General features: G+C 41.5%; 2 protein-coding genes across 8 annotated transcripts; both read right to left on the reverse strand.

The window, feature by feature from the left end:
* Positions 1 to 3240: 3240 nt before the first annotated feature.
* On the reverse strand, positions 3241 to 17702 carry ZBTB34 (zinc finger and BTB domain containing 34). 4 transcript variants are annotated; one of them, XM_029960458.1, is made up of 4 exons: positions 16941 to 17335; positions 10254 to 10368; positions 8399 to 9458; positions 3241 to 7720 (listed from the first exon to the last, which is right to left on the reverse strand). In XM_029960458.1, the coding sequence occupies exons 2-4, from the start codon at positions 10292 to 10294 to the stop codon at positions 7706 to 7708; spliced, it is 1116 nt and encodes a 371-aa protein (XP_029816318.1). In that variant the 5' UTR covers positions 10295 to 10368; positions 16941 to 17335; the 3' UTR covers positions 3241 to 7705. The 4 variants fall into 4 exon arrangements, with proteins under 4 accessions (XP_029816318.1, XP_025751064.1, XP_029816317.1 ...); XM_025895279.1 differs by having other exon boundaries at positions 3241 to 9458; XM_029960457.1 differs by lacking the exons at positions 10254 to 10368; positions 16941 to 17335 and adding an exon at positions 17607 to 17702 and having other exon boundaries at positions 3241 to 9461.
* Positions 17703 to 19281: 1579 nt separating this feature from the next.
* Positions 19282 to 28242, reverse strand: ZBTB43 (zinc finger and BTB domain containing 43). Of its 4 annotated transcripts, none has more exons than XM_025895275.2 (3): positions 28198 to 28242; positions 26139 to 26299; positions 19282 to 26044 (listed from the first exon to the last, which is right to left on the reverse strand). In XM_025895275.2, the coding sequence occupies exon 3, from the start codon at positions 26019 to 26021 to the stop codon at positions 24627 to 24629; it is 1395 nt and encodes a 464-aa protein (XP_025751060.1). In that variant the 5' UTR covers positions 26022 to 26044; positions 26139 to 26299; positions 28198 to 28242; the 3' UTR covers positions 19282 to 24626. The 4 variants fall into 4 exon arrangements, with proteins under 4 accessions (XP_025751060.1, XP_025751061.1, XP_025751059.2 ...); XM_025895276.1 differs by lacking the exon at positions 28198 to 28242 and adding an exon at positions 27864 to 27976; XM_025895274.2 differs by lacking the exon at positions 26139 to 26299 and having other exon boundaries at positions 28198 to 28239.
* Between the last annotated feature and the right edge of the window lie 43847 nt (positions 28243 to 72089).

Here is a 72089-nt window from a genome sequence, read left to right on the forward strand (position 1 = left end):
CTGATACAACTCCAATAACCACATCAAAGCCAAAAGCACTATATGGGAAGGTATTTTCCCTACATTTTCCTCCCCCTCAGAGAGGCTGAAGAATTAAAATTGATGTCATGTGAATCACTAATCACTTAATAGACTATTCTTATTTGAGTTTGTCCTACTAAGTACTGCCACTACTTTCACACTACACACACTTTCCTCTAAAACTTCCAGCATCAGCTCCCACTAAAGCAAGAGTAAGGTATTCTCCAGCAAAATGTTTTCCTCTCTGTCTCACTGTGCCAGGACATTAAAACAGCAGTTCATGGACTACAGTCCTCTTTAAAAAATATGCATTAGTTAGTCATATTTCTACAAGAATTCAGGAAAAAAGTCTGAACACTAGGTACTTCTTATCTGAATGATTATGAGATTCCAAGTCAGAATTTCCAAACTGATGCTTAAAGCACTGTAAAATGATGATGTCCTCTGCCCAGACAGGTCTCGTGCAGCACAGCAGAACAATCTCTGAAATCCTGGGTGTAAACCCTGCTTTGCTGAGAATGGAATTGCTCAGCACCTGCTCCTCTTGAAGTTGTCAAAAGAAAGACTGGAAGCCTTTTCTTTTTGTTGTTTTCTTTTGTTTGTTTGTTTTTGTTTTGTTTTGTTTTTTGTTTCTGTTTTAGGTTTCAGTAATGTACAGCACCTTAAGTAACTTATATTAAAAAATTGGCCAGCACCCTCTGGTGGAAAAAAACACATGGACATGTAACGTTACTTTAGACAATGTCATTAGCCATATAATTTCACAAAATTTTAATGAAAAGTTTCTGTCTATAGTTCAACTGACTTTGATTTAACATTCAATTTAAATTTTTCCTAAACTAATGCACAATACAATTGTAGTATGCTATTTCATGTTATTCATGAAATGTAGCATCCATGGGATCAGGCTTCATTTTTCCTGCATGGTTATTGCAGAAAGAGAATAAATTCAGTATGTCATGTTCACTGGCTATTCCAGCTTCCCTTCAAGCTGTTTTCAAGAAGTCTGCATTATGAAAAGTTAAACAATATGGCTGCATGTACACAACAATCAGGTAAACAGAACTGGGTTTTTTTTAACCTAAACAAACTTTTTTTCCTTAGCCTTCTTAACAAAACTTCTGCAAGAAATCTTTTTCTTCTATCTCCTGCTTTGCTGAGAATGGTATTTTATAGTATTTTTTAAACAAGTGTCCAATCTCTGAGTCAGTTTCTCCCTTGATGCTGAATTCAGATGTGCCAGCAAAGATGAGAGAAGTTGAGGTATTTCAGAGTATTCATAAAATTAGAAAGATTTGGTTGGAAGGGACTTAAAAATTCACCTCTTTCCACTCCCTGCCATGGGCAGAGACACCGTCTACTATCTCAGGTTGCCCCAAGTCACGTCCAAACTGGTCTTGAACACTTCCAGGGATGGGGCAGCCACAGCTTCTCCAGGCAATCTGTGCCAGGCCCTCCCCAGCCTCACAGGGAAGAATTTCTTCCCAATATCCCCATCTAGCCCCGCCCTCTGGGAGTGGGAAGGCATTCTCCCTTGTCCTGTCCCTCCAGGGCCTTGTCCAAAGTTCTTCTCCAGCTCTTTTCGAGCCCCTGTAGGTACTGGAAGGAGCTCTAGGGTCTCCCTAGAGAAGGCTCTAGGGTCTCCCTAGAGCCTTCTCTACTCCAGGCTGAACACCCCCAGCTATCCCAGCCCCTTTCCAGAGCAGAGGGGCTCCAGCCCCCTGACCATCTCTGGCCTGGATGCAGTGCTCCAGCTGGGGGGTCTCACGAGAATTACTTTAGTTTATGCAATAGTTCTTTTATTGGATATCTCTGCTGAAATAACCTTTCTACATTATTAGGGAGCAAGCAGATAAGTTGAAGTTTAACCACACATACTGTACTATGACACTGTAATTATTGCCATGGATCGCAACTTTAAACAAATATGAACCACCCAAGGTCAATGGTGTATCCCTAGACAGAACTAGATAAAGTTGAAATCCCATGCAACAAAAATGCATCATAAGGTTAGCTAGAAAGAAAAGGAGTTAAAAGAAAAACTGAATAATTTCTAAGTGTTAAGGGCAAAGGATATCAGAATTATTCTATTAGTTGGAGACATTTTTAAAATCTTAAAATAATCTGATACCCACCACCATAATTTCCCTTATTTCCACATCTTCATGTGGACAAAACTAGCAAAGAAGGGGTTCTTTGAAACTGCCAATCAGTTTGCACACACAAGTGACTGAACACAGTGGAACTCCTTGTCTTTGTACCAGATTTTCCTCACTATACAAGGAGAGAAATCAATCTTCAGAAAGACTAGTCAGACTCATTAAACCTACAATAATCTTGTTGCTTTGCTGATATCCCTTCATTGTTTCCTCAAGTTTTTCTCTTCCAAAAGCAGTTGTGTGTCTTCCACTTTCACATGTTTTTCCATTAATCCTCAACATGTCTGTTTTCTTACCATCACGTCTCCCTTATACCTAGCCAGGGTCACTGTCCTTTGTCTACTTTGTTTTCAAACAAGCACCTCTGTAGCTTCTGTGACACTGCCTCATACTGATGAATCTCACAAAATTGCCTCAAAACATCCTCCTTCAGAACCCTCCTTTGTTTTAATGACAGGAAAGAGTTCACTATGGGTACTCTTTTCAAAACCCTTTAATCTTTTCCTCTCCTGCCTACATCTGTTGTCGTTTATTTTACACAATACAAGCCTTCTGAGGAAGTCATATCGGAATGTGTGTCTTGAACAAGGGTCTCATTTATAGTTTCAGCACAGTACAGATGGACATTTTTTCAGAGCTCTGCCTTCGTAAGCTTTCTGTTGCATCCCATCATAGAGAAGATCTTCCCTGATACTTCTTCACCCTTTTTTCTGATGCCAGAACTTCAGTTATTTGGGAGAAAGGGAGATCTCTTGTGCCCACTCACCGTTATTATACACATAGTTCTTATGTAATAAGAAAATAAGCTCAGTTTGATGGTGGATGTAGAAGTATGAGTCTTCATAAAAGTACAAAACTCAAACATCATCCATTCAGAACTAAACAATTAATAACTGGCAAAAAAGAGAAACTTCAAGAGTAGTTTGTCTCTAACAATTTTGGACTCCTAGCTGGTACATGAGTATTAAAATGCAACTTTTTAATCACACCTCAGGAATAGCATCTAAAATGCAAGCCCCTTAGTGATTAAGTAACCAAATGTAGACACTGACACCACAGATTTGCTCTAGAAGCATTTTAATTTACAAACAGCAATTCCGATTGACTTTATACCATAAAAAAAGCAATTTACAAGCAAGAAACAAATTCATCAGAACAAAATAAAGCAGCACGGAAATATTCATGTCACAAATCTAAAACCAAAGTGAATACAAGAGTAAAATATCATTTGAATAAATATTTTAAAGTTCATGCTATAAAATAATTCTTAATGGCAAAGTTACTAGATGTTACAGCATCAGCTTAGCTAGCTTCATTTACTTCACGTGGCAATGAAGTGCGAGGTGTGAGGTTCCCGGTTTATATTGCAAGATAATGACACCAAGTCAAGTCATTCAAACTGTTCAATTATTTATCATCAAAAACAACCATACAAATAAAGTTTTTTAAAAATACAATTTTTCAGTCAGAAACAAATACTGTTAAAATCGTGCAAGAGCTCTACCTCTACCCAGACCTATAACCAGAGGCTCGCAGTCCGAGTCCAAAGGCTGAATCCCTGTGGGAATGAGAGTCAGCAGTTCTGGATCTGCCATGGCAGGAGTGAGCTACAGGAGTGAGAGGCAAACCTGCTCAGTCAGAGATACGTGGCTTCACATCCCCTGAAGAAATACAGGAACACATGTCCCAGGCTTACTTGTTTGTTTAGCTTTTTTTTTTTTTAATGTAAACTTGCGTAACTTAAGTTAATGCTGTCACAGGGATGTGCAAGTACTATTAAATCTACAATATTAAATACAACTATTCTGGCACTTGTTAAAATACATGTAAAATGCACAGAGATTATAAACTTTGAACATTTTGAATGACTTTACTAAACTTCCAATTCAATCACTGAGTATTATGAAATTTACAATTCATGAAATAAAGAGATTCATATAAAGAATTTACATAATTCCCCAAATACTTTCAAATATAAAATTTAATAAATAACCCTGACCAGTCAAAAAGCACCATTCAAGGGTAAAATTCCCTTGGAAAATAGATTAGGTGTTGCATATTTGAGTCCCTTTCAATGGTTTCATGTGAAACCTGTTTAGAAAAATGACAATAAAAGAATCACAGTAAACTAATACAAAAATTTAAATAATATATATATTTAAAGGTAAAGCTCATTCAATATTTTCCCAGCCCTTGATTTTATTCCTATTGTTCTTCCCATAATTCAACCTAAACATATTAAGAGGCCTCATTGCTTTGTCTAAAAGTAAACCAAAAGCTTCAGCATAAACCATGAATTTATGCTGGGGAAGACTGCATTAAAATTCTCAATTTAGGCCTACAGTCTACCCTGCTGACAGTGAACTGACAGTATCCTTTATGCTACGGAAAGATTTCACACCAAGAAAGCAGAGCCAATCTTGAGGCCTTAGTGACCAAAATGAACTTGTCATATACTGTAAGTATTTACAAAGCTATTTTCTAAATGTATTTACAAGCTTAAAAGAAATAATCTGGAAGATAATAAGAAAGAAAATTAAAATAACAGTTTAAAACCACAGACATTAGCAAAGGTATAAAATCCTTTATTTTCACAGTTTGTCAAAATAGGTTAAGCGTCTAGAAGAAAGGACACTGTCACTGCTTTCACATTTGTATAGAATTAAAAAGGTAGATTAAGAAGAGACTCAATTATGAACCAGCCTATATAATTTCACCATTTATTTTGCTGTCAAATATTTCTTCACATATTTTATTGACTTCTGCATTTATTGTAAATGAAATGTGTAACAGCTCTTTGCTGAGAACTGGACAGACACGAGACATTGTACAGTGTTTCCGTGGTTGCTAAAGTATCCCAGCCTCCTGCTCGCTGGGCTGGTGACATGAATTCATCAGGTCACGCCTCGTGTCTGTGACAGTGTTGATCCTGGCACCCCGTTGAGTGACAAGGCACAATGGAATTGCTGCTGCCAGGGGTGCTGTTGGTGTTCAGCAGAGCCCGGGGGGCCGGGCAGAGCTGGGCTATGGCTTGGGAATCAGGAACGCTGCCCCCGGGGAGGGAACGGGCACAAGCAGGGCAAGCAGGACCTGCATGTTGCTGGATCATGGGCTTGTACAGAAACGAATCATTTCCTGCCCCTTAACAGTCCCCTTACAATGGTTTGAACCTGAACCTGTACAATCAACGTGATGGTTTTTTGTTTGCTTTCGTCTGAGACAATTTTGGATAAGTCACTCTTTGGTAAACTCAAACCATTTTAATACATTTACAAATACAAAGAACTAGATTTAAATAATGTTAAGATTGTGACACAGAGAAATTCAAGAAATATAAAATTTGTACCCATATCCTGCTATTCTCAACTCATTCTTCCAGGGAAAAAGTCACACCAAAGGCACCACAGCACAGGTTCAAGATAAAGGGTTAGGAATAACTGTACATTTCTTGGATTTTGCATGTCTCAAACTTAATTTATCAAAACTTACTTTTTTTTTTTTTTTTTTTTTTTTTTTTTTACATTTAATTGCTTAAAACATACACTTAGGGAAAAAACTATATCAGAAACAGCAACATGTTTTTAGGTGGGTAAACATACAGACTACCTGCCCTAGACACAGACTATCCCTTCCCTTACTGGAAACAAAAGTTCTGTTGTTGCTTCAAGGAGAGAAACATCTCCCCACCCTCTGCCTCTTTATTTAGGCAGTTTTGGGACAAAGAGGCAAATGATGTACCCAATTTAACTGAAACTGCTCCAATGGAGCAGGTGGGGGTTATACTGTAAATCCACGTTTTATGAAATTAATTCTTATTGCAGACTGCCACAATATTAAGAACTAGTGTATTTAATAAAGCTACTGCACAAATATGCCCCAACTTCACAGGGGCCAAAAAGCTGTACAACATAGCAAACCTACCTTTTTGTTTTCCCGTAATTTAGAAAAGCTTTTATTTTCTAAATTTCAGGAGTTAAACAGCATGTTCACAGACGTATTTTCAATATCAGCTAAACAAACATAAGACCCAATAATACAAAACCTGTATTTTAAAGAATTATGTGATTAATTTAACGATTAATTCCGTTCATCAGGTAGAATTCAGGTAGAATGTTACACAGTAGTGTTTGCCAGTCCATGCTTTTGAGGTCTCTTAAGCTATTGATTTTTTTGTGGTATTTTTGGGGGGTTTGTTGTTGTTGTTTGTTTGTTATTGGCTTTGGGGTTTTTTTAGGGGGTGGTTTGTGTAGGGTGGGGGCTTTTGTTTGTTTATTGTTAGGGAATTTTTTTTTTTTACTTAACTGTTACTATTATGTTTCACATTTTATATATTATACTGACCTAAATGATGAAGTTAGCACCATTTTAAAAACATATATTTGGTGAAACAAAAAGATTTAGAGTATTTTTAAAGTTGTTGGTAGCTCCTTTATGCAGAAAACAACCACTGAAAATAGCAGAGAAGCCACAGCAACTCTGTAATACTCATGAACACATGAAAAAACAGACATATTGCTCAATATTCCCATAGAGTATTTGTTTTTTTATACAAAAAAAGTACAAATTCCAAGTGCTGGCATATCACTTGGAGCTTTAAGTAGGAAGTCAACGTGCACCTGAAAACGGTTCTCTGTGAAGAGACCTATTAAAATACTGCTTGGAAATACTGTGGTAGAAACTACATCTCTCTCTGGTTTTAACCAACCATGAAGAGCGATGAAGTTAAATTTAATTACCTGGTATGGTTCTACAGTACGAAATGAAGGTAGATTCTGAGGCCAGCCAAAACACATTTAAAACCACAATGCTACTTTTAGGTTTGCTAATATTTTTTATATATATATATATATATATAGATATATCTATCTCTATATATATAAAAAGGTCAGCACCACAGGTTGTCCAGCTTGCATTCTAGACAACTAACAAAACCCCTCAACAGTTTAACCATAATTTAATAGATTTATGGCATTTGGTTTACATATGTTATAAAGCAAAGCTATTAAAACAAGGTAATTCACTTTGCTCACTTTTGCACACAAAGTAATAGTTTAATAAAATGAAAACCAAACAACATTCATTTAAAACCAAAACCATCCTCCCAAAGTCCAAAGTCCTAAACCCTAAGCAGAGAGGAGTCCTAGCAGTTGAAAGAGTGGTATATGGTATCAGCCTTGACATACTTTTACATTCACCTCAACCAGAATAGGAAAAGTGAAAACATTTTATATATATAAAGCAGATTTATATATATAAACAGACTCACTACCAAAACCAGTTAGTAAGAATAGATTTCATTGTGACACAAGAAGAATCAAAGCTATGATATTCTCTCTCCCCACTGCTGTGTAACTCATTACCAGCAAGAGGATTTCAGAAAATAAGGGAACTTACAGCTTCTTGGAGCATCCAGCAGAGCTGCCAATCTTATTCTAATATCTTTCTCCACTGGAGTTTGTGTCTCACCAGATCAATCAATAGGGACACTTCAGCAGACTCTTCCTATCTTTTCCCCAGCACAGTCTTTATGTTCTGAGCATCTCCAAAAGTAAAAAACAAACCCCAAACAACTCAGCCTCCTTCAAAAACAAAGAATACTTGTGTAGTCCTCTCCAGAAACCATTTCTAACTGATTTCCAGAAGGTCAGGAAAATTAAAAGGCTGTTACACTTGTACTGAAGATTACTAAAAGAATAAAATACTTTAAAAATACACTAGTAGTGTGCTTGTCTGTGTTGCACTTAAAATGTAGTATTTTAATCAGATGCGTTAGACATTGCATGAATTTCCATACTAGAATCCATGGCTTCAGAAGCTGAAGCATCATTATCTACTTTCTGTTCCACAAATGCTTCTGTTCTGTCTGGAGACTCGACCCTGTTTCTCACTTCTGTTACCCCAGGGTGATTTTTTCGCAAGTGCTGGTTTAGTGTACCCTGGAAAGGAAAGCATTTGCCACAGATCTCACAGCGAAAGGGTTTGTCATCTGTGTGACCACGAATATGATACTCAAGTTGGTCCTTACGGGTGTATTTCTTTCCACAAAACTTGCACACAAAAGGAGTTATTCCCATGTGCAATCGCATGTGTCGATCGAGGCTCCCTTTCTGGTTGAAAGACTTCCCACAGTAAATACAAATTAGCCTTTCATTGTATGGATACCAGTGACCTCTTGCATTTCTTTCCTGTGGACTATTTTCATATCCTGGATTACTCACCATGGATTCACTGTCAGCCCCTTGCACCAAGCCCTGGACATCACTATGCAAGTGACCTGTAGGTACTCGTTTTTGGCGTGCACGACCCCCTCTGAAACAGCTCAGCATTGACCTTGAAGGACTTGTATTGCTCAGGCTCCCAAAGGTTTCTGACACACCTGTAGCCTGGGATGAAGCATGGGTAAATGAATAAACATGTTGTAAGACAGACCCATAGGAACCAACATTTACTGCCACCACCTGCTCTCCGTCCACCATTTCAGTGTGATATCCATCGTCCCCGAGGGAAGAGCTGTCAGAGCAGCTTGGCCTGTCAGACTTCTCCATTTTAACTTTCACCTCTGCAATCTGACTTTCCCGTACTATCAGGTCTCCTTGCTCATGATCACCTTCAATCTGAATCTCATATTCAGAGATACTCCCACTGCTCCCTCGGTCTGAATGTCCTTCTTCTTGCAGACGACTCCGCAGAGTTTTGCCTGGAGTAGTTTCCATCCGCAGATCGCTGCCTGCTGTTGGCTGTCGCACCTGAGAGCAATAGGGAGGAGAGATCTCAATAGGGTTGGCAAAGTAGCTGCTGTCTTTAACGCCATTGCGATTCTCTGCATTTTCTTCAGCACCAACAGTGACAGAATCAACATCGCCAACAGTGATCTTTGAATGGATACTCTCCAGGATCTGCGTGCACTTGTCAATGACGCACTGCATCTGCAGGAAGCTGGCTGCAGTCAGAAAGCTGACAACGTCCTTCAGCTGCAAAGACATCCTTCCAGTGTAACAGAAAGAAAGTAACTGTTCAAAAACATTGGGATTTTTAATTACTGATATGGATAAGCCACTCATGGTGCTCAATGCTGAATGGTCACGGAAATATGGAGAGCTGGCAGCTAACACGGCCTTGTGGGCGCGGAACGGTTGCCCCTGGATGTGCACAATTATGTCACAGAGCTTCCCTTGCAAGCGGAGTTCATTTAGCTGGCTCAGAACAGTGTTGCTGTACTCTGGCACATCAAACTGAATGAAACTGCTGCTGTCCATTTCTACTGATGTAAAGAGTAATCTGAAAGAAAAATACAAAGATTTACAACTGAGAATGAATATGGAGTTTTCCATTTAAAAAATGCTTGCAAATGTTTAAGTTACATCACCTCACTGATCTGTTAACTTTACAATTCCACTCCCTGGCAAGAACTGCAGAACGATACCTCCACCCTTCCAAAAGAATACCAGTTTTATAGCCATTAAGCAAGGTTAACACTTCAGAACCCTGAGTAGGTGTACAAGCCAGACACTACAGTGACACTTGCAAGGAACTGCATTGTTCAATTGCCCAAGAATTATTGTTGGAAGGTACTTAATGAAGTTTGAAAAACCTGCCAAAGAAATGCCACAGGCACGTGTGTGTGTGTGTGTGCATTTGAAAGAAAAGTGTTTGAGCCACCCATGGACTTTCAATTTTTAAAAAAATTTTCTTTTGTGATTTAATTATTTTTTTTTAATAAACCACAATATGAGCTTTGAAGCTCATCTCATGTAACAGTGATTTCCTATGTAGAATGATTTGACATTTAAATTCTAACCTAAATTAAAAGCCATGGGTACTCAACCACCAGGAAAGGACATTCTAAGAGGCTTTAAAGAAACGTACAGAATTCCAAACAAGAGCTAAAGGAAAGCACTTTTCACAGAGTACTATTGTAGAAAGCACACACACTTGTCACCCTGAGAGTGTCTATCTGCAGCATCATCTTACATTTCCAAGACACTAATCAAGTGCCCAAGAATCTTCAGACTTTTATTGCTATTCTTGTTCTTATTAATGCAGAAGTATAAACACACAATATTGCCACCATACCTGCTTTTCCAATTGAACAAAGAGATCTCAACATCATCCATTGACTTCAGATGCAGGAAGCATGTCCAATGTATCACAATATACTAGTGGATTTTTTTTTCTATTATGCTACATGCTGTAATGGGACATATGAACAATTTAAATCAAATTATGAAAATTCAGGTATTCTAAAAACAAAATCAACAGGTAGAAATACGATAAAAAGCCTGAAAGGAAGAAGTGGAGCTCTGTCAGCTGACTTTCACTTAAAACTAACATTCATAATTTTCACAAATGGAACTTCTTTTCAGCAAACACAAGAGAGCCAGCTTCCTGACTGGACACTATCTCCAGGTAATGAATACCTATTTAGAAAACTGGAAGAACCTCTCACAGAGCATTCAAAATCAAGTTATCGGAATTGCTAAACATGTTCTCTAAGTTATGAGTGTCATTAATGAAAATGGGTAAGCCAGCCTTCATTTGAGCTTTTATAGTTGTGATGTAAAAGAAGGGGGAAAGACATTTTTCCCACCTGTTATATCTGAGGTGGGAAATAAGGACTGCAAGATGTTTACCAGAAGTGATGTGATCACAGCGATCCATTCAGAGATGGCTTGGGCAGGACAGTTCTTTTATTCAGTAAACAAAGCTATAAAATGATTCAGTGACAAGCTGATTTAAGTCAGAAATCAAACAGTACAACACACAACCAACCCCAGTCCAACAGTGAGGCAGTTACATGGCAAGATTAACCTTGTTATTCTGAGCATCCCTGCATGCTGTACAGAGAACCACTATCCCAGTCCCATAGGGAAGACAGGAGTCCCAGCAGTTGGATGCCTGTTTGTCACCTTCACTGGTGTCTGACAGGGCAGCAGGCTTCTTACAAACCCAACAGAGCTCACTACCTTTAATTTGTGGGGCTCATTAGCTACACACAGATGCAACACCAGCCACTCCTGATTAATCATTCATGATTCTCCATGCTAAGTGGAGGAAGAACTTTTGCTGACCTGAAGTGACATGAATTGACAAATTACCTGGGTTGAGGACTGTGTACAAACTAAAAGACCAGTCCCCAGCAGCAATAATTTGTCATTCCTGTCTAGGATGTACAGAAAGTTTGTCTCATACAGATAGTGGGCTTCTTCCTTGTCCCATACTTCTGTAAGGGCTATTGCTTAGCAAAATCAAGAACAACAGTATACTCCTAGAGAAAATATTAAAATACAAATTGTCACCACTAGCACTGGTCCAGACAGAAGGAACGAACTAAGGATAGGCACCTGAGTAGAAAAAAGATGCACATTTCATGCCTTACCATGGAGAAAAAAAAAATGTCCTTTTGATCATGGCATCTTGGCATCTCTAAATGAATTCACAGTCCTGGGACACAGCCACACATTGAAAATGGACTGTAAACACACACCAGAGAAAGTGTGAGAACCAGGAGGGAAGGACACCAAGGAGAAATGGAACCAGGGTGATACCTGCACATTATCACTCTGTTAGAACATTCCCTTAACTCCATATGCATATACATATCTACAAGTAATTCCTTGTTCTCAGGGTTGTTTCATCTTTCTTTTGGGAAAAAAGCAGCTTATTTTGCTAACGATGCTAGGAGTAAACAGCACGAATGCTGGCAGTGAGTGCAGAGGATGACGGAGTTAACAGTCTGTAAGTCTGGCTGCCAGTGCAGTAGAAAAGCAGTAAAAACCAGCAACAGGGATCAAGGGAACATACAGTGTTGCTTTGAAAGCAACCAAACAGGTCCAGTACACAAAAATAAGCCCCAAAGCAGTGGACAACAAAGTTCTATATCCACCTGCTTTTAAAAAACAAAGTGAACAAGCGACAGCACGCACGTGTGACTACTTTTCCACCTCAGTTTATTCCTTCACACGCTTCCTGTGACCTTGAAAACATCTGGGGTAGAAAGCTGGGGTTAAATGACAAGAATTTTGAACTGCAACAGCACTTGACAGAAGGGAACCCTACTTCTGCTTTCAGCCACAACCTTATATCTCCAGCTGGACATTCTGGAACTGATCAGGTTGCTGATAGACACCCCATTCAGGAACAGGCAGGACTGTAGCAGGAACAGCACTGAGGCTGCAGTAATTTTGCCAGGGTTAGTATCAGGGCACCCCACCTTCCTTCCATCAATTAGGGAAAGCAAGCCTTGGGGAAAAACCTGGGTGTTACACGCATCAGAGAAACAGGCACCGCTAGCCATGTTTTACTGGTGAATAATGGCCAGAAGAAGAATGATCTTATTCACAGAGATCCCGAATGTCACTAGCTAGAAAATAAAAGTAATCTATAGATTATATTCCCATACACAAGAAGGTTTTATTTTATTTGTATACAGGATCAAGTTAAAAGCTCCATAATAAAATTCTAGTAGCATTAACCAAAATAATGTTCAGCAGGTACTGTACCATAATAATGCTCAATCATTCATCAGTGCTGGCAGGCCAGTAGCTCTTACAAGCCAATGTGATTTATGACTGAAACATTTCTGAAACAGTCCTGGAAGATCACCACAGTTTGAAAAGACTGATAAACACCCCCCCCCCCAATTTTTTAACAGTTTCCTTCAAGTTGAAACATCTCCCTAATCTCTTCTCTTCAGGGGTGAGGCATGTAGCATTAAACTGAAGCAGAAATGCACTGTAAAGCACAAATTAACTTTGGATGCACCCACTGTGTACTCTAAAGAAAAAAATTATCTCTGCAGTTAACCAGACAGTCATAATGAAACTTACACACATAATAATTCTTTACAGAATTAGCACAGGTGAAGAAAAAAAAATTAATGCTCAGTCAGAAGTCTTGTTCAGTACCTTCCATAATATCTCGGCACATGCAGAGGGAACCTCTGTTATTTAGGCTCAGGATAGCCATGTAGAACAGTAGTTCAGAATGATGACAATTTTATTTGCAATAAACAAACTCAAGCATTTGGGGGTAGTGAGAATTAAGACAACTCACAGCAACATTAGATACTCTCACTGTTAAAAGTAATGCATTTTGTCTTGCTTGAGCTTTCACCCCTGCCTTGAGTTAGTGTAAAGTTCGGGCAAAGTCCTGTAGAATTTCAGTCCACCTCTGCACACCTATTCACAGATAAGTCCTCTCTTAAACCTTTCTGCAAAAGTAGATCAAAGTGTTTAAGGTTTTCCTAGCTATTATGTATCCAAGAAACTGGCTGAAGGCACAGGCCAGAACTGGACACCAGGTTCAATAAGTCCTAGCAGGGCTCTGTGTTGAGCCTCCTCTGTACTTCTGTAGGTGATCCAGTTGCACTTAAAAGAATCATATAAATTCTCTCTGCATCTGTATTATCTTTATTCATTGGGGGTTTATACAGCAAATGTAGGCCACAGAATGAATTTACTGGTAGTGAATTGCTGCCCTACATCTTCAAACAAAAGTGTTCATTGAAGTAACCTGTGAACACCAGTGATAGACATTTAACATTTCTCATTAGATTTTGAAAGAAACTTACTTTAAAAATTATGTTCTATGAAAGCTCTTATTTAATTTAAAAAAACCAAGAATAGATGGTGACAAATCACATTAGGTATTTAATTTTACTGACATCATATAGTAGCAGCAGAGAAGCATCATATAACTACAACACGAAGCTGTGTGTCTGCCAACATCGTATTAGTTTCTGCTTCTAAGTCTGCACCTGTTTAATTTCCTTCATTCACTGAAGTATGATTCACCATTCTCACAGACAGGTGAATGATACAAATTACACTCATTTTAACTCACACAAAGGTGTGAGAAAAGATTCCTTGCATTTTTTTAAGTTAGCTCAGCAACAAGGGATCATTGGGGAAAAACCTCACATTAAAAACCATTACTGTTGTAGCATGTCTGAAAACAGGAATACGTAGAAAAGCTAGGAGGGTCATAATGAAAATTAAGACAAAAACAAAGCAAAGTGCTCTGACACCAAGAATGCCTCTCCAGACAAGAAGTGACAGGACAAGAGGAAACAGCCTCAAGCTGTGCCAGGGGAGGTTCAGGTTGGACATCAGGAGGAATTTCTTCACGGAAAGGGTTGTCAGGCATTGGAAGGGGCTGCCCAGGGAGGTTGTGGAGTCACCATCCCTAGAGGTGTTCAAGAAATGACTGGCCATGGCACTCAGTGCTCTGGTCTAGTTGACAAGGTGGTGATCGGTCACAGGTTGGACTTGATGACCTTGGAGGTCTTTTCCAACCTTAATGATTCTGTGATACTCCCTCCATACATTACTGCTCAGAGTACAGAGAAAAAGCACAAAAATAAATAGGTATTTATATAGAGCAGTGCACTTCCCCCTTGCATTTTGTAGGAGTCAGTATCTGCTACACCATCTGTGTGAGAACTCAAGACATCACTGCAAATATGTATCATCATTCAAGAGAATTTTAACCTAGGAATGTAACCTATCAGCTGCGATCATGGAAGTTTTTAGGCAAAGATCATCATCACTCTCACTCCTTTCAGACTGCATTTGCATTAGTCTTCAGATTTACAGCAGCCACACTGGCTATATCCAAGAAAAACCGCCATAAGGTATGTCACAGGCTACAGGGGGTCTCTAAGACACTCTTTAAATAGTTTTTAAAAATAGGGAAGAGACTGTTCATAGAATATTTTTACCAGTTTATACCTCTCATAGTAGTAAAGTATTAATTATGTTTTAAAAGTCAACGTACAGTGCCCTTGCACAGCTTTAAGCAGTGTGAAACACAGCACTACTGCTTCACTGCAAATCCAACCCCAAAGGAGGGGAGCTTCCCCACCTCTAGAAAACAGATTTTAATACTGCAGCCACTAAAAAAAAAAACCACCAAACCAAAAGAAGGTGAAAAAACCCTGTAGTCTCCCAGCAATTGAGATAATTTTGAACTACAATAAACTTAAAATAATATAAGCAGCAAATGCAATGCAAATATGTAGAACTGGTTTTTGCATCAATTCTTCACTTCTTCTGAAGTGCCCATCAGAATCAAAGAAGAAACAGACAGTTTGCCCAAATTATCTGTAGGAAAGCACACAACAAAGAGTGAATTTGGAATATTACTCATTAGAAAACAGCTTTGAAAATCAGTTTGCTTCAGTTCTATTTTTAGACTACAATACAGAATCTGATAGAGTAGTGAAGACTACAAAGCAATTAAAAACTTTGTTACTTTACCTCTTAAACATGCAGGAAATGCCCAGTTTCCTCAGAAACTGAAGCCAGTTTAGTGTGTTCTGCAATATAGTTACTAGAAAGCTTATTTCTTGCACACTTGCATCAGTAAATATCAGAACACTCCAGGGAAAGTCATCATCCTCCCTGTGCAGCCAAAGAGGCCATGCTCTACCCTAAGTACTGAACACCTGCAGTGAAGCCACGAGCAAAGGTCCTGCCTGGTGGGTGAGCTCAGTGCTGCAGGACACAATGCCACCAGCTGCCCAGGGAGCAACGCAGTAACTCCTGACACTCGGTTCAGAACAGCTTTACTAATTCAGACTTTTGTCTAACCAAAATTTAAAAGGATTTATTTTTACCTCACCAAGGTCCACAACATGACGAACAGAAAACCACTTCAAAGAGTGGACGATTTTAATATCAAAATACAACCAATTTATTTATATGTATGTACATATATGCACATGCACGCATAGACACATTCCAATACCGGTAATGCTACAAACCCATTCTCAGTGGTTAGCATAGTGCAGCAGGGAAATTATTGAAATTGCATATTTAGCACTTTTATAGGGGGAAAAAAAAAAAGGGAGCCTCCTATTTGAACAAATATCCAAAGCAAGCAGATGTAAAACTGAAGTCCAAGGGCCACCTTCATCCCTTAGTTTCTAACTGTTTTCCTCACAACTGCTTGCCTGTGTGAAGTGATTGAAAGAGTAAAAATGAAACAACCATCAATGCATAAAAAATGGTTTACTTAACAATTAGAAACCTCAACAGAAATAATCTCTAAATTTTGGCTCTAGAAATTAAATTACTACAAAAGAAGTTACAAGTATGTATTTATTTCTGAATGCAGAAAAAAAGTCACTAGGAGGCAAACTGAAGACAAGCCAAGATCAAAAGGTCCTTTCCAACTCAAACTATTCTGTAAGTCTATGATTCCAATATTGACGAAAGTATTCTGTCAGATAAATAAAACAAAGGGACATGTTGGTGATATGTGCCCTTCAAATCAGCAAGATCTTACAAGTAAAAATGATCAAAACCTTTTATTTTATGCACAAATTTCATAATATCCCCATTATGTAATGCTAAATAGTCACATGTGAATATCTGACAACTTTGAGACGTATGCTTTGAGAAGCCACTATAATTATAAAAAACCACCAGCTTATATTTTGAGACTCAGGATATATATATAGGCAGAACTTTCACAAGTGGGGAGTGAGAGGAGGGGGAGAGGGCTCTTGAACCTCCTGCTATCACAATATTATTTACTACCAAGGTAATACTTCATCACCATTGTGTATTTTAATCCATCCACTTTTCTATTTTTTTTTTTTAAGGCTTAGTCATTCTTCAGCAAATCATAACTTTTTGGCTTCAATGTTTCTTTTAGGCAATGAAGTAACTACATTCTCTAGATATCAGCAACATTTTTTGCAGTAGATTTACAGTAGCTGTGAAGAGCCCTTTTCATAGTATTTTTCCAACCCGTTACCTGGGACAGACGGAACAGTCTGTGGCTGTCCCTAGACAGGCGATGAAGCACAGTCACATTCTGACACAGATGTTGAGGATTCTTTATCGACTGCAGTGCAGTTAATCCTATACCACCTGGTTTTCCCTTGGCGACCAGGCTCTCCTATGTCAATGTTTCTGAGACTGTTCTGGCGTGTTCCAAATTCACTCTCAAAATATGATTTATTCTAGACCAAAACCAAATTTGCCTGCCGTGCACATCTGCGGGGATTTGGAAAGACCTTTGCATTAAAGAGATCGGGTTTTCACTTAGGATTTCCACTTCCTCTGACGGAACAGTAGCGGCTGAAGGGTCCCAAATGTCCCGGCAATGAACACGTCCCCGAAGGGGCCGGGGATGTGACGCCTCGCCCGAGGTAACAGCAGACCCGACACACGCGCGCCCGACCCGCTCTCTCCGCGGCAAAGCTGCACCGGAGACACCGACCCGGGTGACGCGACAGCCCCGGCGAAGCGCGGCCGGGCCACAGGCAGCCCCGGCGGAGCCGCTGCCGCCGCTCCGGGCAGCCGAGCCGAGCCGAGCGCGAGCCGCCGGCCCGCGGCCGCCGCTCCGCGGGGTCAAGGTGCCGGACCCTCCCCGAGCACGACTCCGTCCCGCCGGGAGCGCCGCGCCCGCCGCTCACCTGGGCTGTCGGGGGCTCTCACATGGCGGGTCCCCGGCCGGCCAGGCCCGTTCCCACCGGCCGCTTCCCGCCCGCTCCCACAGCCACTCGCCACCGCGGAACTGATTCCGCTGGCCGCCGTTCCGCTTCCTGGTGCCGCCCCGGCAGCGGGCGGAGCCCCGGGGCCGTCCGGGAGCCCGCCCGCGGCGCTTCCCGGGGCCGGGCGGAGCCGCCTTCCCGGCGCGGCGCCCCAGGGAGGTAGAAGGGTTCGAGCTGTGGCTGAATCCGGCGTGAGTACGGGTAGAGCCGCTCCGAGAACTCCCACGGGGCAGCTCCAGAGGACAAACGCGCTCAGAACCCCACTGGGCCCTTACAGAGGCAGTGCGGAAGCTTTTGAGGGAGAACATCCCCCACCCCAGCTGTAAATTACCACCTTTATTGAGCAAAGAATTAAGAAGTTCACCTGTGTTACACTGTCCCTGTAACTCGCACAAATCGCTTCAGCATGCATGCACAGGGATTTTTGTTATCCTGCACATACTTGTCGTTCAGGTAGTGCAACGACTCAGTGTTTTACCAGACAGTTGATGTACTACAATTAAAGTCAGAGTGACTGGTGCAGTAGGTCCTGCTAGGATATCCACCTGGTCTAATTTTGGACACCACATTCTGTCTTCTTAAGGTATGTTTTTCTCTCCCTATAAAACACAGAACACAGTCTTCAGAAATTAGACATTAAAGCTGATCAGATAAAGCAGCAGCCTGGGGAGCATCCTGATGAGGGCACAAATAATAGAGCTAAAGAACACACACAAATTGTATTTGTTCACTCACATAGAAGAAACTCGAAAACTTTGCACTTGTTCTTACATGCATTCAGTAAGTGTAACCAACAGCAAGAGAAAATGAATTTGCTTGTACCATAGTCCATTTGATTTTGCTGGAAACTGAGGAGCCTGGTATACAAATATTGCCTTCTCCAGGAATTAGCTGAACATGCTTTCAATGAGAGCGAGTTCATTTTTGCTTAGGTAGCAAGCAGCAGTTGGGATGGTTCCACAAGGGCAGAGCAGATGGAGGCTGGACAAAATCAATTGTTCAGGATGAGTATATGAATTTAGTCAGGGAGAGAAGGAATCCTCACAGGAAGATAAGGGAGACTTAGTCTTTAATACTTTTCCCAGTATGAAATTTCTTTCATACTTAGACAAGAAAAAAAAAAATCTATATTTTATCTGTACTTACTTAAATGTACCAGGAGGTTTTGGAGACATGCAGTTGCTGCTACTCTGTCTGTGTGTTTTGGAATTTCCCTATCAGCATGTACATTCTGTATTGTAACTTCAGAGATCACCATTCTGCAAAAGACAGTTATGACAAAACCTGTTTGATGAATCTGAACTAGCATGGAAACTAATTACCTAAAGCAACAAGGAAATGGGTCCAATTCTACAAATTCATCAAACTTACTGTGTTATAAAAATCAGGTTTTAGTTTAGTTTTTAATTAGACCACGCTGGTATGTTCTCAATATTTCAAGAAGACACATTACCAGATACTTTTTCTTTATATATTTAATAAAGTTATATATCAACAACTTTTGAATTTGTACTTTTCTTTGAGCACTTATTTTGGCAAAGTGAAATATTAAATACTAGTACTAGACATGCGTTCCTTTCAGTCAAGCTTAAGAAAACATTTACAAAGTTGACAGATAACGTTTATTAAAACATGTTATACGAAAAAGGGGCATGGGACTCTTCTATAAGAAGAAAATATTGAACAGTAACATTAAATTAAAACCATGCTGTACAATTAGAACAGCAATATTTATAGACAAAACTATCCAACCTCTGCAATACAGGCATAACATCTCACAAAATATCAAGTTATGCAAATTTACTATTATAAATGACTTGTTTAGAATAAAAACTTATAGCTCATTAAGGAAGATTCACTTGCATAAACAGTTACATTTCTGAAAGAAATATGGAATCCCATGAATAATAAAAAAAAAAAAAAGAGCAGCAATTGACAGACACAGGCTTCAAGCAAAAATCAGAACTTACAATTTAATCACATTAAAAATATACCATTTTCTTTTCCAGCATCTTCCCCTAGGGCACTGACAATTTACAGCTAATAGCTAAAGAAGCCAAGCTATCCAATGAAGCAACTAAATGACAAAAAAACAACTTTCATTTATTGTTTTGAGAAAGGTCCTAATTCTGTTAAAGCAAAATACTCAGTATACTTCTGTAGGTCTCATAATTCAGACAGGTCACCTTGCTGGCACAAAGCAAAAGGGTTGAGATTACAAACCTGATGTGCCTCCATTCTTTCAGGCTCAATAATACAAGGACGTCAAGGATTCTTTTTATAATGAGAAACACAGTACGTCAGCCTTTGATCATCTGCCTTGCTCATGATACAGAACAGTTTCTCAACTTCAGACACAACTCAGATGAAAAAAGCTGAGACCAAAAACTGTACTGACAGTACCTTCTAGAGTCTACCTGCTCACTCATAAAACAAAGAAGGTAAAGTTTAAAAAATGAAACAACAAAAAAACACACCCCAAAACAACACTGGTATCTGAAATAAAAGAACCTCCTACCTCAAAAGGGTTTGATATACACCTAAGCAACCCTGCTAACAGTTGAATTTTTCAGAATGGCAGTTACACAGATTCCATGGTAATTAACATCTGAGTTACAAAATGGAATGAAAAGGAACTTAGCTGTAGTATCATCAAGTATTCTTACCACTGCTAGGACAATGAATGGCTTCACAGCAGCAGGAAATTCTGAAAGCCTCCTGTGTGTACAATGATGCTGATTTTCAGAAGACACTTTACTACAGCCAAAAGCCACATTATTGAAGGTAATGAAGCATAAGGGAAGATTAATGAAATTCATTGTATACATATGCATTCATATTTTATATATATATATATATATGGATCACTTCCCTCCTCCCCACAAACAAGAAATAATTTTTTGTACCTTGAGCAAGACCACTCCATTAGCAAAGATTAAGAGCCTGACAGAAGCCTTGTCTGTGTATCTTGGCTATGCAGAACTGCAGTGGCACCAGTGGCAGGGGCTGCAGGGGGGATGAGTGGCCCGAGCTTCTGAGCTGCCCTGTGCTAGTCAAGGGGGGTTCAGCCTGCACCAAAACAGATGTGGACAATCCACTGCATGCCAAAATCTCAACCAGAGGTGTGCATGTTGCCTCTGTTTAAACATATTTAAGGAAGAGTGGCAGCTGCTAGCAAGAGGTGCAGGGAGACACATATAGAGAATATACTCCTGGGGACATGTGGAGAAACTGAAGAGCTGCTCTTGGGAAAATACCTGGAGAAGTCACTGAGGATATGTATAGACATACTCACAGAAGGACACGCTCTGTGTCTGAGATTTACTTTTGAGAGGACTTTGGCCTACAGCTAAGCCATGCCAGAGCAGTACACCTCTGAAGTAACTGAGGCCCACAGGAGAGCCAGACTGGAACAGACCCATCCCTGAAGGGACTGTGGCCCGGCGTCACTATGAACAGTGACACTAGCCAGCCCAGAGCACCAGAGGACACCCACTAAGAAATGAAGAGCATCAGACAAGGCAGTGTGCATACGAACCCAACCTCCTGCGTGACCCTCACCTCACTAAAGGAAATGGCAGGAAATGCAACTCTTGGTGAAAACAAGGGAAACTGAGACTACAAAGGCAGGGAGGAGAGGTGTTAGACTTAAGCTGAACCTGAAGCAGGGAGAGGAAAGGTGGTTTTTAAGTGTTTAAGTAATTTTTTGTCATTTGTTCCCCCCAATACCTGAAATGGCGATTAGAAGTTTGTCAAAGGGCAATACATTGAACTCAGGAAAAACACCACAAGACAACTGTTTCACCTGTGCCATGCAAAAGTAAGGATTTTAGACATGTATCTCAAGCTGCCCTTAAATCATTGAACCTCTCAACTTGATCTCATGACAATCAGATCAGTATTTTCCTGCAATCAATTGGTTTCATGTAAATTAACATCAGCCAAGTGCTTCAAGATCAGAGGAGCAACATTTGTTGGACTTTTAAGACAATGCCATAACATGGGGTAAAACAGCTATAGGCAAATACTAAAAGGTTACTATGCATGCTAAGTCATTAAAAAAGGACATGGTTCCATAATATGATCTACTGGACCTGTTATAAAACCTTTAAAGTGTCTCTCGCAGTACAATTTATTTTAAAGCTTTATTTCAAAGTAATCTAACTGCAAATAGAAGTAATGTTTAACCTTGAAATATTCCACATAAAAGTCATTCCAAGCTGGTAAAAGAAACAGTTTTGCTGGCAGCTCTGTAGGATGGTCTGGGTTTGACAGACATATTTTTTGCTTGACCATGGTTTTCAGACTGGTGTTTCTGTCCAGCCTTTTTTATGGTTAAATGGGAAGAGGCACTCTTAACCTTTTTATGCAAAACTAAAGTGACAATTTCAAAGGGGCTGAGAACTAATGTAATACACAAGATCATTCTTGAAATGAGTATGTGAAGGAACACCCTGGATGTATTCAAGGCCAGGTTGGATGGGGCTCTGAGCAACCTGGTCTAGTTGAAGGTGTCCCTGCCCACAGCAGGGACACTGGAACTAGATGATCCTCAAGGTCCCCTTCCAACCCAAACCATTCTATGATTGTGTGATTCTAATGCCTTCTCTCAAACGTGATGATGGTACTTGCAGAAATGACACCCTATATGTGGTAAGGCCTTCGAGAATGGAAAAATAGGGCCACAGAGTGCAAGAACCCTTTCCACTACACTCATGTAAACAGGCAAGCATTATAATTTTTTTTAAAATATTAAAAAAGACAGTGTTAGCAGTGTGGAAACAAACCATAAGGGGAATATAATTTCTAAGTTTAAAAAACATACTTATAAAGTTTTATGGTTTGGTTTTTTTTTTTTTTTTGTTTAAATACAAAGTGCTTCTATACATTAAGCAGGCTACAGTGTTAGTGAGCAAAATCCCTGTTACCTTGATCACAAGGGTTATACATGGCCGCCATAATATTTGTAGAGTTCAATTAAGTGCGAAGAACAGGAACTCTGTGGTGCTGACCATTCGTGCCCATTGCCAGCAATGGGTTCATTGTATTTGGGAATATCTGTTTTAACAAAACTCCATATGAAAAATATCTGAAGCATTAGAAGATTAAGAATTAAGAGCCTCTTAAAACAATTAAAAGTTTGTAAGTAGAATGCCAGTAAAGAAATTACAGTAATTACAGCCCACTGAGTAGTAAACCCTCAGCTCATAGCAGACATTCATGTTCAGGATACAGTTCAGTTGCATCCTAAGACAGTTTTTAACTGGGAGTTAAAAAAGAAACTGCAAAAAAGAAACTGAAGAGTAATAATCTTTGTGTGGTTTTGCTTCACTATACAGGGTCATCTGTTTCAGTACATTATCCTGCACACTGCAGTGCCTAATACAGAAACTGGGGCCGCGCAGGCTCGGGCCTTCAATGCTGGTTAATATTTTTCCTATGTTATCAGCACTGTACTTAGACATCACCTCTTTCTATTATAGCCTATGTATGCTCTAAAGGCTCTTTCCTTTTTATGTTTCAGTAAGCTACTGAGAAGGGTTAATTGCTTTGGCATTGGACTGCATTAAGCTTTCAACCCAAAAATCCTGTTGTCACCTTTACAACTCATGCCTTCCCTCTCCCTTCAGAGCTGGCAGCATCTCTCAGAACTGTACACACTCCTCCATCCATCTCCACAAACGAGAGCCCCACACATAGATCCTAATCCTAACAAAGAACAAGTGCCACTTTCCCAGCAAGAATCCCAGCTTCAGACATGTTCTGCAGTACCATTAGAAGATCCAAATCACATACTTCCTACTTTTTTTCACAAGCAACTTCATTTGAAGAGGTAAACAACTCTGCTCATGATCACACCTAACCAGTCACAGTAGTTTAGTACCAAGAATCTATATTATAGTTCTTACTATAATAAAGAATTATAGAGTAAAGAATTAGAAGTATAAATACCTACCAATGACTACATAATTTTCCTAAGGCAGGTTTCAAAAACTAGATAGAAGTTCTCAAAGAAGTTTTTGTACCAATAAAAAGTCAGTTCATGAACCCAGTTTGGTACTTGCTACTGTAGTAAGTCACAAAAATTTGAACAAAAACCTACAGTTTAAATATATATGGTTACTTTGAGTAAGTTCCAAATGTTACATACTACTTTTTTTTCATACTTATTACACACACTTCTAAAAGCTCTCACGATGTAGCAATTAAAATCTAATGAAGTCAAGAGTCATACAGCATTAGACCCTAGAGGAGCAAGGACAAATTATACTTAATACATATTGAAGTTTATATATTGATAAACTACATTTAAGTGCTTTACAGACTTTAAATAAAAATTAGCACAAAATTAGACATTTGTTTTACTGAAGATAGATTAAAAAAATGAAAGACAGATAAAGGAAAGCCAAAGCACCTTTACCACTGCCTTGCATTCAGCAATACAGCAAAGGCTACTGAATGACATAGACTATCTAATGATGCATGGGAAGTACGTTGGAGTCTTCAGTTTGAGGTGAAATTCTAATTTATTTTTTTTCATTAAAATGTGAATCATATAACCCAGTTTGGTCATCTTAGTTTTCTATTAAGTAGTGCTACCTGGATTCCCACTTCATCTAGGTATTTTCAGGATTTTTGTCAATTTAGAGCTGAGTTTTACTGTGAATTTAGATGACTTAGAAATACAAGAGGGCTTCTAAATACTGCTGTGATTACCATCAACATCAGACTCCTTTTACAAGCACCTTTCAGATTAACCATTTGCACTTCACACACTGAACACCTGGAGTAATACTGCAGAAAGCAAAATATGTTTGATCTGTTTATACCAGCATAATCACTAAAACTTGTTTTTTGAGAATGTACAATAGCAAGTACCAGACATTATTTGCATAATTAGTTTATTTTTCTTACTCTATTAGACAAGTGTAAGCACTAATGTCTTAGTTCATCTCAGTAGTACTCTGCTCAGCTTTACAAGCTTGATAGGACTTGGTACAAGAAGTCACATGCCGATGAAAACTGTCCCGCCACATAAATCTTTTCCCACAGATGTTACATTCGTACGGTTTGATGCCTGTATGAATTTTCATATGGCCTACAAGATGGTGTTTCATTTTGAATTTCTTACCACAGACACCACAGCCATAAGGTCGAAGACCAAGGTGCATGCTCATATGCCGATCTCTCTGACTTTTGTGTGTAAAACTTTTTCCACACTGACAAGGATAGAGCTTATCAGCATGGGAGAATCCAGTGAGAGATGTTTCTTCTTTAATCCCGGCAGCCATATCAATGCCCTCACCATAGCCTGCTGCTATCATAAGATCCTGTCTGTGAGCACTTAAATTTCCCTCTGCCCTTTCACCAGAAAATTCTTCCATGGACGAGCCATAGAAGTCAACTTGTTCATCATAATTACTTTCATCTGCATGTTCATCAAATTCTGTTTCCATCTTTTTGTCACCTATGTGAAAGTCTTCAACACCCGAAGACTGGATTGAATGATCTGCTTGAATCGCATTCATGGATTCAGAAACTTGGTGTTCATCATAAGGATTATCAACACCTTCACAGTCCTGTTCAAACCTTTCAGGTTTCACATGGATCCACCGCTTGTGAGACATGATGCTGGGTTTGCTATACATTGGTCTGGTATACTGGTACTCTGCACTATCACTAGTTCCTTCTTCCCCATCCTGACTGGTCATTCCAGTGCTAAGTCTATCATGTTCTGTTGAAGAATTACTGGGAAGGTACTCGTGTTCTGTCAGCTGACACGACAGCTCATCTTTAGAGATTTCTTCTTCATTTTCGCCATCCCTTAGTTCCTGCACTTTGTGGAATTCTGTCTGTCCTCCAGAGCCAAGTTCAAAGGTTTCAACAAGGCCATTGTAATTACTACTGCTTGGGGACTGATGGTCACTGCCATGATTCATCTTCTGACACAGAACTGTTGGGTTCCCCTCTAGCACTTCAGTGCATTTATCCACTACATGCCACATCTGAAGGAAACTTGCTGCTGTCAGATAACTGACGATTTCTGGTGCAGGCATTACCAGCCGGCCTGTGTAGGTAGACAGAAGAATGTTTTCAAATACTCTGGGATTCATCACATCAGGCAGGACTATTCGCCTGCTGTTTTTCAGGAGAACCTGATCACAGAAGTAAGGTGAACTAGCTGCAAGAACAGCTTTATGGGCTCTGAAGAGGTGGCCCTGAACCACAATGGACACATCACATAATTGTCCTTGCTGGCGCTGTTGGTTCAACTTCTGCAAAATGGTGCTAGAAAAATCTGGAAATTCCACTCGAAATGAGCTTGACCCAGACTCCATTTCATTACCAATTAAGTGTTGTGCTGCAAGTGAAAAAAAAAAAAAAAATCAGAAATTCTGCTTAGTCAATTACTGACCTTTCCATTTCCACCTAAACTTTTTCTTTAACAGACTCACGTGGAACTCAACCCAACATCTTCCGGAACCTTATGTCACTGCTGTACTTGTATTTCTCCCACTCCACCTCATTTCTCTCTCTTCTGAAAGCCATACTGAGGCCACAAATTGCTATGCCAGCACATTTTATTGTGTTTCTTCTCTCCAAGAGGACTCATCCACTACAGCAGGAGATACAAACAGCATGTTACCCAGTTGGGATAGACTAAGCATTTCAAGCATGAGTTTTGGATAACAAACCAGTTATTCCATGAAATTATAGCAGTAGTGCTCTAATTCCAGGATATCCCAGAGTTTGTAACAGCATATGAAAGATTCTGTATTTCAACTGGCAACAACCTCCTTGTTCCCCCAATAAACACTGATTGTACTCATGAAATATTTCACTTCAGATGAAGTTTTCAAAAGCGACTGTATCAACTCACCCCATGACAACAGCAGCACAGGCAGAACCCCACTGAAAATGATGCTTATGACCCTTGTACAGCTGCAGGACTATAATCCAATTTTTAATTCTGAGCCTATCAAGATGTTATTATAACATTATTTTCAGAAAAATCTTACAGAATTTAAAATGTCAATCAGGAAATTGATATTCTGCTGTACAAAATTTTTCCTGCCTGAAATGTGAATATTAATAACAACACAACAACAGCGTGCCAGAACCTCAGCTAAGAGCTCCCAGATTTTCACATCTGTGTTCCCACATCATCCAGACATCTCACTACAAAGTCCCTTAAGCAGTAATACAACTTTCTAAAAAGCATGATTGAACTTTTTAATTGAATTTGAGATAAGTTTGCATGCCACTATCATTAGAAACTAGAGAAATTTAAATCCAACCATGAAAGACCAACATTACCTCCTTTAACTTGCGCCATTTTCAATTTGATAATGAGAAGACTGAAGGCAGTGGGATTCTAAAGAGCCACAGGGCAGCAAGTGGTATCCTCTGCCTAGTTATGTGAAGTTGCCACCCACACAATTGCAGACCGCCCTTAAATCTACTGTCTTCAGCACTCCTCAGTTTTTCTCCTCAAAGTACCAACCAGGAGACCAAATCAGCTACTGATACTTTTCTAGGGAGCAATGGAATTCTGTGCCTGCCGGTTCAATTGTTTATTTTTCTTACCAATTTGCTTAAAATAACTTGACATAATTATTTAAGTACTTTGAGTTACCTTATACCTTGTGTACATTATGCCTACTTTTTTTAAACAATCAGATTTTTTTATACAGATGTAGGTCCTTACCTCCCTTTAGAATATTCTCAGATTTCAGATTCTATTTTTTGACACTAGCCTATAAAAAAGATAAGCCTTCAGGACATGTTCAATTGAAATTTAAAGACAGTTGAACATGTAGAATTCATATATAATTCTGTATATATGCCTGTAGATGCCTGTAGAATTTATATATAATTCCTGCTAATCTACACTGCCAACTTTCAGCAAGGACTCAGCATGTCACCAGAGAAAAAAATCCAGGTGGTAGCAGACTTTCGTGTATTTTAAGGTCTCATGAAAACAAAATGTAAGGAAAATATTTGCTATTAGCAAAGTTATAAACATCAGGAAAATTTCAGTTTTCCAAAGGGGTTTCACTTCCTCCTTCTACAACCTGTTCTGTTTCTGCATTTTGTTTACCCCAAACTCATAAAGCCCTTCTATTTCAACTAATAATAAAAAAATTAGTCTCCATGCTGCAGGGTTGAGTGAAACATACAAGGCACATATTAGTTGCTTTAAAATAACGTTACTTCTAAGAAGTGCGAGCAGGGAGTTCCTTCCCCTCTGCACACACAAACACCGATCTCTCACCCTCCTAACGCCCCCGCGCGGGGCCCGGCTCCAGCCCGCGGGCCCGGACAGGCCCCGGCATCCCGCGCGCCCGCCGCCCTGCATCCGGCTCGGCCCGGGGCGGCTCCCGCGCCCCGGAGCGAGCGGACCCGCGGGCCGCGGAGGGCAGGAAGGCCTCGCGCGCCGCCCCACCCCGGAGTGGGCCCTGCGGGCGGCCGGCGACAGCGCGGCTTCCTGTGGCCACGAAGGCAGCATCTCACCTACGGGCTGCGCGTCTCTCGCATACGGGCGGTGCGGCCCCGGCGCTCGGTGCGCCCCGTCTCTGCCCGCGCCCAGCCCGGCCCGCGCCGGAAGCGGCTCCCCCTCTTCCGGCGGGCACTTCCGCGTTCCGGTCACGTGACAGCAGGACACGCATCCTGCTCGCGCCGGGCCAGCGGCGGCGCCCCCTGTGGAGCCGCGGGGCTCGCAGGGTCTTACAGGAACCACTGGGGGCCGGGCGCGCCGAGCTCTCCCCTCCCTCCCCTCCCCTCCCCTCTCTCCTCTCCCTCTCCTCTGCCTTTGCTCCGCAGCTGCTCCCCAGGGTGGTACGTTCAGCGCTGCTGTGGACACTGCCAGGACGGGACCACCAGACAGTACGGCTGGAGCCCGCTGTGCGCGCCGGGGGCTGGCTCGGCCCGCGTGTCCCGCACAGACCCTGATGTGCTCCAGCGCCGGGACTGTCCTGCAGCCGAACCGCTCTTCGTGCCACGCTCCCCCCACCCCGTGACCCGCTCGGGCCCGCCTGCAGAGGGCGCTGCTCCCCGCCCCAGGCCCGTCCCGCGCCCGTGGCTGCTGCCCGAAGACTCCCCCAATCAAACCCATACAAATTTAGTAATAAATCTGTTTAAGCTTTAACTATTTGTTTTTTAAAGGAAAACTGGCGATAATAGCTTGGGTTTTAAATTCGTCACAAAGACTTCAACCAGCCCGGCTCCCCTCGGCTCGCAGAGCCCCCGGGCTGCGGCCTCGGCAGGGCCCCGACCTGCAGCCCGCGAGGCGGAGCTGCCCCGGCCCACGGCCCCTGCCGGCAGAGAACTGCGCCCGAGCCAAAGCCACAGAGGGTTTGTGTGGCTGAGCATGGGCAAGGGAACACGCTAAAATCCAGGGGGAGGAGGGAGAGCATCCCATGCCACGGGAGCTAAGGGAGGTCTCTGAGACAGAAGCCACCTCTGCTTTAGCAAGTACTGTGTTTGAACAGAATTTGGTCTGTGTGTATTTTCAAGTCTGGTAGTGCATAGTCCTGGATTAAGTCCATATCCTTCCTACATTAATGGGAAGCCTAATAAAAACTTTAATACAAACATGAGAAAGCCAATTTTTAATACAACACAATTATCTCATTGTTTTATAACCGTTATGAGAATACACTAGCAAATTAAGCACCACATAAGAATGATAAGCAGTAAAACAAGGAAGTTCTGAGAGATTAATAGTACACAGCTAACTGAAGTGTATGTTTTGATCTGTGTGGAGAACACTGTGATCCCACAGTTAAAAGTGCAAAGTGTTGCAAAAAGTGAATAAAGATCCATAGAGCAATGTGAAAGAAACAACAGAAGAGAACTCAGCCTGATTGCCAGTAGCATAAACAGCAGGAGCTGCCCTGGCAGCCTTTGTTGCACATTCAAGAGACAAGAGGAGAGAGGGTTCAGTTGCTCCACATGCGGGGATTCAAGTACTCCCTGTTGGTAGGAGCTGTTCAGGTACAGCCTCATAAGAGTCATCTAATGTCCACTGGAACTGATTGCATAAAATACTTTTGTAGGGACGCATTGTGGAGTTTCTCTCCAGACCACCACAGTATTAACTGTGCACCTTGCTTGGCCTGCCAGGTAGCTTTGCTAAGCATCTGGATAGGAAAGCAATCTTGTACTTTTTAAATGGGAGATTTCTGTAAAGAGTCAAAACACACACACAATTGATACCTGACTCAATAAGATCCATCCTCTGGCTGTGACAGCACCACAATTCCCCAGCAAGAAGCCCACACCAGCAAATCTCACAACTTAGAAGATATCCTGACTAATGCCAGGTTCATCCTGCAAACTGGGGCCTCAGTGAGAGTCTTAAAATCTGCTGCTACCTTCTCTGATAAATTAGTCCGGTGATGATGATTATACACCTGCCAGAATCCTCTCTCCTCCTTGCCTTGAAACGGCCTCAGCCTCTGCAGTGTCTAGAAGTCAGCTGCAATGGGAAGCACCTGGTACAGCTCTGAACTAAGGAGTAGAATTCTGAAATCATGGTGAAGAATTACAAATCAAACCCACATTTTTTTCCTCATAATTTTGGAAGTTACTAAATTCTTTTCTTTTATTTTTTTTATTTTATTTCTACATTTACGTAATACAGAATCTTAAACAGGATTAAAAATAAAGCATTGTCCTCTGTCCCACCTGATCCTTTGCCAGTCAGGAAGTCTTGCATTTTCTTCAGGTTTAAAGAATGCATGCTACATTGCTTCTTTTCCTAACACTCTCAGTGAAAGATTTGGAATATTATATAGGCTCAGCATTTATACTGAAATAGCACTGGCAGTCCCCATCAGAGTCAGGATCCCATAGAGCTGAATAATGAACAAACAAAGGACGTTACTGCCCAAATATTTGTTGAAAAAGAGATGCGAGACGTGGCAGCTGGCTGCGGCACACTCGGTGGATGGAATAAGTGCGAGAAAGGCATTGTGGTGTGAGTAATATATGATTATTATTTGAAATACAGAAAAAATCATTCTATATAGTTAAGAGACAGAGAGCACTCCTTATGTTAGCATCGAAGATGTGCTGTGAATTTCAGTAATTATTTACTTTTCAGGATTTTGTGAATTAACAGCTACTTTTGCTACATTTTCCTGCTTTCCTAATCCTGCATTTTCTTCAGAAAAAAATCTTGTTTTTAAAGATAAAATCTGTCTCAATGCCAGTTATGATTAACCATGAGCATGGCCTGAAAAGCATTTTGGATTCCCTTCATGATTAATTCTGCAGTTTCCATGTGATAACACTGACTGCTGGAGCGGAGCTGCAGGGTCAAGGCTAGTTTACGAAATAAAAATTTCTATTTTACATAGGAAACAAATGGAAACAGCATTAACTAATTTTTGTTTTATTTTTTCTTGAGTTTATAAAAGTTGGATCAAATAAACGAATATAAGCAAGGATATTACCATTTTTGGCACTTTCTGGTGTTTCTAGACACCTGTAAATAATGAAGCTTCAGTTCGGGATCTACAGCCACAACAAAACATTAAAACCCTCGTGAATCGAAACCAAGTGCTAGATTTTTGGTGTCTATTACTAGCATGTACAAGTTTAATTTGCATTTTAATTGCAGCACAAACAGAGGCCCAAAGGCTAGTGGTTGTTATAAACAGCATCAAAATAGGAATATTAGAATTGTAGAGTATTACACAAAAATGCAGCTTCAATTAGTGAGATGTTTGTGTTAAGAGGTCCAACTGAAGAGCATTGTTCATAGCCCGAGGCACTGCAGTTTGCATACTTGAGAGCATACATTTGGCCTCCCTCCTTTCTCCTGATTTTGGTGGACGTGGTGCTAATACTGTTCTTATCTTTCGGAAGCTGGATGTTTAATAAATACTTATGCCACCCATCCAGGTTAGTTTCGATGTGGATATTTTTGGTAGCTGGTTTTGTTTTCCCTGGTGCTCACTGGGTGCACTAAGAAGACAGGATGCTGACTGAAAAGCTGGTTGGCAACTCAACTTGGTCTCTTTCTCTTATCAAGAGTCTTCTGCAGAGATAAAATAACTGGCCCAATTTACAGACTGATTATTCCTTTGTTACCAGTTGCATGGACCGTGCAGGTGGTTCATAAGCTTATCTCTCTCCATGTTTTTTTTAAGAAGAATTAACTTAATTTGGAAGAATGCCTGCCTGTTGGTTGTTGCTGCAGGCAGCAGCCTTTGGGAATGTTGCCTGGTTGTTGCTCATGAGCTGAGCCATGATGGTCACACACAACTCCAGGGCCCACTGCAGTCAGCAGGAAGCCACAGATGGTGTAATTCCCAGAGCTTTGGATGCACCATCCCAGAAGCTTGTGCTGTAGAGGGGAACCCTTGTTTTATTCCCATGTGGTGCCATCTGGCCACTCTTGACATTGAATTGAACCGCTGGAAATTTTTGGTCTTGCCTACTTTTAAACCATTCAAAAAGAAATGTAAAATATTTCCTTTTACTACTGGAAAATAGAAACACCGTATTGGTACAAGAGAAATTATTTTGAAGTATCTTGCTTGTGATCTCCAAAGCCAAATACTTGAAATACTTCTTTTGTGTAATAGCACTGCCAACTGCTTAGCTCCTTAAAATGAAATACTCATTAAATTCTCTCATTGCCAAATCAAATCCTTTATAAGTGTTTCTTAAAACTAATAAAAATGAATAAGACACCCCAACTCCCAATTAATTTTCAGCAAAGAAAAGTCTGATTTAAAACTCTTAGTTGCTTGGCATAGATTGCTGGGCTGAGTTTGACTCTGTGAGTCATGAGCAAGTGTCCAGGCATGCAGTTGCACTGATGTTATTTTACATTGCTGAGAGAGAAAATTGGTGCTAAAAATCAGTGTTACCTCCATCTTTGACTAATGGAATTTGGACCCATGTCTGAACTCCAGGTAGGAAAAATCATGTGCTTCTGTGAAGCTGTGTCCTTGGGTGTGAGGTGTCAATCAATAGATTTTTAATACAGTCACCAGATTACATATCTTGAAATAGCAAAATGACAATGCCAAAGGAGCGTGTTATCATTAGTTTTTGGCAGAAAGTAGAAGCCTGCAATTATTTTAGGAAGGGTTTAACACTTACATGCCAATCCTGAGTACCAGGTCTGATAGGGACGGTATCTAGGAGTAGGTTTCAAATCACCAACAATTTGGAAACAGAAATCTGAGATGAGTCCATAGCTCTCATGCTTTTCTTTTTTCTCCCCACTCACATCTTGATCATTCTAAACTTAGAGACCATGATTTTTCTCCTTGAATACTTTTTTTTGTAATAGTGTGGCTTTTTCCTCCTCTGTATTCCCTGCTGTGATTAATTAAAATCTATTTTTAAGGTGGTGGGTTTCATACTTTTTCTGTCATAACAAGAAACACAATGTTCTAAGAAGTCAGCTGAAAGGGAATTCTTTCTTGACATTTGACAGGCTGACATATGTGTCTTTCCAAATCATATTTGTTTGGATTTTGAGATGGAGATAGTCTGCATCCCCTTGTGTTGATAAACAAAATGTCTCTATAATTCTTGCAATAGGGACAACAGCAGCTTTAGTTGCACAGTGATGGTGAAAAAAATGTGTTTAGGTCTGTCTCATGGTGTTCATACACTCTGAAAGTTTGTATTTTTGGTTAATCTTCTAAGATTACACTAGTTATATCTTGCTGTATGAGTCAGCCCTTAACTACCAAACTACTCAGAAGGGCAAACTGGTACTTGTGGATTCTATGCAGATACATAGTAAAGTTTCCTTCTCTGGGAAACTTGGCGTTTGATGCCACAGACCCCACTCAGATAAACCTCTTGCTTATTTTCAGTGCTGGAGAACTCATCCCAAAGACAAATAGGGAGGACATTTTTTCTTTAATCAGCTTCTTCGTATTTTTAAAATTTCTTTCTTCAAGTGAGAAGAAAAAATTGACACATCTGCAGTTATGTAGGGAGGGTCATTTGCATGTTGTCAATTTTGGGCTTACATTTGTATAAGATTTTATATTTCAGTAGACAGACACTGTCACTAAATGCATTGTAGCACTATTGTTCAGAAATACACCAAACCATTAATCTCCATGTTATCTTATATTACTGAAGAAGTAAAAATCCCTGACCATTGATGGAAGTCTAGGAAATAATTGTATATGTATCACATATTTGTTGTTTGCTCATAAAAAAAGGGAATGACACAATGATAAGATAGATACACTTTACAATGTAACAAAAAAAAAAAGTAAAATTTTATAGCACTAATCAAGAACAAGAAAGTATTCAGTTCCAGAACAGCTTTAAAATTTAAATAGACACACATTGCAAAATCCCTTGAGCAAAATCTAAATAATACATTATAAAGATATAAATTTCATTCTGCTTCTCTCCAAAAAGGAAAGGTTGTGTGTGTGCTGAGAAGACCAACCTGTGTTGAAAACAGACTCTAACACTGATGCTTGCAGAAAACAAACCAACCAAACAAAACCCCATTTATGATTCAGCTATAGACTTGTCTTTATTGTACTTATAAAATATACATAGCCTTTTATTGAATTGCCTGCTGTCAAAATCTGCAAGAATTTTATTGCTTTTTACTGTCTTGGAGAGGAATAAAGCTGCAGCCTCTGTGTAATTTCATAAGAAGGAGGACAGTAAATCTAATTTTGTTGGATATGGGATCAAGGATAAAAAACCATGCAAAGACCAAAATTTAGAAGTTTTGGAATACACAGTATCTGTATGTTTCTCCTCATTTGTATTTTCAAAACAATTTCTATTATATTTATATCTGAACACATATCCCATTACAATGCACTGTGTGAGCTATTTTAAGCTTTGTATTTATATATTTCCCATGATAGGTACATTAGTCTGTTCCAGTATTAAATCAGGGCTTGAGTCTGTGCACTTTATAGCAGTATCTCATTTCTTTCCCTTTGGAATGGGCTGGAGTTGACTCTGCAATATGGTGGGAATAAGGTGAACTTGGCCATTGAACAAAATGCTTTCCTAGCCTTTTGTTCCCTTTCCTCTGAACTGAATGAGGAATCAAAGCATGACACCCCCGAACTGTCTCTGGAGAAGCCACCATCCTGGAACTTAAAAACTGGGGTATAATTCTAAAGTAGAATGTGTAGCTTAAGAACTTCTCAACAAGATGCACAGTATGCTTCTGCTGGCTGTGTTTCTAATAGTGGCAACCACTGAGTCTTTCCCAAATTTCCTGGATATCCGAAGGAATACTGGACCAATATATGACTAGTTACTTGTCACATCCTTTCAGGAGTTAAATAAAGCTCTGGAAAAATTATTTGACCTTCTTTTTGCCAAATACTGATGTTTAGCAACAAGGTCATTTTAACAGTTCAAGGAAAAAGTAGGAAGAAAAAGTTCTTTTCTGTTGTAAGTTATGTAGTTTTGCATAAGCAGAGGACATCACAAAGCACTTCACAACTTAAAACTCCAATGCAGCTTTGACCAAAGTTCTTGCAACTTTGATCACTGGGAATTGAGGATGTACAGAATCAAACTGTTAAATTAATAACATTCCAGGACAGACAGTCAAGAATAAACAATAATCCCACTGAAAGTTTTGAATGCCGGGGGTATGAAAGGAGACAATTCAAAGAAGGAGCAGTATAACACACAGATGGCTGAGAAAAAAAAAAAATCATCTTCTCAGCACACAACTCACGCCACGACTATCTGGTGCTGTTGCTACAGAAAACTACAGTACCTCTACCTCAGCCTCAATAAAATATAGAATGACCTGGGAGCAGGATTTTCTTATACCATAAACTGAAAAGTCCTTCAGTCATAATAAGGCCTGCCTGGGAGTCATAGACTTGTTGCTATCTAGACTGCTGAAAATCCTTAGGTATCTTTTAATCAAAATTTTGTTTGTAAAGGTCATTAAAGCTTGAATTAACTATGTTTCCATGAAAAAATAGTGAATTTCATCCCAGGGAGAAACCTGCAGAAAGTTCCCAGGGAAAACAGTTGAGTTTCATTTGAGTAAGTAGAATAAATTCTCCCTGGGGTGAATTTGAGTATCCTGTAAAAAGAAATGAATGCCTGCATGGGAAAATCCATTTAAAAAAAGATCTATAAAGAAGAAAAATATTTTAGCTCAGGTTTAATACAGCAGCTGGGGGGAGGATGCATCTCTGTTGTCAAGGTGGTGGCTTTGGCTAGTCCTAACCCTATCCCTAACCCTAACCCTAACCCTAACCCTACCCTGCCCCTCTTTGGTGACAGCCAGAGCTCATGTCTCAGGCAGGCAGCAGATCCAGCATTGCGGAGCTGAGGGAGATGGGCTGTCCTGTCCCACCCTGTTCCAGGAGCTGCATGGCAACAGCAAATGTGGCTGGAAGCACCTGGAAATTTACTTCTAAATTGTGGTTGTTATTATGGAGATTTTCTGAGGTGGAAAATAGAAAATTCTGTGTCACATGCCTCAAAAAATATGCCCTATTCTCAGGCATTTCTTTATACAATGTTTTTGCTTTCCATCTGAATTTCTTTTTTTTTTCTTTTAAACTGCACAGGCACTTATGAGAAGATACTTATCTGGGGGCATAGTGGACAAAAAGAATGTTAAAAAATTAGTTGGTGTTACATGCTGTATCCTGGTATTTTCAAAAAGCAGCTTGATGGCAAATGACTGCAAGTAAATATGTATTTAGGAATAAACTCATACCAGGCTCTTGAAGGAATATTTGTTATCAGATACTGGCTCTTTAAAGGTTTCAGATAATGGATACCTGCAAAAATTCAGTTCACTCTTTCTTTGGAAACAAATCTGATTTTAAGTGTTTTACTGTCTAAATTCTGTCACAAGGCCAGGAATGAGGCATAGAGCACTGTGTTCATGCTGATGCTGTCTCCTCTTTCAGCAACCTTGATAAAAAAGGAATTCTGAGGAACACAAATGGAGCTTTAAAAATGTAGTTACATGAGGAAAAAAGCCATTTCCTCAGGTGAATAGTCCTGAAATTTACCCACATATGAATGGCTAGAACTCTGAGCATGACACAGGCAGAGGGTCAGAAAGGGTCAGCCCCGCCAAAACTGACTCTATGGGTGGGTCCTTTGAAACTTCGGCTCAATTCCTAAAAACATGTCTCTGCAGAACTGTTCAAACTGGGAGTGTGCTCTGAGCTGCTCATGCAGGGCCAACTCTGTGTGGCTGTGAATCTTCTGAAGCTCAAGAGCAGTATCAAGGCATCAGCAAAGGGTGAGCTGGTCCAACCCCTGCAGCAACCCCAAACCTGATGCTGTGGAAAGCAACTCATCCCCCACTACTAAATGGTTGCGGAGGCCAAAGTGAGTGTTGCCAGCTGATTTGACACTGAAACTACTGCTTTTAAAATCAGTCTGTTTGGGGAGTGGTGGTGGTGTCAGGTTTGCTTTTGTGAGGCTTATACCTGGCCTACAACTCTCCTGCACATGGGGAGTTTTTGCTGACATGTGGGCAAGTCCCAGGCAGGGCAGCACATGACCAGGGCTGTCCACAGTGACTCCGCTGATTAACTCCATAGATCACCCTTGCTGTGCTGGAATCAATGGCTGTGGTTAAAGGTCTGTCCAGCTGCTGTTTTTCCAGTAATGACTTTATAAAAAAGCTGCCACCAAATAGTTTAGTGCCATGTATTTTTTTCCTTTATTGATTTCAATAAAAAGGCTAATTTGGAGATATGCTGTATTGTCATTTCTGGGTGGAGGGTGGTTAATATAACTAATGGCATTGCTGTGTCACAGTGGAGACATCGACCCTGCCACACTCACAGAGAACAGATGGAATTTAGCAGGCAAAGGACGATGTTCCAAGTGCTCATCCTGGGTTGGATAAGATGTGGTAGCTGCCCAGATTCATGCTGGTGGAAGTGAACTTGAAAAGCACAGCCAGATCAGCCAGATTTTGTGCATTCTACAAAACCAGCACCTTTCTCCGGGCCTTGTTTGTGTTCTACCGGCCCGTGATCGTGGCAAGGCTGCCAGCCCACCGTGGCTCTCAAGGGACAGGGCAGCCAGGCTGGGCAACACAGCTGGTGCTGCTGCAGGCACAGGGACTGAGCCAGGAGGGCGTGTGAGGGTCTCAGCCCAGTGTGGAGCTGAGCAGCAGCTGGTGCTCAGCTCTGCTGCGGTGCTGGGGCACAGGCCCATGGTGGGGCCGGCTTTGCCAAAGCAGGGACAGCAGCTGCTGTGGTCATTGCGGTGCTCTGCCCTAAGGTCCGTCTGCAGCTGGGCTGAACCTCCAGAACCATAGTGACATTCGAACTAGAGCTGCAGACCAAGGTAATATTTGTGGGGCGAAGCTGTCTCTCTGCAAAGAGCTGCCTAATCCTCTGAGCCAGGAGATCACAGAGGGCCCCAAGCACAGCCAGGGTGGCTCCTTCACCTTAGCATGCTACTGGCATTCACAGGGATTATTTCTTCTGGGCTCACGTTTCCTTGGGTTTAGATCCCAATCTGTTCACTGCATCCTCTCTTCAGGGTTAGGATTATAAATTCACATGCTTTTCACAGTGCCAGGACTGTGTTCAGGAGAAGGTTGCCATCACAGGAGTTGGTACAAGAATTGCCACAACAGTTTAAGAACACAGAACTTGCCTAAAAAACATTTTAGAGTCAGACTTTGTGGTATGTGGCTCTGAGCCATTTGAGATTGTGCCCTTAGCTTTTTAAAGAAGTCTGGCTTTGGAAATATTAGCTTAAGCAGTTCTGAGCAATATTTCAGGAAGGTATTATATTGGCTTTAGCTGCTGTAAGTCCAGCATTAGTAACAAAACTCCAGTGAAATACCTGATGAAAACAAAGCCGTTCTCAAACGACTGTATCTGTTTAAAAACAGCATCCACTTTGCCTATATTGAAAGTTCCCTTATTTCAGAAGAAAAGTATTAAACAGATTTTTTTTAAAACAAAACAAGCTGAACATAGTTTGACAATGAAGAAAACCTGCTTAGCTGTGATCTCTTCTAAATACTAACCTTCATTCAGTGCAACATAATGGGAGCATGCAGCTGCCTGCTGAGGGCTGTGGTTTGCATCCTAAGTTTCTCAGCGGTATGACAGAAAGTGAGTTAGTCCCAGTACCAGCTGCTTGAGCACCAGTTGCTTACAGCCCCAGACCTTAACACACTGCAGGTGGTGGAAAGACTCCCACTCCTTTCCACAGGCCTGGAACTAAGCCTGTGGTTATAAGGATCTGTCCTGATTTCCCCTCCAGACTGGAGGCAGAGAATGCAACTAGGAGAGAGGTCAGTGAATCATTGTGTCCATTGTCTGCCCTGGCTCCCTTATTCTCTTATCAGCCCTGGACCTTCATCTTCCTTCTTCAGCAGCTCCCAGTCTCTTCCCTCTTAGGGATATGCTGATAACTTCTGAGATTATGTGATACTAAAGGAGACTCTGTACTCTTGTTTCCAAGCAAAAGTATATCCAGTTGGTCTCATCTGTGGATTCTGCTTGTGTTTTTATTTGTCAGGACCATAAGATGCTGTTACAGTGCATTTGCTATATGTTTAGTTTTTGCATGTTGTTTACTCAGGGAAACACTAACTGCTTGGAACCCAGTATGTGTGTGATGAGCACATGTGCAAATCTGTGCAAAAATGTGTCCGCACTCACATGTATGTAAAGATGAGTAACACATGGAGACCTGCTTTCTCATTTCACCTCCTTTTACTTTCCCCTAAGTGGACACATCACACAGGTGCATATCTCTAGCTTACGTGGTCCGATAGGAGAATTCTTAAATTTTCATCTCTGCTTATAAATTAAATTGGTCAAGTCACTGTGGTTTAAGATAGAAAAACACAAGAGAAGCTGCTCAGCTGAATGATTTTTGGCACAATATGAAGAACAAAATAGATGCTGGCTTCTCTTTCAAATAAGTGCTGTGCTCTGCAGAGCAAAGATCAAGCCAAAGTTCACCTTATCAGCTCCCGTACCTCACCTGGGGCTCTGTTATTGATAGGTCTGTCATCCTCCCTAATATTGGAGGGGTAATAGCAGCCGATGATTAGGCCACTCTCAAGCTATTAACTACATTTCTTATCCCTTTTATAAGAGCTTCTTAGTCAGCTGGGAAACAAAGACTGCCTTCAGCGAACAAGAGCCCAAATTGTGGGCCTGCATCCTGCAACCTGAAAGACACAACTGTTGCACTTAGAGGAGCCTCCAATGGCAGCGAGGGGGTGGATGTCAAAGGTTACCCCGTGGTGTTATCTGAAATGAGCGGGCTCTGGCTGCCTCTTGTGCTGACAGAAGCTTGCAGAGAAATTACAGAAAATTGCCTGTTTTGTCAACATTTTCTCGTGAGGTTTAGGAAAAAAAATGGACTCTGGTTTCCATGAGCTAAAGGGGCTCAGTCAGCCTAGAAGTGACTGACAAACACTCTATTATTCATCTATGTAAAAAAGTGATATTTTATATCATTTCTTTGAGTGATTGTTAAGTGACTGGATAGTGACATTGACATGCAAGGTAATCCCAGTAATATTTGCAGTTCTTGTTTGAAGGCAGAGTTGCACATTTGTCAGCGCTGACAATAGGTATTCAAAAAGAAGTGGTGATGAAGAGTGAGCTCCCAGTGCAATCCCAAAGAACTGGGAGGGATCTGCACCCTCAGATCCTAGCACAGAGTGCATTGGAAATGGACTGGACTGTGGTGGGAAAGGCAGGGCTGCCAGCCCCTTAACCAGTTTTTCATCTGGGATGAAACTACAGAAGTGACCAACAGGGTTTCTGCCACTTCTGCCACACTGTAGTAGAATAGGTTTTCCTGTCTGGCCCTTGTTTTAACCATATAGCAGATTTTTTTCTGTATGGACAGTTAACTGATTTGGAAATGTTTTTTGCAAGAATGAAACAGCTGGTAAGCTTAAAAAAATTTCTTTGCTAAATGCTGGTTATGGATTGTGAATGGATACAATGGAGGAGTTGGATATCTAATTCTCCTTGCTTTTCCATGGAACATGGAGTCTGGGTCACTGTTGCCTCAGACCTGTTGTGAGGAGATTGCCCTTTGGTGGCTCATTGCTGGTGTCCAGGGAAGAAAGGCGTGTTTAGCAGAATACAATTTTTGCTAGCCTGTCTTATCATAAGCCTGAAGAGTGGTCATGCTACCATTTTCAGCTGATCCTTAGCATTCTACTGAAATGGCCCTGCTGTGTCTTCCAACATTTATTCAGCAGTTGGTAGTCGCTGGCATAGGTAGATAATATCTCTCATAATGCAGTCATCACCAGCTGCTCCTCCAGTCCTGTGCTGTGACAGAGGCTTGGAACCATGATGCCTTTTGCACTTAGCAGAGCAGATGTTGGAGGTGACTTTATGAGGCCCATGAAGGCTATTTACATCTTAGCTAATTGATGTCTCTTAGCTACAACTCATAAAACCACCAATGACTTGTTGGATTTGCCATGTCACTGCTGGTCAGTGGATGTTGTCAGATGGCCAGAGAAAACACAACAGAGAAACTGAACTAAAAAGACAATTTGGAACAAACACATATGAACCCACTGAGAGACATTATCTGGGATCAAGTATGAATTTTACAATGTATGTAGCTTTGACATATTCTACCTACATGCCTTTTGAGAAACGATAACTTTAATTTGGTGATAAGGTGCCTTGGGCCTTGGTGGGACTGGTGATAGAAGGCTTACGGTGAAGGGAAGAAATACGAAAGTACAGCAAAGGGGTGGTGGTGTTCAGGCCAGGATTGCACTCTTGGAATCCTCATCAAGTGCTGCTGGTGCTCACATGCAGAGTCAGCGCAAAGTAAAATCTCTGGACGTGCAGACACTGTGGATGTAGGATGCGTGGGTGCTCTCAGACTTAGAGAGGAGTGAGAACATATTTTGGCAAGAAGGAGAACAGATGGTTTGGGAGAGCAAATGCTTCAGAGAAAGTGCAACCTTTAGTCAAAGACAAGTAGTACATAAAATTTAGGCAAACTTACTAAAATCTGTTAGAATTATATTACTGAGATTCAAGCTCTAGGGCTGCTCTGTCCACTTCATTCATTCTTAAAATGATACAATGCAAATATCAGTGAGTCCAGAGGCAGGCAACAAAAATCGTTTGATTTTACAGTAAATAGCTTGACTTTGTTGGGAGAAGAGATGAAAATGAGAGAATCTAATAATGAGAAATCAAAAGAGTCCACAGAAAATCATACTCTCACATTTATCCTTGCTCATAATGTAAGAACAAATGCAGCTGAGGACAGGAAAGGCTCTTCCTGGTCATCCTGTGGAATGCACAGGAAGCTTAGAAGGTGTTTAGCAGATTTTAAACAGTGGAAGAAATAATACCATGGTTTCTTTCACACCTTTAGAGATATTAAAAACTGTTGCTTCTGCTGGGACAAGCACTAACCCTGTGTTTGGGAAGAAAGTGGCCCTGCAAGGGGAAGTCAGATGAACACATGGAGTGTCCGACTGCCAGAATATTATGGAGGAGATTTGGCCCCACCTTTCTTCTCCTCTCCAATTTGAATTTTTCTCTTCTTTTCTCTCTATCATATGCTGCTATTTCAGATATGAGGGGTGTCTGTGTACCCAGGAGCTTGTCTGACACTGATATGATAAAAGATATAATATTACGCTAAAAGTTTTGGATTTGCTTTCACTATTCTGTCCGGAGAAGTACATTCTCTTCCTTCCTACCACACAATGGAAGTTTTTTCAGCCACCTCACTGGCAGGGTAGAAAGGGGGTTTTCCTTTGGCATTTCCTCATGTATTCCAGCTGTGACTGCACAGCATTGTGGCACAGAAGGAAAGGTGAAATTAGATGGTATGTGAGGGCTGTCACCAGCAATTAGGTTATAAACAGCCCCGTATTTATATACCCAGATTAAATAAGACAAAATGCTCGGTAACGTGATCCCATTACCACAGTGTAGGTAATTACTATATATCAGCAGAACCAGGACATCTCTCTCTCTGCACTCATTGCATCACAAATGCAAAATGAAATAGTTTGCTTTACATTTCACTCATGAGAAAACACCAGTGTGTTTTACCTCGTGTTTGTGCCTGGTTTTACTTCAGTACCTGGGTGCTAATGGGGGCATGACCACTGCTGTGGGCTGGACTGAGCCAGGGAGGGGCAGGGCACGCAGCGGCCACCACTGCCAGCCACATCTCAACTGAGGTTGTCACACCAAACCACCAAGCTCCAAGAACACTTTACGTCCTCGTAATTCCAAAAATAGTTTCTGTAGATAATGCTTATCTCACTGCCATTTTGCCAGGTACATGTATAGATGAATAGAAGAACTAAATAAAAAGTTGGGAGAAATTGTGTAAAAGTCCTTGTCTCCATGGATTAGTTATTGTCTACACGTTGCAGGGACTTGTTATTTATTCCTATGGAACATATTGCTTTAAAAATGTACAGCTTTCAATTCTCTTCAAAACCAGAGAATTTGTTGGAAGAACATTGGCTGTTTAAGCACTGCATTCTAAGGGAACTGCTATTATATCCCATTTGCAACACTGGTGATGTGTATATGACAAGATGTCAGGAATATGTTCAGAAATGTGATACTCTACATGAAATCTTCCAGTTCATTTTATTCGGGGACTGCACCACTCGCCTTGTGACCTCTGGAGTAACATTCTTGGCTCTTTTGGAGCACCAGATGTCAGTTCACTATTAACTGTTTGGCTTCTCAGAGTAGCAAGGCAGTCCTCCCCGTAGCAAGGCAGTTCTCAGCTACATACAGAGTTCTTTAGAGAGAGCAAGCAGAAGAAAGTTTCAATAATCCATAATCATTTAATATTTTAATTGTGTGGGTTACCAGTGTTTTGCTCTGAGCCCATAGCAGCTATCAGAGATTTGGGTCTTGGATGCCACCTGATGTACTATACAAACATTGCCAGCAATGTTTGGTTATAAAACTACAAATCAGAATTCAGCATTCTACTAGTTGGCAATGTTCCGTGATCTGTTTTGTTTGTATAATTCTCTTTCTTTCTCTCCTTTAGCTTATACTTTTCAGTTGGAATATTCATAACCGTAAAAGAATCTGGTTTCTACCTTCTGCTTTGTGAATGGAATTGGGCTGTGCTGCCTTGGAATTTTTCATGTACAGGAAGAATTTATAAGTAGAAATAATGTAAACATGACTGATGTTCACTGGCAATGTTACTCTGTATGTTTTTATCACGAGAACACGATTCTTTAATGCAACATCAGAGAGTCTAGTAGTATTCCCAACAACTATAAAGTTCAGTTTCTTGAAAACTGCATGTCCCTTCTTTTACTTCTCCACAGTGACAGTTCAGATCTACCTGCTACAGAGCATTGGGGGGTTTCTCTGCAAATATTTTTTTTTTTCATAGAACATTTAATGTGCTCTAAAACCCCTTTCCAACTTGAGTTTTCTCTCAGTGTTATTAATTTTTTTATTACAGATCTTGTTATTTTCAGGGTTCCCAAAGGACCTATTAACAGTAGACTTTTATGGAAAAGAAGCATGGTTAAACTGGTGAAAATAACTGTGCACAAGTCGTAAGTAAGTAATATAAGCTGCAGCAAGGATACTGTGTGTTGTTTTAATTTCCAAAATAGCAACAGTTCAGACATTTAATTGCATTTTTATGATTTTTTTTTCATAGCTGCCTAGTGTAAAATATGTTACCAGTAATATATAACTGCTAACAACTTTTAAGTTTCCTAAGCTGGCATTAGATTTCTCATCCTATTGGAGAGGAAGGTCACTTAATGTACCCTTCATCCTCATGAGAAAAAAAATGTGGATGGTAGATGTATATCTACATTTTTATGTTTATATTACCTAGGATATTTTCTGCAGTGAGAAAGATACAGGACAGTGAATTCTTTATATCTTGTCACAGTCTTAGGTGTGTAAAGTGAGATTTTCTACCAAAGGGTTTTTATGAGGAGCCAGCTTAGCTTGATTTTGAAATAACTGACTCTTAGGGTCATATCTCTACTCTACTGTGCCTACCGGCTCTTATTGTGTAGAGACACAGGCTGTAACAGTGCTTAGGTCCTAATATTGACCTAAATAAATATTAATACCAATAACAGCTTATGAGGATGGGAAATCAAGGCAGACAGACAAAGACACTGTTCTGCTCTGTCGATAGCTCCTGTCTGTGTTGGTCATGGCCAGCATCCTTTGGGGGACAGTGTGTCCATCCATACCTGCAGAAGTTGGTAATGTTTTCCTTGCATGCCTTGTACTCCCAAACCACACAACTGTGATTTCTGTAGTAGTGAAAGGGGATAGGGGGCTAGATAATTTTTTAAAACATTGCATGGAGGATGAATGTTCTGTATCTTGTGGCAAAGGTGGATGGAGGCATTTGACATAGTGTTAAATGCCTATCCTGGACAGAGGCAGGGCAATTTGCTTCTTCTAGTGTATAATTTCTTCTTGGAGTATCCCTTGTGTGAAGTACTCAGCTAGCTCTGCTTGGGTTGCTTCAAGGGTGGAATTAACTGGCTAACTAGAGAGGAACCTAAGTATGAAGTGTCATGACTGAAGAATGGATTATATAGACACCAGGGTCTACATTAAATAGGGAGCAAATTAGGCTGATAGGTTAGCCACAGGGAGGACTAAATCCCATATCAAGAAACAATCTGACCATTGAATTTAAATAACTTCCTTCTTTCTCTGCTTCACATCTTCGGTCTTGATGTTCTAAGGAGATAGAAAAATTCTCTAAACTCACAGTGAGGTATCAACCTCAGCTACCTCAGCAAGAGCTACCTCTCTCTCATCCTCTTTGTCTTCCATCCACTGACACCTTTCTAAATCCCTGACAGTATTTACTAGGATCCAGTAATGTATTACACATTCCTCCCTGTGATGCACTTCTAATTAATCCCTTGGGGATTATTCAAGCAATACTGACATTGGGAATATACATTACAACTGTTCAGGTTAATGGCCCAGTGATTCATTAGACAAGACATTCTTGAAAAGTAATTGATTGCATTAATTGTTTCACTGAACAGTGTGAACCACAGCTGCTGCATGGCCTTTCCAGCACTGGCCCAGAGCTTCTGCTGTGGCAGCATCACTGGAGTAAGTTGCTGCTGGCTGTTGTGCTGTAGGTGTTAGATCTCCTTGTTCTTTGCACAAGGCTGATCTCTGCTGCCATTGTCACTCTTTGTCTCTAATTCCTTCAGGAGGTCTGTGATGACATCTCAGAGTAGAGTTGGTGCTGGGGCATGGGGAGGAAAATTGAACTGGCAGTACTGAAGGTTGCCTGCTCCTTGGCACTAACCAATGTTAGGTTACTGAATAGTCTCATTCAGTGAGGTGGAAAATAGGGCATTTTGTAAAACTTTCAATACGCTTAAAACAGCAAATACCCTGGTGGAAGTCATATTGCTCAGAGGGAATGCAGCTGTGATTCAGAAGGCTCTCACAATTGCTGGAGGTGAAGACAAAATTGCCCGCAATAGTGAGAGAGAAAGGAGGATGGCAGGATCTGATATGACCAGCTCTTATGTCACGTATCCCATTTTTCACATGGTAACATTCCCCTTGCCTTTGCTGCAATGACCTAAGGAAGACAAACAGTAAGAATGCAGCTCCTGTTATACCTGAGATTTAAGACAGCCTGTTGGCCTGTGAAAGCTGCTCGTGTTCCTGTCTTTCCTTGCATCCACTCTGCTGTGCAGCCTGGAGCAAGACACCTGTCCTCTAGGTTTGACTTTAGGGTTAACAGTGGTAGAGGCAATGGAGCAGAAACTGCAAACCCATGGGTGCCTGGATGAGTTTCTGGAGGATCTTTCCATTTGAGGTTCTAGTTGGCTCTGGTCAGAGATTTACAGCCACTCCCTTCCTAACCTGGCAGCACAAAAGCTGACACTTGCACTGAGTGGCACCAGACCCTTGTTCACTTCCGTGGGGGTCTCATCCCAGCAGTTTTGTGGGCTGCTGGGCTCTCCCTGTCCTGTGTAGCTCTGAGGGCTCATTCTTACAAGTCAGAGAGATTTTTGAGAGTAGAACTGACGTTGAAATATGTGCATGACACTGTATGGAGAGATCTGCTTCAGTGACAAGAACTGCTGCAGCTAGGTGACAAAAGGAAAGTTTCCTTTTGGAATTAGCTCACCGTAGAATACTTTATCCTGGGACAAAAAGTAAAAATTCCCCTACAGAGGGAGCAAAACATGGTGCCTTGTTCTGTCTTGCTCTGAGTTTGCAGAGGGCATGGCCTGGGCAGGAATAGCTGTGCTCACAAGAAACATCTCTGAGATGGAGTCACATGGCAAGGCACACCTGAGATTTAAAGGTCACCTGCCACCAAAAAAAGAGGCTGTCACAGAGAGGCACAGAGATACTACTGAATACCAATGCAGCCAGTACCATGCTCTATTTGCAGGGGAAAATATGTGCCAACAACATAATTATTTATTGAAGTAAAAGCAATGCAAGACATTGGCGCAAATGTCTACATCAGTGATTCATCCCACTAAGGCAGTGGTGACTATGACCCTTACAGTGCCTAGCCTTGCAAAACATGGAATGTATACCAGGCAATCTAATTTCTGCTCATTCTAGAAATTAGACCAGAAAAATTGGGCAACTTGTAATTAAGGTAACAAATTGCAGGAGACTTGGTGATAAGAAGTTGAAAGTGTCATAGAGAGTAACCTTTTGTAATTCTACTTTGTATAGATAGTCCCTTAGAGATTTCATCGTTGTAATTTACTCTTACTCAGAATGTTATCTTTGTGAGGAGTCATGGTCAATGATTACTTGATGAATATCTGAACAGTAAAATGGGGAACAGCTGGGTGACTTCTAATAGAGAGTCTCTAAATCCTGCAAATTCCTGACAGGACAGTCCTCCAGATACTGTGTACCTGGTCCAATGTTTACCTGGCATATATGTATTGTTCTTATGTCTATTTATGAAACCTGTGCACCTTATAGAGAACACTGTCCAAGTATTTGAACACTGCTCTGCTACACACATAAGGAAAGCACTCTATTAAAAAAAACCAAAAAAACCCAAAACACCCAGCTCCTCTTGTCTTAAGGTCCCCGTAGGAAGTTGCTTTGGGTATGAAGGAGCTGAACTCCTCATTGCTGCTGGGTGAACACACATGTCTGGGCATATGTATCAGTCTGTGAGACGTATGGAGTGATGTAGTCTTTCAAAGATATGAGGAAAGACTGGCTATAGAGAGACATTAGGTAATAACCTCAATTAGTCTGAATCTAGAAAATAGAATATATGTTTGCCATATGAAAATGTAACATCACTGCCAAGAAACAAATACCACAAAGAGCATAACTTTGTTTTTGGGACTTAAGAAACTTATTTGGTACTTTGGAATCAATAAATTTGGCTTAAATGATGCAGCTCAATGCAATCTTAACTAATCAATGTTTTAAAAAGTATATAAAATTCAACAAAAAGCTTTAAAAAGAGATATCTTAGACACAATATCAATGTCAGAGGGAGTAAAATCTTCTTTGAACTTCCTGCCAACTGCTAGTCACTTACTGAAGTTTTATAGCATTAGCTTAGTAGTGGCAGCCTTCTGTATCTGTCACATCTTATTTTATTTGCATCAGAGGCTGTAATTATATTCATACAAACGTTACCTCATTTTAAAAGCTGAAAGCAGCCCCTGATTTATGCTTCCTACAAGGCAATTCTTTCTCTTCTGGATGTAATATGTCATAGAAAAGAGTGAAGGTGCCACCATCCCTCTGCCTCCTCCACATGCCTCCAGGACAATGTAGATACATTAACCAGGGACAGGGAGCCCTGGCTCCTCTTGGCTCCCTTGCAGAGCTCACATAGGGCAGTGGGAGAGCAGTGGGACTGCGACAACTTTGGGACTCCAGAGAGCCTGCGGGATTACATTTTAGAGTGTGAAGAATGGGGAGGGCATTGGGGCATTACAACTCCACCCGTCCATACCTCTATCTGCCTTTGGCTAAAGCAATGACATCCTTGTTTTATCTGCAACTTCACTCAAAAAAAATCTAAAATAAATTATGGATAGTAAGGCTTTTCTGAGAGAGATGTACACCACCAGGGCACCCGTTTCAAAAGAATTGGTGTGAAAAATTTTACCTCTAAACTACTGAATTTTAAGTTTCTCCATGAACTGAGTTTATACATTTGTGGAGAAACAACTGGGAAAGGAAAACCTGACTTTAGAACCATTTCAGTCAGTAACAGCATGTGGAAATGTCAGGCTTTGTGACTTCTTACTGTTTACATGTTACATCATGGGATTCATGGCCTAATCAGCTCTCAATGCACATAATGTATTTCAGAACCTTCAGTCTTCTTTCTTCCTCAACTGGTACCCATTTGGCATCTGAAGGACAGTGATTACCTTGCTTTATGCATTAGGAACATGCTGGCACCTGTCCTGTGATGCTCAATGGCATTTTGAAGTGCAGCATCACTTCTCTGCATTCACAGATGTTCGTTCTCATGGCAATGCATCCACATAAACTGTGGCTGCAGCAGCAGCATAGAGTTAAAATTCATTGAGGGACATGGGAAACCTTAGAAGGATTAAACTGCAGAGTGTTTGCTAAGTATCTTTAAAGACTTAGGATTAGTTGGTAGAACTATGTGATTTGTCCTGTGCATCTGTTTTCCCTTCCTGTATTTCCTATTAAATGTGACAAGCCTGATAAGGGCATGATTTTATCTGTGATTTCTGTGCATATGCAGATGTGAACACCTGGTTTGCTCTGGGTACACCTTGGGGTCAATTAACCATTGACAAGAAGGTGCCGATGAGGTGGAGCACAGAGTGTGAGCAAACACCCACACAGGGCTGCTGAGCAGAGCCAGCTCACACCTCTGCTGTGCTCACCCACGGTCTTAGCTGAAATCACTGTTGGTTGAATGAGTGACCATGTGAGAGGGATGGCCAGGTCTCTCCTCAGGTCATGACAAGGACCTTCATGGAGAGCAGCACCAGATGGGCATCAACCCCTTGATGTTTCCGAGCCACCACTGAATCTGAATTCTCCAGCGTCTTCCCGGCCATAAAAAGTGTCCCCTCTGAAAAACCCCTCTTGCCTCCAGCATGTCATTTTCCCAGCAGTTTCCCAGACGCTCCACGGATGTGGTGAGATTTCTGCGGAAACCTGGGTCACAGAAAGCTGCAGGAGGAGCAGGCCTCTGGAGCCGGTACCCGCGAGTGGGGCTGAGGAATTTACAGCCCTCCTAGTGCTCACACTTTATTTCTCCCCACAGTTGTTGTTATTGTGCAGCCATGTGAGTCTTCTGTGTTGTGTCAGCAGAGACCTTGGACACGAGAGCAGAGTGTGTTCCTGTGCCTTGCTTGCTGCTGTTTTTCTAAGTTTCCCATCTCTGAACTCAAGTGTTTCCCTCTCTCACAGGGTGTGTGGATGTCACGGGCTCAAGTGCTGTGGCTGCAGTGAGCAGGGAGAGGGTGTCCCTGGGGGCAGAGGTGTATGGGGCTGCCATCACCTCAGGGGGAAGGACAAACCTACCCGCCAGCCCTGCCCACCACTGGCCCAGGACAAGGGCACTGATGGCCCCCAGACCCTCCAGGACAATGTGCATTTCTGCATTGCTCATAAACAAATGTACCTAAACCACCACACTTTATATCCACTTACAATTCTGAATACCTTTCCATTTATCTAAAGCTTGCTGAGGTGAGTTCCTATAAGGGAAGACTTATTTCATTTCCATGAAATGTTTATATTTTCTGGGAAGTTTCTCTCTCACCTCTTTAAATTTTACTGCAGTTGGCGTGCAGCCTGCAGCAGGGTCCTCCCAAGGAAGCTGGTGAGGCAGGGAGGTTCAAGAGGGACTATAAATTTCAAACTCTCTGGGTTAGAATAATTTAAGTGCACCAAGTTCTTAACCTTAAAGGATCAATACCGAGGAGTTTTTTTTCTTGTAGTGCTGTAAAATCCAAGCTAAAAAGCCCCTCAACCTTAACAGGAAAAAAACCCCAACAAACACCAAACCCAAACTAAAACTAATTCCTGCCCCCCCAAGCTCAAAATAAATAAAGATTGTATATGAACAGGGGATTGATCCTGAGCTATGTGTCTGGAGTTTCATATTCTATTGTCCCAAGGATGTCTGTTTTGACTGTTCATGAGGATAACCATCTCATGAAGGTTTTCCTTACAAAAAAATATAAAGACCCCTAACCTAGTAGTCCTCCTTGCAAAATGGATGTAGTTCTCTTTCAGCATCTAATTTCTTTCTTTAAAGTCCAGAAAGAACTTGGCTGTTTCAGCACTGACTTTTGGAGTGGATTAGGGCTGGCAGATCTGATATGTTCCCATGAGTGATGAGGCTGTGGCTGTACAGAACCACTTCTCTGCATTTCACCCTGCTGCAATTACATTTTCTGACCAGTTTGATGACTTTCTGACTTAATATCAAGCATATATATGCAATTTTTATGTCTTATATTCTCTTGTATGGCATCTGTATTAAAGAAGGCATTCACCAACGTTATCTTCTCAGAATATTAATACATTACCTCAGTGAAATATCTAGCAGTATGTTCAGGCATCCATATATGTTTTGGAAAAAACCCCAATACCTTCAAATGAGGTTCACAAACTTTTACCAAAAAACACACAATGAATCCCAGTACAGTATAAAATCTCAGCTGTTTTGTCTCCAGCAGGAATGTAAGGTAAATGCATCTCCAAAGAAATATTTAGATACAATATCTCATAGAACAGGTACCACATTAAGCAGAATATGTGAGATCATCAATTTAATATGGGAAATATAGGATCCTGAGGTCAATATTTGACAAATCAGTGCAGGAGAAACTGTTTTATAAAAAACAAATTCACATTTACCCTCTAACCCTACACACAGTCTCCAGCAATAACTTTCAGTCTGAAACAGCTCTGTCCTCTGGGGAAAGATGCTGCCTAATCTCCCATTTCCAGGGGTAAAAATGACAGGGGATGGAAAGGGCGAGTACAGGCCCCATTAATGCTGGTACTTAGACACTTGTTCCTCAGAGCCTTCCCCGAAGTAAAAATATGGGAACTAAAATGAGAGCAAACCAGAGTTTCTGGGTCTCTTTTGGAGCTCTCCAGGAGCAACCCTGTAGAGAAAATTCCCAAATTAATCTTCTGGATGCCTTCACTTGATCTGGGATTACAGAGATGAAGCTTGTTTTGGCATCTTACCTAGAAACTCCATTTGTAGCTGCCAAGAACTGTTCAGAAGAAATAAAGGACACCTTGTATGAGAGTGACAAGGCTTTCTATAAGGAAAGTATCATCTTTACAAACCAGATGCACAGGACAGAACCATCCCCTGTGCACTGCAGCGGGCATTTCCCACAGTCTGCAGATCCACCTGCCTGTCTGCTGCTGTTTCTGGTGGCACTTGGTGCCTGGAGAGGGTGAAGGGCTGCACCTCCTGCCTGTGTGCGGGGTCACAGGGCAGGTGACCCTGCAGGTGACCCTGCTGCCACCGCCACTCAACCCACAGGCTCAGCGCCTCCAGAGCCACCATCCTGGTCAGGCACCTTCTGCAGGGACAGTCCTAGCTTTGCTGTGCTTTAGGAAGCATACCTGAATCCAACTGAATAGAAGTCTGGGAACAAACTGTACTGACATGTCTATCTGATAAGGACTTGGGATACAGTTTGGAAGTGGCAAGATTTCTCCTGCTAGAAACATTTAAATTGGGAGAAATTAGCTAGTGCTGAAAACGGACAAAAGAAACCGGTGTCTTAGATTTAGCTATCATCTAGTAATCCTATTCTGTGTATTTTCTGTCAGTATTTTTTCTGGCATAGTTTGTAACTCCCAGAATCGTCTCTGGGCAGTGAGATAAACTATGAATTCATATTCAGAAATCCCCCCTTCACCTACGAGTGGACTTTCTGAGGAGCCAAGAAATAGCAGAAGTAGGGCAAAGTTCATGGTGTTTCTGGTCATATCAGCTTCAGGTGAGACTGGTCTTATCTATCACTAGCCAGCTGAAACCAATAGTGACCACTTAGAAGCAGTAAGGTCCACCCTTGGCTCCCCAGTGTGCATGCAGTCACTGCCTCTGTGTTTTCTCCACAAAAAATGCTCCAACATGTCACAGCTGAGCATGTTCAAGCCTGCCACAGCCTTTCCAGTGGGTGATCGACAGCACTGCAGGGCAGAGGTGTGTGAAGCTGCAGCATGGCAAGAGCCAAGGCAGAGATCCATGCTAATGTACCTTTCCTCTCATCATTTTCAAGATAGGGAGGGAAACGTGGTATTGATCTACCTACTAAAAGTGACAGCCCCCAACATGTGGAACCCATCCCTACTTGCCACTCAGCACTGCTCTGTCTTTTTGGACAAGGCTGCTTATATGTGCGAAGTTATTAAGCAGAAACAGCCTGACTATCAGAGCAGCCTCAGAGCAGGCAGGCACCACACCAGTTTGAAGAGCCTGGGAGCCACCAAATGGCCCTAAGAAAGCTGCACATCCAGCTGCAAGAAAGTATACAGACACTTGATTCTAAAGAGACACATTTCTGTTCCTAGACATAAATCCCATTAGACGGTTCAAAAAATAATTAATTCAAGCGACTTTGAATCCGTATTTTTTTTTAATCCAGCAAACCCAAGGAGCAATACACTTGAGTTATACTGTTGAGAAAAACTTACAGGAGAAAAAGCACAGGAAATGTATCCACAGTTAATCACTGACTCTTGCTTAATAAATGTCATAATTTTCAGATGTATCTAGTAAAAAATTATGGCTGATAATGGTCAGCTGGTTAGAAGTTTCTCCCAGCGCCTGGTGACTTAAGGCTTAATTAGTAATTAAGACCTGAGCAGACTGGAATGCATATTTGCCCTTTGCTATTAAAAAGGAGTAAGAGGTGGAAGTGTCTGGGCCTAATGCTAAATGAGGTTGTCTGTATGGGAAGGTCTGTCAAGAACTTGCTCGTCCTTTGTCTCCCTTCGTCCTGCTTGTCTCCATCGAATTGTTCAGTAGAGAGGTAGCACGGAGCAATGCCTGTCTGACCTTCTCAGGAAGTAAAACAGTCTAGTTATTCCTAGACTTAGATGAGCAGTAGCTTAAATGTTCTTGCACACAACTTGCTCTAATAACAAAACTTTCCTTTGCCACGGCAAATAATGTGAGCTTCAGAGCCAGCTGTGGAGTTCTCTCTGCTGTGTGATCGAGCACCACAGAATGAGCAATGCCAACAATAAATAATGACAGAATCAAAAAGCATCGAAGCCCTTTTCCTGTAACAATATATATCTTTCAGTGAAACACTCTCATCTCACAGCAGAAATGCACCATTATGCCCCTGAGACCACTCCTCTGATTCCACATTTTATGGACCAGCTCTTTATTCCTAAATTCAGCAGATGCATGGCTTATAGCTGGTCCCAGCATGGAATGCATCAAAAGCAGCTTGTCTATTACAAGTGACCTGCTAAAGAGAAGAAATAGTGTTTATATCCTCTGTAGCATTTTTAAGGCTGAAAAAGGAGACTTGGAAGATTTCTTTTTTTCTGGATCCTGAATTGCTCAATAGTAAGTATTTGAAATACTTGAGGACAGATAATTTATTCATTTTTCTATTGGAGGGATGGAAACAGAGGATGAGTAGTGGAAATTCTTGGGAAGGACTCTGCTTGAACAGTAAGACAACTAGAAGTTATCTGCTACTGGTCTCTGGGATTTTGGCTGTATAATCCTTCTCACATGGACTTTTAAAGGCTTTACTAATAGTATGATTTTTAAAATAATCTGTTTAAACTGCTGTGGAAAGTTGTATTTATTTATTTATTTTTAAGATTTCTGTTCAAACAATCCTTTCTTTTTTCCTTTCAGTAAGAGACTGTTGTATTGGTTGTTATTCTATCATAGTGTACACTAAGTAACCACAGAAGCCTTCCTATGTCCTTAAAAGTGGTGTACTGTACAGCTGTCCTTCAAGACCACAGGCTCTTCTGTCTAGCACCTGCTTTTGGGAGGCCATGTGCCAGGTTTAAATTGGGATAATAAAAGTGGTGCACAGCCTGTTCTTTCATTCAACTTCTATACAAATATCTGAGATAATACCAAACAAATCTGTGTGCGTCTGTTCACCTAAACACATGCACACAGAGGCATCAAGTCACTGCAGAAATCTTCTGGGGCCGGTTGGAAGCACGGGCATTCTGGAGCAGTGGACAGTAAAGGCTCCAGCTGGCACTGCCCGAGAGCTGGGGCTGTGCCTGTCTCCTGTGGAGGTGACTGTAGGGTAGTTCCACTTGTAGACTGTGCTTCTGCTTGTGACCAACAAAGCCAGTCTCCCGTATGCCAGGTCATATTTCTTTTTGTCAGGTATTACTGGATTAACCATTGCCAGAAGCATAAAAAGGACTCAAGAAGGACAGGATCTTTCCACTTCCAGTGTTTTTCATGTTGTTCCAACCCCAGAATTCTGCAGCTAAGTCATAACAATATAGGTTGCTTTAACTGCTTTCTGCAAATTTTCTCCCTCACGCCTTTGTCCATTTCATTCTTGGAACTTGTTTACAGCTCAGCTTTCTCAGTATTTTTGGACAAGTGCTTCAAACAGACATTCTGGAGCTGCTCGCTGCGGACACCAACCTGTGAGGGGGATATGGAATGAAAGAGCGTGGATATATGCACATGCATGCTGTGTCAGGTCTCAGCGGCATCAGTGGCATCGCACAGGGACGCGGATTGCCGCTGTAGGCAGACTATTCTGTAACAAGACACCAAAGCATACTGCACAAAGCAGAGCTAATATTTTCTTTCTCTCCTGTTTTCCTTTGACTAGTTCCAGCAGCCCTCCCTGCCCACAGAAACCAGCTCTGTACATGAAGACACACCGGGCCAGGGCTTTGCCTCTACAACTCTGTCATGGAGATAAAATGACAGGAGAAACAGCTGGAAGCTGTGAATTAAGGAAAACATTGCACCATGGTATATTGACTGAATGAACATGTGCACCCTAAAAAAGTGTATTGAGATTTGATAGAGGACAGGCACAATAGAGAACTGGTAGTTTAGATTCCTTCACAGAAAAGGCTGGAGTGGTGTTCTGCAGTTAAGAAGTTCTGATTATATAATAAATATTTAAAAAATTGACTTGTACTTTTTGAAGTTAAGTTCCTCAATTTCATTTCCTTATTGGGAAGACAAGCCACTCTAAAAAGCTCTGTATTGTGTGATCACCCAACTTGCTCAGAGTGCTACCTAGGTCAAGGAGAGTTTAAAATTCTCTTTGTACCAGTGGGGGTTTTTTTTGCAGAACAGGTACTGCAATTTACAAAGCAAAAAAGATAACATGTTGGGGAAGGGAGAAGGCAGTGGAAGGACTGGCTTCAATGTTATGGAATGAAATAATCTTGGTTACCTGAAACTGTATGGGCATCCAAACACAATAGGAGCGCAGCAGGAAAAGGGAGGGTTAGCTCATTTCTTCCCTGGAATGGAATGACATGTCTCAAACTAACACTTGGCCAAGAAGTTTTATTATTGTTGGTGTGATTTCAGAGTTATAAGGAAAAGGCTCTGAGTGTTGATGGGGAGGACTTGCTCTCTTGCTTCATGGTGCTTAGAATTTTAAAATAATCCCTTGAAAGAGGAGCACGGTTGGAATCATAGTTGAATGTGTTGATTCTTCTCCCTGCAAAGTCTACAGAGAGTCTTACTAAAAGGGGGAAAATCATCTGTGTGGCCTTGAAACCTCATAAAATGTTCCTGTGTTGGGCCAATAAAAAATATCCTAACCGTTATTCTGTCTGAGCTCAAGTCTTGAAGGAAATGTTGGGCTGAGAAGGAAAAACGTTCTACAGTTACAGCTCTTATAATTCTCAGAGCTTTCACCCAAATACCCCCTACTTCCAAGCCCTGTCTCCAAACACTCAAACTGTGGAAGTGATAACCTGCAGACTTGGCAGTGTACACGACATTTTACTAAGGGAGCTTATACAAATATTATGTCAAGTGAAATGAGGGTTTAATTCTATTATCTGTGGCTTTTCTTTCCCTGGGGTCAAAAGTACAGAAAGTGGTCATGTTGTCTTTATAGCCCAAGAAACAAAACCCCTGTTTTTAAACCAAATAATTAGTCATCCAGAACTAATGTCCCACAGCACTAACCACTAAGAGGGCTTTGGAGTGATCTGAACCAGTGTGTGGTTCTCCAGACACATCATTTCAGAGGTACTGGGATGGTACACTGCAGAGGGTTCTCTGCAGATGGCTGACACCATGATTGGGGAACAAGGAGCAGAGACTCTGCAGGTACTGTGAAGAAACCCTGCAATCGCCTATTCCTCCGAGAGTGCTTCTCATTGTCTTACATTGAAAATTCCTTTCCCTGTTGCTTTGTCTTACCTTGTGCAGGTTGCAGGTGTGTGGCTGTGCCTGACACAGCATTGTGACAACCAGCAGTACCCTGCAGAGAGCAGAGGGCAGATCGAAGGGGATGCTGGTAGACCTCAAGTGTGAATAGTGTGGTCTGGCATCCTAAAAGGCATCTTATATTCTGAAACTGTGATTAGAGCTGTTTTGAAGGAGAAATCTTCCACCCCAGCATCAAGAACCAGGATCAGCACAAATCTGCTCTTTGGGTTTGACTAGTCAGTTGCTTTTAGCAGCTCTTGTGCAAAACTTAAAGGGGTCCAGGCTCAGTTCTCTGCATTTGAAACTGTTCGTGTCCCAGACTGGGGAATTCTGAAATTTGAAAGGAACTGAAAAGCACCAAAGCAGATTTTTTTAGCTGTGGAGCTAAAACCTTAGTATCTCCAGTGCCTAAATACTGTCCCCTCCACCTCTGCTGAGGATGAGGTCTTCAAAGAGCTCACAGTCTAGACAAAAGGCTCATGGAAATCCTGGAGTACTGTTTGCTATACGTGCTGCTACAGTGTTACTTTGTAGGTAATGAGTACTGTAAGGAAGAATGACACAAGCTCTCTCTGACTAAGATTTTGGCAGTGGATCAGGTCAGAGGGTGTGCAAAGAGCCTGTGGAACTGGCATGACCTGAAGGAATGCGCTGGGCAGGATGCTTGTGTCAGGGATGCACATATCCATCAGCTCTGCCTTTGCTGACAGCTGACGCTGCAAACAGAGTGGGGTGAGTTCCTCCGAACAGAATGGAAACCCTGAAGGGGGCATAGCAGTCATGACATTGGCTCAGGGGCTTACAGAGTTAATAACTCACTACAGTTCATGTCCCAGGCCAACTCTTTTAGCTGGTCATTAATTTACAACCAGTGCCCACAGTGCTGATTATTTTTGCTTAGAAGAATGACTCAAATCCAGCCAAAGATTTTGTAATGCTTCCCTCTCAGATGCACATTGCAAGGCTGAAACCTGGATCTACTTGTTCACTGCATATTTTCAAGGAGAAAGTTGATTGGTTTCTAAATGCTTGTTCTTTTCTCTTAGAAATCCCTGTTTTCTGCTACCGTCCACTATGACTGCATATGATCGGTGAACAAATTTTACTACTGCTTTGTTTTACTGGTTTTGGCTGGGATAACATTACTTTTCTTCCAAGTAGCTGGTATGGTGCTGTGATCTGGATGTGTGACCAAAGCAGCCTTGTAACACCTTGGTAACTAGTGTTCCAGTTACTGATGGGCAGGGCTCATACCAACCCACCAGCAAGGGGCTGGGGTGCACCAGAAGCTGGGAGGGGGCACAGCCAGGACAGTTGACTCCAACCGACCAGTGGTGGATATCCCACATCATATGGCACCGTGCTCAGCAATAAAAGCTGTGGGAAGAGGGAAGGAGAGGATGCTTGGAGTGATGGCATTTGTCTTCCCAACTCAGCGTTACCCGCGCCAGAGCCCTGCTGTCCTGGGGATGGCTGAACACCTGCCTGCCTGTGGGAGGTGAGCAATGAATTCCTTCTTTTGCTTTGCTTGTGTGGAAAGCTTTTGCTTTACCTGTTAAACTATCTCTGTAAAACCTGTAAAACCGTAAAACCCATGAGTTTTCCCATTTTTGCCTTTCCACTTCTCTTCTGTTCCCCATCCTGCTGATGGGGGCAGTTGGAGAGTGAGTCAATGGCTGTGTGGGGCTGAGCTACTACCAGGGGGAACCCACAATGTTTACATGGCACAGCAACTTAGACTTCCAACTTACCTCAGATCATTTGTCAGGTAAAAGCTGCAGTACTTTCTCAGGATTCAAGAGTTACTCTCCACTCCCAAAGTTGTCTCAGACCTTTCTTTGACATGTTTTTTTTCCTCACACTGCACTGGGAGCACTGAATGAATGCAAAAATAATTGTGTTAATCAAGAAGAAACTGAAAAATATGGTTTGTTGAAAGCATGTGCTAGAATAATACAATCCAATGATGCTGCTGTGGTAATTACAAGTGAAATAGTCCTTCACTCTAAAAGATACTCTGCAGGCTCTGTTTGTTCAGATGGCCCACTGTCCTTTTGGTCTAAAGCTATTACTTAAATTTTCCACATAACAACTTCCCGAAGATGCCTTTGAAAATTTCTAAAGACAACATGTACTTAATACTTTAATATAAGCAGGTTTGATTCAATACAGATTGTTCAGAAGCACAAAATATTTGTGGATGTATCTTAGGTTGTATCTAAATCTGTACTTCCGTGCATAGTTTTGTGTCTGAAAGCAATCCCAAGCCACATGGTCTGTGAAACAGCACAGGAAGCTTAGTAGAAATACAAACCATGTGAACTGTGATGCCACTAAATCACAGATCTTCCTTTTGTCTGTTTTGATAGCCCTTGATCCTCCAAGGACGTGGAAGTATTTTTCAGTCCAGCAACTGAAAAATAAGGCCACTTTGGATTCTGGAAAGAAAAACATTCTGTTTAAATCCATCCCTCTATACTTTTGTTTTCGGACACTGTCTGTCAGTCTAGCCTTTGAAATTAGCACAAATACCCATGAGAAACATAATCCTGCTCAAGGCTCTGAATTAAATACATTGCAGCCGATAAATAGTTGCCCTTTGACTTCCAAATGATGTTTAATCTCCAAAGCAGGTACAGTAACCTTGGATAATCTGCTCATCAGTTTTTGAGGTTAAATAGATGGATATATTAGTTTCCTCTATATTTCATTGTTTTCTAATAGCAATGGGAACATAAGATCAGCACCACAAAAAAGCACCCAGAACTGGCTGCTACGCTTTGTGGAGTCTACTAACAAGCCTCAGAAGAAACAATCTTGATTGCCCACAAAGTGACTTTGGGCTGCCCAGGGAGACAGTTGGCATTTCTGGGGTGAGGAAAGTCCTACAGGCATGTTAGGTCTGCCTTGCCCAGGTGTAACTGCCCAGCAGAGCTGTTGACTCTTGGACTGAAAGAACCTGTGCTTTGTCTTGGGCCACAGGGGACACTGAGGCTGGCACCTTCACTCGGCTTGAGGTGGAAAAGATGTCACTAAACTTCTCTTTTCATGGTTTGCCCATTCCCTGTCTGTATGTCAATAGCCCTGACCTTGCAGTTACTTGCTGGAGACAAATTTACTTGGAAGAAAGCACAGAAAAAGAATATGTCCACTTCAGAACTTTAAAGAAGCAATATGGAGAAGATTAGTTAAAAGACACTTTCACATATCATTGGGTATGCTCAGTAAAAACTTTATAGGAAGGAAAAATTCAGATTCAGCTCAATTAAATGGGTGGCTGACAGAATCCATTGTACAGTCTACAGAAGTCAGGCAGCTCATGATTTTAACATTCTCCATTTTTTCAAAACAAATCAAGAAATAAAAATGAAGCTCATGTAGAACAAAGTGTTCCTGATGAACCCTCAGGACAGCAACCTCAAACTCTGTGAGCCTCTGTGTTCACTAGATGGTGTCCTACTGCATTATCTTTTGGTAGGACACTGTCACACATTTTTCTGAATGCAAGTGGCAATACTCAGCTTGGCTTCCTTGTCCTACAAATCATTAGAAAAACTGGAGCATATATAATTACCCACCTGAAATCCATACTTATGTGGGACAGACAGTCAATGGAAGAACTGTGTAAAATTCATTGTGTAATGCAATTTATTGATCATTTTGAGAGATTATTTATGGAATTACAAAGATCTGACATTCATTGACCACCGAATTACCCTTTAAATTATTCAATGCTTTGGAGATTATTTGTTGACCTCCTGTGGCCTAAACTGAGCTGACTCCTGCAGCAGTGCAGAGCATTACCTGCTGCTGCAGTGCAGGTAGGGCACATGCAGATTTTACACTCCGTTGGTGGTAAAAACAATTCATTATGTCCAAACTTATTTTGAAATATAAAGCTATAAAAAAGCATTAAAGTGAAGGTCATATCAGGTAAAGATTCCTCATATCCGCTTCCAAAAAGAGAGCAAAGTGCCCATATCTCTACTTTATCAAGGCTGAAATCAGGTTAGGTCCCTTTTTGCCAATTATAACAAACAAAGCCAGTCATTTTTCAAAAGGTAGCAGAAGTACACCATACTTTCATCAGAGTGGGCAGTAATCATCTTCGCCTGGCTGCTAAGGAGGTTTTGTGAGAAAGCAAGCAGCTTGAACATACTCAGTGGCAGTATCTGGGGCACTAGCTCTGTAGTCCAGAAGCCCTTGCTTACTGCAGTAATGAGCAGTCGTGTCATTTTTTTACTTTTGGTTGACAAATACATCTCTGCAGACAAAGAAGAAAGCCACAGAAACTTCCCAGATGTTTTTGTCTATGTAATACTTAGAGATGAAATAATTTGTGTCATATTTATAGAACAAGAAAATTGAAAGTTTTATTATGAATTTCACACTATGTTAAAGTGAAAGCAGTTCCTTGACACATCATGCTGAATAAATGAGGCTGATGGGGGGATTGCTTTTCAGAGAACCACTGAAATTGTTAGAAAATGATAAAACATTTAGAGAGATTCATGAAGGAGTTAGCAATCCTGATGGAAACTGTCCACACCCCAAGTTAATTGGAGAGCAATGACTATAAAAGATGACAAGCTAAAGCAGGTCTAGGTACATGGGTGGCAAAAGGCTACTGTATAAGAAGCATTTTGGTGTAGGTGAAGAGTCCCTCCAGCTATACAGGTGATATTTGCACATGTTCAAAGTTTGTCCAGAGTTAGACTTGCCCAGTTAGCATAAGGAGAAGAGGTATTACTTTTTTTAAGTTTTGATGAATTCTTGTGAGAAACTATTAAGAAACCATCTTCCTTGGCAAGTTTTGAACTGTGACCCAAAGTCTTTAATGAAAAAAAACTTAAAAGTGCCCTTTTTCTCATGTGATTTTACTGATGTAATTGTTAGGTTAGTTGCGTGAGTTTCCTTTCCCAAAGAAGCACTTCAAAGTGGGACAAATTTTCCTGTACAGGTGTGTATAGCAAGTTTGCAAAGCTGCATGAGTTGAATTGTGCTTCACCATCATCCATAGAAAAAGGAATAATCTCTGTATTTCCCACGAGCGTGCTATAAACCAGTGTTTTATCTAAAGATGAAGGGAAGAGAGTATAGAATAAATTTCCTCCTGGATGTGTTAGAAGAACATGCTCTTTAGACTGTCTATATCTTCCTACTTCACACTCTCCCTGTGTTTGTAACACATTCTGCCACTAAATATGTTGATCTCTGTTATTCAGTTATAATTTTGCAACTCCTCCAAACACTCAAATTACCAGCATTTGGATTTCACAAAAGCACAAGAAGTACTCTTTTCTTCCTGTCCTTGCCATGCACTATCTGCAGGTGAGATCACAGGTGCTGTGAACCATCTTGAGGATTAATTGAGCTGCACTGCTCAGAATAAGTGGCCAACCACAAAAGCAAAAGGGCTAGAAGTGTTTGGGACAGAGTGCTGTCTGCTGTGCTAGCCCAGCCCTAAAAGCCAGAGCCGTTCCTGATTTTTGCCAGATGCCCTCAGGGCCTGGTGACCCAGGGAGGCTTAATTTTCTTTCTGAAGATCAGTTGTGTGCATGGCTGAGTGTGGTGGTGTGCTTGTATGTATAATGTAAAGTGCCCTGATCAATCTTGCCAGTTTTCAGGATTAGTAATTGTTAGTTCAAAGTCAATTTAACAGTTGGATTTTATCTCTGCTACCTGTAGTGTCGGTGTTGGTAGAACAACTCTCCAGCCACAGGGAGGCAAAGCTGGGATTCAATGGCCATTAGGTGGTGCCCCTGGCTTGAGTTAAAAAAAAAAAAAAAAGGACACAAAAGACTCTACTGTCCTCATTTTAATTATGCAAATAGGAACAGCTCTAAGAAGGAATCTGTAGGGCAAGATTATGTTCTAATGTGGGAATGCATGAAGTACTTTTAACAAAAGATATTTTGACCATTAAAACAGCTGGTAGAGGAGAACAGTTTCTTCCAGGTCAGTTGGGTCTGCCATCTGCCCGTACTGCAGCCTTTGTGCCGTGGGGGTGTGTGGAATCTGTCATCTACCCTCACCTTGTCCCTTGTCCCGTGAGTACCATCTCACCCCTAACCATTCTCACTGCAGTTTGTGCCAATTGCAGAGAGCTGACATGCCAGAGGTGTCTCTGACATGCAGAGAGTCACTTTACACACCAGAGCATGCTTTGTTATGCATCACTCCCTAAGCTTATGTGTTTGCATTATTTTGGGTTCTGCCAACTTATCTGCCCTGTTTTAAATCCTGTTGAAGTGATTTGTCTCATAACCTGCTGATAGGAATGCCACACAACAAAATTACCTCTTTACCTGTATTTTTTATTTCGTGCTTTTAATGGTGTTGTCTGACCCTTGCTCAGCAGTGAAAGGACATGGCTATTATTCAGCAGATCAAATCCAGCTCGTGATGTAATTTCTCTAGTTTTGAGTGATCCACAGAGTTCAATGTGATGTCTTTTTGCAGGTCATGTACAGACAGCTGTCACTGTTTGCTGAGTTCTGAGGCTTAGCTCATGGGAAAAGGTAAGGGAGCCAAATCCTGAACCTTTGCCGGTGACCAACAGTGAATGAAGCTCAGAGCTACTGACCACCTGAGGGCTCCTTTAATCCTGGCCCTACCATGGCACCTGAACAGCTGGCTCCATTGGAAGAATTTTGGTTGCAACCAGGGAAAATTTTAGGAAAACAAATGTTCCCTGACTTAGATATTTTTGTTTCAGCTGCTTCCTAGATAAGCTCCACAGTATAGCTTAGGAGAACAGCAGGTGGGGTAGGGGTACTGCTCAAGATATTTGGGCCTGGCTTGCTTTAGACCTTATTTTACCTTTTTGAGAAAACAAGCATTCCTACTTCTTGTCCATGGATCCAGGACATTCTGATCAGCTTGGCAAGAGCAGCTGGTAAGAGCAAAGAGGTGCCTGGTGCTCCTGCGTTCCAGCAATCACAGGAAAATCAACAGGCTCATTTCTCCACATCAGCTTTTTCATTAGCATAATTGAGAATAACGAACTGAATCAAAAACCACAGCTTCTCTGGTGATGAAAAGCATTCCATATCCTATTATTAGCAGATCAATGTGAATAACTGGGAGATATACAGCAAAAGCTACCAGTTGCAGAGATTTCATTACAGTTTTCAAATAAAATTTAAACAGCCACATTTTTATGATGTAAATGTTATCTCTTTGATTTAATCTCTTGAAACATTCAAAATTACTATTATTTTTATAATTTGTTTGCCTACAATTACAGACACCAGAACCTGGCCCTATCCCCTTATTTCTTACCTTACATCACACTCGCTATCCCTTGAGTATCCTATGGGATATCCTATGAGATATCCTTGCTGTTGTAAAACATGCATCAACATTGTGAGTCTCAACTTGGGACCAGCAGAAGCAGCATACTCCCCCTGTCAGTGAATTACCCACTGTTCTGGCCTCCCTCTCCTGGAGACTGTGCTCAGCACAGTGAGCTGCTGCTTAGGAGGAGAGAGATTCTGTAGTTCTTCTGGCCTTGCTGTCAGGGAAAATTATCTTCCCTCCTGCACATCTGCTGAGCATAAACCTGCAGTATTCAGCTGGAGTGAAAGAACAAAGCAGCTGTCATTTTCTTTTTGAAATAGAGATCCAATCACCTGCAAACTCAAGGAAGCTGGCATTGGAGGTGGGTGCTTCCTCCACTGAGCAGGTTATTGGGAAAAGTATCTGCCTGGGTGGGCAACTCCTGTGCTTTACCTTCCATCTCCTCAGCCAGCAGATCCAGGGGCTTTGCCTGCGCTCTATCTGGAGGGCTGCACAGGGAAGGAGAACCTGCTTCTCCTGTTCTTGCACAAATACTGCTGCAGACAGTATGTGTTGGGATAGCCCAGTGACTGGGAAGACAACATGAGTTTGGATGGGGCTGGTCAGGCATGTGCAGCAGGCTTAGCACTACACTGAGCTACATTGCTCAGTGAAGTCCTCATGCTGGAAATAAGTCATTTCATCTCCCTCCACCTCTGGAAAAGATGGTACCTACAGGACACAGGTGAGAAGGAGTGGGAAGAAGGATTCTCTCTGAGATACCATCACTGTATTTATCCCTCCAAGATTTGGCCACTGTCTCAGCATTTTACATGCAGTTCATGCCAGCTGTTCTCCTGACTTTCACCCGACTGGAGGGGTGAAGGCTGAGTGTGGAGTGATCAACACAAACTCGGCCTCAGCAGCCTTTTGCTCTCTGTGGCTCAGGAATCTTGTCATTGCTGTTGTTTCTTTGTGATTTTCATTGCTATGTGTGACTTTGGTAGAGAAACACCTACATGGTGCACTGCCTGGGGCCAGAGCAGTGGTGGGGTTCCCAGTCCCCCCCAGCACAGCTACTGAACACAAACTGTGAGGTAGCCCAGCAGGGGCTGTGCAGTGACCTGTGATCAAAGAAGGACACTACTCTGCTGGCCCTACTGCCAAGTGATCTTGTTTTAACTTCAGAATGTCAAAATAATATTGAATAAAATATGTGAGGAATGATCTCCTATTGCTCATGGAGGGGAGGAGGGATTCCTTCTTGCCTTCCTGCAGAGTCCTGTTAGGGCTGAGTCCCACTGTGGGAAGGTGGAGAAGAAAAAGGCGTGAGAGAAGAGGAAGGGCAGGGAGGAATCATATGGAGGGTGGGTGATTTGCAAAGAGAAACGCTGCTGCTGGAGTGCAACCGCAGAGGAAATATTTTGGAAGGGAATCACCCTCTCCAAGCTCGTGAAAAGTTGCACTGTCAGCAGTTGGAAAGATAACAATTTAGTTGTTGCTGACAAATATCCCACCTCCTTCCCTGCTGTTGTGGTAAGAATGGGCTTTCTGACCATAGTCTCTGAGTTCAAAATTGCCCGTTCACAGTGAAGCCAGGTCAGCTTTGTCTGTGCATACCTGTGTGTGTGATGTCGAGAGCAAGGGGTGCAGCTTTGCAGCCCAATTCAGTTGCCAGCAGGTGCTGTCAGGGTAGACACTCCTATTGCTATCTCCTGTAGGTATTGTGTAGGGAAGAGAAGAAAATTGGCACATGTTTTCCATGGTCCTCAAGAAGCAATCAAATTCAACCTGAGGTTCCTGTGAAAGGCTACCAGAAGCTCTCTTGTGGACCCCTGAGCACGAGGGGTCTCAGCCCAGGGTCCAGCAGCCGTATGAAGCAGAACTGCAGAGCACCACTAAGAGGGGCTGCTCTTGGGCATGACAGCTCATGGCAGTACAGATGTCACTTGACAGCAAGATTCTTAGGACAGAGACACTTACTTGCAAAGGCCTCTCGTGTGTTTTGTGATGCTTGCAGTGGTTACCTGGACAAAGACCATAGTACAGAACACTATGAAGACCAGAACTGGGGAATTTCAGGTTAAAAATCGCATAGAAATTAGGTTCAAAATAGAAGAGTTTGCATTTGCCAGTGCCCATCTGGTAGAGCCCAATCCCTGAATTTCAGTGCAAATTCACAAAATCTGTGTGGAAAACCATGACAACTGCTCATCCTTGGGATGAGGCTGAGATAATGCTGCAGCAGCTGAAGCCACAGTCCAGAAGAACAGCAAATACTCAGCTACCGATCGTGTTTGTGAGTATGGGAAGGTCACCATTCAGCTAAGACTTCAGTTTGGAAATGGCTGCTAATAGAGACATTCCAGCAACACGAAAAGTCAGCTTTGGAGCAGACTGAATGGATTTGGAGGTTTCTTCCATCTCATCCATCTATTTTCAGCTTGCTCTGTTTGCTTGAGTTACTGGTAAAAGTTGTGGGTCAAGAAGTTAAAAGGAACAGGCAGTGTCAGCTGTAAGTGTCATGATGTGCAGGTGGAAACTAAACCCTCAAGGTTATTAGTGCAAATTTATTCTTTTGTGGCTTACTGTAAATAGCTATAGAAGCAGACAACTTTTCAAGCACAGGCCTGTTTACAGGGTTATGCAACCATGTCAGACTATTCCCACTTTATTCTGAGAGTTCTGGAATTCAATCTTCAGCTCCATCTCTGTGTTTGCTCTTTCATTCAAAAGAAAAAAATTGTGATTTTGAGACTTTTTTCCTGGGGCTTCTTTATCAGAGCAGTTAAACGAAGAGTGAAGTAATTTGTCATGGGATCCCAGTGCCTGCTATTGCACTCGCTCTGCTGAGAGGTGTTGTGGGACATACCTCTGACAGGCTGTGAGCTCTTGCTAATAGGTTGTACCTCATACCCTAGCTGAAGTAAGCAACAAAATTATCATTTAGGCAATCCTTGTTTTCTGCTCAGAGGCCTTAAGCAGTGCTAGAACAGTAATGATGCAAATATGCTGTGGAGAAGGGCTTTAAAGTAGAGAGTAACTACTCATAAGAAACGCTGAGTGAAAAATGATTTTGAACCCCTTGATAGTGCTTTGACCCAATTACTGAGCTTGGTTGGACAATCTGGCTTTACTGCTCTCTATAGATTTTCTCAGGAGGCTGAGAACTGCCCTGACATAGGGGCAGTAAAAGAAACTGATCTGACTGAATTTCATATAGTGCTCCACAAACTAGCCAAGTGCAGAAATATCAAGCCAAGAGCTACAATTATGTGTGAAGTGGGAAAACTCTGCCCACTGTCCCTACCCACAATGCAATAATGCTCCCCTACTAGCAGAGCACAAGACACTTATGCTTTATTAGCTAACTACAAACAGGAGATTCATTCAACACTATTGATAACATAGTTATCACTACAATACCTCCACTTGATACTTGTCAAGGAAATATCACACCTGTCTTGGAAAGAAATTTCACAACATCCACTGGAATGGGAGAATTGTAAAGTATCCCATGGTAAATAAATATTGGTATCAGAAAAATTTTCATTTCTTTTTTGCATTCTATGCCTGGTGTCTTTAACTAATTATGAGGTCTCTGGAGAATAATGTCCAGCAAATAATTTCTTTGACATATTTATTATACCTGTGAAATACCATGAATATATTGTGGTTTTATTAGCTAACTCAAATGCTTTTCCATCTTTTGTATTAATGATTATAAGGAAGGTATTGATAGAACAGTAAGCAAAGAGTGTATCTGATGGTCCAATGTATGGCTGAATGTTACAGAAGAAAGAATAAAAATTACTGAAGTTTCAACAAATTGGCTTACTTCAAGTTTAACATCTCCTTTTCTTGATCTGCGATCCCTGCTAGCTGTTAGTACAACCACAGCAGATACTTGTGGTAGATTCACTGACTCTGCCTTTCTTGTTCTCTAGTATCCCCCGTAACTTCACCTCTATTCTGCTAAATAATACAGCCCATTGTCTGCAGTTCCCCTCAAGACATTTCAAGCAGTTCTTAGTGTCAGCTGTAATTCTGTCAGTAACTCAATCCAGGATGGGCTCTCACTGTTTAGCAATGCTCTTGAATGCTGTAGCTCCTTGGAAGCAGTTGCTAAATTAATGTAAACAATGCCCTTGGGATAATAGACAATACTAAGTTTTTATTTTTTTATCTATAAATAAAATAAGACTCATTTCCACTGGGAATGTAACTGGCCTGGTAACGTGATCCAAGGCTGGGCTAGCTTCAAAGTCCACATTTCTTTATCAGAAGAGGAGTCAATCCTGAATATGAACATAATTAGGGTCCCACACTTGGAAAGAACAGCAGATGGGATAAAATAAGGAAATAAAAATATAGGATGAAATGTCTTATTTTCTCTTCTTGAGAGGCTGAGTGTGATCAATAGGTGGTTGCAAGAAAATAAAGCATGTGCAGAGATACCAGAACTTCTGTGTCAGCTGCTGAGCATTACTTCTGCTTAGCCAATTGCTGACAGACTAAATAGCTTGGTTCAGCAGCTGCAGAAGAACTCTCCTGGCAGCTCCTGCTCCAGAGGTGAGTCCCCTCTTCCTTGCCATTCCTCCTCAGGCTGGGAAGAAATGGGATGCATCCTGGCAGCCCAGCCTGACTGGGGGGTGCAGACCAGTGGAGATTGGCATGAGCCTGGCACTGCCCTGGTTCATTCCTGAGGGTGTGCAGTTCAGGAGAGGCTGGGGGGAGACAGGTGAGCAGGGTGAGGAGATACAGTCCTGCCCCTACCTCATCCAGCCAGCATTCAACCTCTTCTCAAGTGTTTGGTGACATCTGCCCCATTACTGTAGATACGTAGCTGTAGATGTAGAAACTGCAGCTGCCTCAGTCACTGTGTTATGTAGTACAGCAATAACCTAATGCCAAAGTGAAGGTAGCACTCCTTCAAGATATATCTATTTTTCTAGATATATCTATATATCTTTAGGATATATCTGTGCTGCTGCTGCTGATGTCACACCTGTAGTCATAGCTCTGCCTGAAGACAGCATATAATCCCTGTGGAAAAGATATATCTTCCTTTAACCTGAGCAAACCTATATTAATGCTATTGGCTTTAGAAAATTACTCTGGAGCAGCACAGTTTTGTGTAACAGCAGTATTTGACCTGGTAGGTGTAAATCACTTTGGGTAGGAGGGCACAGGCTTCCACCATCATGTCTTCAACTGCTTTGCAATAATGAGAACAAGACCAGGTAGATTTCTCCAGTCTTATACCACCTGAATGATACATATGATACATTTTTTTCATTATTTTATTGAAAGTGGAATGCGTGTGCTTTTGCAGAGTGCGGCACACTAGGATGCTTTGGCATATGTGGGCATTCCCTCTGTATTCCTGACAGAGGTTCACAAGTTTTGAAGCAGTCTAATCCCTCTCTTCCCTTTCACTGAAAAAGCAGGAGGGGAGCTATAACTTTAACACAAATGCTTGTCTAAAATATCTTCTTTCTATTTGAAATTTATTCTGCAACTCATCAGTGGGACACCTGGAACTACCAGCTGAAATGGACAAGCAGGCTCTTAAAACAGTTATTCTGCTTTGAAGATACAGAAAACTGTTCTGTGGTGAGGAGGGGGGAATTTGGAGGGATATAGCTGACACTGAAGGATGTCTCATTTTTGGCAAAAGTACTTGTGTTAGGGTGAGTAATGCCCATAAACCTCTTCCCTGCATCCCATTTCTCAAAGGCTGGAGAACCTGATGTCTAAGCATGCTCAGTACACACCTGAAAGCAGATTAGGAAGATTTTTTAAAACTTCCTGAGAAATTGCTCTCCCCTTCACTAACTTTTTACAAGTACCTTGGATGGAATTTTTAGGATTTTTTCAAGGTTCTTGAGGCTGTTAATAATACTGCACAGGGCCTCAGGGAATGAGCAAGATGATCTAACAGGTTGTTTCCATCTCTTATTTCTGTGTCTCTTTGATTTAAGGATTTTCTGTATTTATTGGCTGCTGCTTCTCTTGGCCAGTTTATCCACTGTGTAGTGATTTTGCCAATCATAGGGAATGGCAGAGGCTACTTGAACTCCCCCGTTGCCATAGAGACACAATAGCATCTAGCTGGGTCTAACCTCGCTCTCCCATACCAGCCCCCATGGGAAGAAGAAATTCAGGCCTTAAAAATTAATCAATTTGATGTTAAGTTTTAGAAGTGATTTTCTTTTGGTTGCCTGGGTTTCCTGATGGATGTTCTCATGCAGATTTAATTATTTACACTACTAATACTTTATTAAAATTATAGCAACTAATCGTTAGCACCAGTAACACTCTAGTTACTAGAGCCATCATAATACCTATTGTTTGTGTGCTCTAAAGACTAACTAGATTCCTATTTCAGTCAACTACTGATGCAACCATGGAGAGAAATTTCCAGCATAACATGGGAGATGTGAACCCAGAGAAACTGGGTGAGATCCTTGGGGGTGTGTGGGGCTGGTGTGTCCTGGGCTGGCCATTCTGTGGGCTGTAGCCTGACACGGGCCTGATATGAGTTCCCTGGCATGACTCAGTGATCACTTTAGCCTCTAGAATTCTGTTGCTTTCTCCTCTTACTCCTATTTAAGCATAGCAATATCTGCAGGTCTCAAGGGCAGGCAAGCACCTTTGTAACACAAGTGCTGGGGAGTGCTGTTCCTCAGGTGCTTGTTTCAGACAGGCGGCATGACTTCACCATTGGGTGCATAGAGAACAGTAATTTCAGATAATCTTTAGTAGTTTGCAGCTTCCAGGAATCCCTGGGAACCAAAACTTTTTGTTGTACTCAGTCTATGTGAGTTGTGAGGTTTGGGTCCGTTTACTGCCATCACACCCCCTAGTGAACACATACTCTGGCATCAAAGAGCAAGGCTGAAGCTGGGATACTTCAAACAGAATGGAGGAAAACCATACAACTATTGTTTTAAATTGCTGTTACTGATTAAAAAGAGATACCAAGGGTCTCTGCTGAGTGAGTTCTGCATCACTAAGAGCTGAGCACACCCAGGCCCATGGCAGATTGTGTGCTGGGAGAGGCAGGTTACTGGAACTGCCTGCTTCTTCTGGTTACTTTTCTCCAGTGACTGCTCCAGAGAATGCTGGAGAAGAAGAAAAATTAGAAAGGATTTGCAATATGAACAGCTTTTGGCAAGCAAATACTGTTTCTCTACTCACTTGGAGGTGACATGAGACCTTGCAACCACCTTTTTGTCCTGGTCTATGGCAAGGGAAAGTCTTCAGGAATTTTACCTAGGAGTTGGGTTTTACAGAATTTGCTTAAACTCAGGGCAGTAGTTCCTCACAGTGAGAACAGCAGCAAATTTATCTCTGGTAAAATAAAGGAATTCAGTGAGAAATAGCTCTCTAAGAGTGGTTTATGCTGCAAAAACTTCATTTGTCAGGACTGGATTAGGAAATTATGGATATGACTGTAGGACCCCTGTCTCCTGACCTCCCATGATTAGATCAGGCTGCAACCTTTCAATACAAAAAATGGAATTAGTGTGTGTCTCAAAAGCTTTAGGAGACAACCTGAGAATATACATGCAATATAACCAGCTGTGTATAAGTACAGGAACAGCTGCCTGTGTTTGAGAAGACTCTGAAGGGATACCTGACACAGCAAGAACTGCTGTCCTAGTCCCAAGGGGTGTTTAGTTGGAGAGCAGGAGCTCCCAGAGGCTGCGTGTGCCTCTCTGGGATGGGGCTGT

Source organism: Manacus vitellinus, unplaced genomic scaffold (assembly GCF_001715985.3).
Source record: "Manacus vitellinus isolate BGI_N305 unplaced genomic scaffold, ASM171598v3 scaffold_27_pilon, whole genome shotgun sequence".
In the NCBI taxonomy this organism is placed as follows: Eukaryota; Metazoa; Chordata; class Aves; order Passeriformes; family Pipridae; genus Manacus; species Manacus vitellinus.

What these genes read in the sequence shown, in the direction of transcription:
- ZBTB34 (XM_025895279.1), bottom strand. Translation starts at nt 10,294, where the DNA reads ATGGATGATGTTGAGATCTCTTTGTTCAATTGGAAAAGCAG. An exon ending in TTGTTCAATTGGAAAAGCAG is followed by an intron (nt 9,459 to 10,253) that starts GTATGGTGGCAA and finishes TTTTTCTTTCAG; the next exon opens with ATTACTCTTTACATCAGTAG.
- ZBTB43 (XM_025895275.2), bottom strand. Translation starts at nt 26,021, where the DNA reads ATGGAGTCTGGGTCAAGCTCATTTCGAGTGGAATTTCCAGATTTTTCT.